The 71,745-nt window shown below is 34.2% G+C and overlaps 6 protein-coding genes and 1 pseudogene across 10 annotated transcripts in view; 5 read left to right on the forward strand and 2 right to left on the reverse strand.

The window, feature by feature from the left end:
* The first annotated feature begins 4,534 nt into the window (after nucleotides 1-4,534).
* LOC109817330 (protein SUPPRESSOR OF K(+) TRANSPORT GROWTH DEFECT 1) lies at nucleotides 4,535-10,164 on the forward strand. Its single transcript, XM_020382561.3, has 8 exons — nucleotides 4,535-5,261; nucleotides 5,365-5,470; nucleotides 7,378-7,576; nucleotides 9,038-9,106; nucleotides 9,187-9,261; nucleotides 9,370-9,468; nucleotides 9,555-9,710; nucleotides 9,797-10,164. Exons 1-8 carry the CDS (start codon nucleotides 4,787-4,789, stop codon nucleotides 9,920-9,922), a joined length of 1,305 nt encoding a protein of 434 aa, XP_020238150.1. The 5' UTR covers nucleotides 4,535-4,786; the 3' UTR covers nucleotides 9,923-10,164.
* A 2,595-nt stretch (nucleotides 10,165-12,759) lies between these two features.
* Nucleotides 12,760-14,164, forward strand: LOC109817333 (F-box/kelch-repeat protein At3g23880). The gene has a single exon (XM_020382563.3). It carries the CDS (start codon nucleotides 12,851-12,853, stop codon nucleotides 14,015-14,017), a length of 1,167 nt encoding a protein of 388 aa, XP_020238152.1. The 5' UTR covers nucleotides 12,760-12,850; the 3' UTR covers nucleotides 14,018-14,164.
* Nucleotides 14,165-15,760: 1,596 nt separating this feature from the next.
* LOC109817323 (Tetratricopeptide repeat (TPR)-like superfamily protein) lies at nucleotides 15,761-19,167 on the reverse strand. Its single transcript, XM_020382545.3, has one exon. The coding sequence runs from the start codon at nucleotides 18,917-18,919 to the stop codon at nucleotides 16,295-16,297; it is 2,625 nt and encodes an 874-aa protein (XP_020238134.1). The 5' UTR covers nucleotides 18,920-19,167; the 3' UTR covers nucleotides 15,761-16,294.
* Nucleotides 19,168-21,754: 2,587 nt separating this feature from the next.
* On the forward strand, nucleotides 21,755-29,804 carry HIRA (histone chaperone HIRA-like protein). Of its 4 annotated transcripts, XM_020382540.3 has the most exons (11): nucleotides 21,756-21,911; nucleotides 22,287-22,588; nucleotides 23,362-23,637; nucleotides 23,789-24,040; nucleotides 24,119-24,516; nucleotides 24,645-25,656; nucleotides 26,381-26,594; nucleotides 26,770-27,010; nucleotides 27,770-27,892; nucleotides 28,358-28,475; nucleotides 29,170-29,804. In XM_020382540.3, the coding sequence occupies exons 2-11, from the start codon at nucleotides 22,481-22,483 to the stop codon at nucleotides 29,524-29,526; spliced, it is 3,099 nt and encodes a 1,032-aa protein (XP_020238129.2). In that variant the 5' UTR covers nucleotides 21,756-21,911; nucleotides 22,287-22,480; the 3' UTR covers nucleotides 29,527-29,804. The 4 variants fall into 4 exon arrangements, with proteins under 4 accessions (XP_082921279.1, XP_020238129.2, XP_082921278.1 ...); XM_083065153.1 differs by lacking the exon at nucleotides 28,358-28,475 and having other exon boundaries at nucleotides 21,755-21,911; nucleotides 29,170-29,329; XM_083065152.1 differs by lacking the exon at nucleotides 21,756-21,911 and having other exon boundaries at nucleotides 21,955-22,588.
* A 12,972-nt stretch (nucleotides 29,805-42,776) lies between these two features.
* LOC145952814 (uncharacterized) lies at nucleotides 42,777-47,071 on the reverse strand (annotated as a pseudogene).
* Nucleotides 47,072-61,444: 14,373 nt separating this feature from the next.
* On the forward strand, nucleotides 61,445-68,194 carry LOC109789529 (fatty acyl-CoA reductase 3). The gene is made up of 10 exons (XM_020348506.3): nucleotides 61,445-61,634; nucleotides 61,724-61,827; nucleotides 63,453-63,655; nucleotides 63,739-63,839; nucleotides 63,931-64,123; nucleotides 65,337-65,498; nucleotides 66,524-66,605; nucleotides 66,699-66,965; nucleotides 67,555-67,682; nucleotides 67,819-68,194. The coding sequence occupies exons 1-10, from the start codon at nucleotides 61,556-61,558 to the stop codon at nucleotides 67,970-67,972; spliced, it is 1,473 nt and encodes a 490-aa protein (XP_020204095.1). The 5' UTR covers nucleotides 61,445-61,555; the 3' UTR covers nucleotides 67,973-68,194.
* Nucleotides 68,195-69,936: 1,742 nt separating this feature from the next.
* LOC145952573 (fatty acyl-CoA reductase 3-like) overlaps nucleotides 69,937-71,745 on the forward strand; it is a 5,999-nt gene continuing 4,190 nt past the window's right edge. The window contains exon 1 of one of the 2 annotated variants that reach the window (XR_014430010.1): nucleotides 69,937-71,745. This exon is cut by the window's right edge and continues 114 nt beyond it. The gene's annotated coding sequence lies outside the window, so the exon portion shown is untranslated. The other variant, XM_083065132.1, reaches the window with a different exon arrangement.

Genomic DNA, 71,745 nt, shown 5'->3' on the forward strand with positions numbered 1-71,745 from the left:
TCTATGCCCAATTGCCAAAATTTAGACTTGAGATCAAACTTTAAGAAAATATTTGCTTATTTGGGGAGAACAAGTAAAGATGAAGCCTTAGGAATATGGAACTTGCCATCCTTTATAAAAATGATTAAAAGGCTTGCAATCACTAATCTACTTCTTTTTCCCCTGAATTCGTTTTGATCTCTTTTCAACGTAAAAAGCCTGACAAGCCCGATTTGATTATGTGAGTTTAATAAGACATTGTCTAAGCAATTTGCTACATTCTTGTTTGGCTAATTGTAGATTTGAAGGAGTCGTCCTTGGATGAGTGACCTTTGTAAGATTGACATCTTCATTAAGTTTGAAAGGAAGTTGAATGAAAAAAATTTCATTCTTCCATAAGGGACTTAGATGAGAGAATTCTTCATGACTATTAGTACACAAAAAGACTATCTTACTTTTTATTCCAGCAAACTCAAAAGGAGCATCAACTAAAGAAAACAATCTTATTACTTGAGTGAAGGGTTTGAATTCTCTTTTGAATCTTATCTTAGTGAAATGTATTTAAAGTTTATTTGCAACAATATATACATTTATACCACTAATGATGTCCTTATTTGGTAACTTGCTCCCAATTACTTTTAGCCAAACAATGCATTCAGTGAATAATTTGATTCAACAAGGGATTTATGATTAAACATGTCCAAAATATTTTACCATTAGTTACTACAAAATAAGATACTTTTTTTCCACATTTTTTTTGTGCTTTTGTATCCATACAAGTAATAAGTTTAATGGGTTTCTCAAACTTTAAAGGTAATAGTTGGATCTCTATGCAAGGTTGTATAGTAGATAAATAAATATTGCTTAGCTCTTGTAGAGAGAAAACTAAAATTGATTCAGATTCTGAACCATAAGAATCAACCCCATAAAAGGATTCTCTTAAAGCAAAAATAGTTTCCTTATTTGCAAAGCTTTGCTCAAAGTAGATGGATTATACCTCGTCATCTCCAACATTGAGGGATGAGATGAGTTTAATGGCCTTTTTCTACTTTGCGAGGGCAATTTTTTTAGAAAAATGTTATTTTTTGCATATAAAACACCTTTGGTCTTTAGATCTTCCTTTCATCTTTTTCTTTCTAAAGAATTTAAAAGCCTTTTTTTCTTTTTTAGGAAACTTGGATAGTTTTATCTTCTTTTTTTGTTAAACAAAAACAAGTTTTTATCCTTGTATTTGATCTCTAAATAGGACTTCTTACAAACTCTACTGTATTTAGATTTCTAATTCATGATATCAAAAAAGTATTGGTGTTCATGTAAAGTTTGTCTATAACTTCTAGAGTCATTTGATAAATTTGGTCCATAGTCATTGTTGAGAAATCCTCTTGAGAAGCTATAGCCATTATGTTGAGTTATAACTAAATTTCTAATGGCAAAGAAGTTACGTAGGTGTTTTTCAGACTGTGTTCATTGAGACCATTTAGAAGATAAAATATTTGACTCTATCTTTGAAAATGTTTGTTTAGATCTCTTATTTTGAGGGAACATCTCATTTCAAAGAATTCCTACCTCAATTTTTTGTCAATAATATCTCCATCTCCAATGAATTCTTGATGAAGTGCTCTAAGAACAGTTATGGTTGTATTGAATCTACGAAGTTGATCTTGTCTCACAACTTTTAAATTATGGAACCATTCTTTCAAAGTACCAATCATTCTACAACATAATTCTTCAATAACTTTGTAGGGGTCAACATCCTTCATAAGTTTGGTATCCAACCATGCTCCAAATTCAATGATTATTTTCCTCCATTTGTTGGGAGGAATATCATCAAAAGTAAGCCAAGGTCTACAATTGGATTTGGAACTATTAGATTTGCAAGGAAAAGAATTGACTTCATCATTAAGGGAATCATAAAATGATTTGTTCCTCACTTTTGAACCAACTGTGTGAGTCATCAAGATATTGGTTATATTAGCATAACCTTAATTTTTTTTTGTTCTTTAGAGTTAAAATTAGAGGAAGAATCGTCATTATTGACTTATAAAGAAACATTGATTTCTAGAGCTTCTAGTTTATCATAACAGGTTCTATTACAAATTGGGAATATGAATCTTGAAAATCTTGGAAAATTTGTTTCTTAGAAGGAGGTTGTGTCTCTTGGGGTTATTCTAAATAATCAATAGATAAAGTACTTATCTCCTTGAGCTTTTTTTTAGAAGGTTTTGGTCTCTCTAATGGAGATTCAAGTTTAGGTTTTGGTCTATGAGTTGTGGGTGTGGTCCATGAGGAATTTGGTTGTGGAAAAAAGTAAGCATGTGGTTTTTGAAAAGGAAAATGATATGTAGGAAGAGTAGAAGACAATGAAGAATATGGATTTGGTTCACGTGTTTGTTTTTCTTTGATTTGGCTTTTATATAATTACCCATATCTTATATTTGGGCTTTGAGTCTTCTTATCTCTCTATCTTTATCTCCCTTTCTCCCTCTCTGACATTAGATGCTTCTCCAAAAGTAGTCTTTCTCCAATTTTCTTTTAAGTGAGAAATATCAATTGAGAGTTGTTTATAATATTTCCTCATCTTTGAAAAAAAAAATATTGCAACTTTCCATTTGATTCTTCAAGATGCGAAGAAAACTTGTCCATCTTTGCATCAATTTTTCTTCAAGATAACATTTTGGGCTTTGACATTTTCAGTCTTCCAGTTCAATACTTCCTCTACTTAACTTAATGATTTAGTCCTTCCATTAGGTCGAACTTCTTATGGAGTGATAATTGGCTTGGTGGTAATTTTGGTAACTAGATCAATCTTTCTATCAAGAGAAGACTCTTGATCATATGATGTTTTAGTGATCATCATGCAAGAAATTATTTGACTAATTGGTGAATCTATCATTTGATTACATTGATTATACTTTAAAGGCTCTTTTGGAGGAATAAATTTTTCTTCTTTTAAGATATCTAAACCTTTTTTTAAGAATTTAGTCATCCATTATGGAGAAAAATGTGGCTTATATGATCTCCTTTTCCATTGGTCATTGTTTTCATCTTCATCCTCTTCTTCATTATTAGTATCACTAGAATGTTGCCAATAGTGACAACCACGATCACATATATTAGGATCTACATCCCATATGAAATGACCATTCACATTCACTTTATAGGTATAAATAGTTCTTCTGTCAAGATGGACTACATAAATAGGAACCCTTCCCTCTTTGACAAATGGAAGAATTATGAATTGTTACTAGAGGCTTCATCAGGTCTTTTGAAGATGGTTTTCACAATTTCATCTACAAACCTTCTAAAAATTACTTTTAATGACTGTATAGGCTTCTATTTTCATGCAGTTCTCATAATTAGTCATTCATTCTAAAGGAATGGGTTCTTGTAATTATTGCTTAGAGATATTCTTAGGGATTTGAATGATCGAATAAGTCTCCTTTTGGTTGTTGGTTAGGACAAACATTGCACCATCATTACTAATAGATAATTAGAGAATGATGGCATAATCTTGTAGTTTATAGATTATTTAGTGGTAAATAATGGCTAACATATCATCAGCTACTTGGTCTAGTCTAATGATTTGGACTCAAACCTTTAGTCTTTGTGGAACGGTAGAATCTTTCAAACTAACATTGTAGTTAGAAAAGGTGGTTAAGGCTACACTTCCAATATATAGTATAGTTAGGATAATCCCAATATCAACATTCTCATAATGGAAATAACTGGAGTCTAAAAGAGAGACTCAGGTCAAGGCAGGTAGACCTTTTTTTCCATGGAGAGAAAGAATCAATCTAATTGCTTCATAATGAAGGTGAGTGTAGCCTTTATGTTGTCCTTGTCTGATAAGCTCTTGAGAAATCTCAATACTGACATATTATTTTTCAGAGGTGGTAACCAAAGAACATTGATCCATTATAGAAGATTGAACATATTCTTTAACATGAGATTTTCTAGTATATATGAGCTTGGAGATAGATTTGAGAGTAGATTTTTGTCTCCTAAAAATATTATAGGGATTAAGTAAATGAATAAATGTTTATGAGATATGAACATTTATAGGAACATATGAGTATTCTATAAGGTTTTCAACTTTTAATAAAAGTATTTTGAAAACATTGTTTGCAAGAGAAAGAGATGAGTTTAAAAGAACATATTTGGAAAGTTGGATATAAGAGTCTTTCATATCTTATGAAAATCTTTTTTAATGACTTTCCATATATCATTCATACCATATAAACATTATGATTTTTTTGATATATAAATATTTATATTTAAATATATAAATTATATTTAAAATTTAAATAAGTACATATTTTTTTTAAAATATATTATATTTTAGATTTACGATAAAAATTTATTTTATAACACAATTTTTTTATTATTAAAAATTTATTTTAAAATATTAAATTTAATTGATAAATAATTATAATAAATATAAAATTGAAAGATTCCTTGCAAATCTTCAATTTTATATATAGAGTTTATAAATTTGAATTTATTGTAATAACAACAAAAATTGTAAGCCCGTGGGTGCAAGTGTGGATACTAGTTTGACACAAAATAAACGAAAGGCGTAGTTTTGGGACAGCAAAACCAAACACCATTGGGTTTTCATTTCTTCTCTTTTCCCCTTTCTGTCCTCGCATTTCCGATCACTTCCGATTCTCACAGTTAGGGTTTCGAGAAAATCCACCGCGCCTTCTCCCTCTCTCCGATCGCGATGCAGCTCTAGGGTTCCTCCCTCTCCTTTCACCGCCGATCTTGGTTCAGATTTTCGATTCTCGTACATGCCATTAAGAAGAAGATGTATAGCAATTTCAAAGAGCAAGCGATAGAGTACGTGAAGCAAGCCGTGCAGGAAGACAATGCAGGAAACTACACGAAAGCCTTCCCTCTCTACATGAACGCCTTGGAGTACTTCAAGACGCATCTCAAGTACGAGAAGAACCCTAAGATCAAGGAAGCCATCACGCAGAAATTCACCGAGTACCTGCGCCGCGCCGAGGAGATTCGCGCCGTCCTCGACGACGGAGGCCCCGGCCCGGCCTCCAACGGGGACGCAGCTGTCGCTGCTAGGCCCAAGACCAAGCCCAAGGACGGCGAGGGCGGCGGCGACGGGGAGGACCCCGAGCAGGCCAAGCTCCGGGCCGGGCTCAACTCGGCCATCATTAGAGAGAAGCCCAACGTGAAGTGGAACGACGTCGCAGGGTTGGAGAGCGCCAAGCAGGCCTTGCAGGAGGCTGTGATTTTGCCTGTGAAGTTCCCTCAGTTCTTCACTGGTGGGTTGTTTCTTTGTTCCCTTATACACTGCCACTGTATAATAGAATTATCATAAAATGAGGTGCATTTTGTTTTCACATGCTTCCTCGTGATCCCTTTCAGGTAAAAGACGACCCTGGAGAGCTTTTCTGTTGTATGGACCTCCCGGAACAGGAAAATCGTATTTAGCCAAGGCAGTTGCAACGGAAGCCGAGTCCACATTTTTCAGGTAAACTTTTTGTTTTTCAGGTTTAAGGCAGGAATAATGGTTATGGAATTGACTAATTGATTTACCAGGTTTCTTGGAAAATCTTTGGAATGAATTCAGATTCATAAGTTGAAATACATGCGTGTCTCAATTTCTGCATACCCTTTTATAGGCATTAAAACTTGAATTCTTGTAAAAGTTGAGAATTTAATACTTTATCTTAAATTGGGAGGGGTAAAATTTGTTAAATTGTTAATCAAGTAGTAATATTTAAGAAAATTCATTATCCATACTACATAAATGTCATGCATCGTAGTCAGAAGTCATAATCCATATAGTAGTAAAGAAACTTAACCTTTCCAAAACACAAGTACACAACACATTAAGGCATAAAACTTGAACACCAAAAGAAAATAGTAATATTTTAATCCTAGAATCTAGATGTCTTATCTAACAAATGCGCCTCATTATAATCATAAGGATCCACCATTCGATCCTTATGTTCAACTTCATCAAATTCGTCAACCAAATTCTCGTCATCATGATAACCCACTATCCACTCCAACTTGGTCTTGAACCAAGTTTTCATCTTTATCCTCTATCTCTTGATCTTGAACCAAGTTCTCATCATTATTTGGAGCATCCAAATCTAAGTTGTCCACATCCAAACCTTCAATTTTATCATCTTTTTCCATTATCCACTCATCATCAGACGAAAATTGAAGATCTAGCTTAGGAGCTCTCCTAGCATGCTTCTTTTTTCCCAATGTTGAATTAGCCATGACAAAAAACATCATTTATTGCTTTTTGCTTTAAGCAGTTTCTTCTCTTGGTGTGGAGCTAAAGTCCTAAGCACATGATGCAAATACAATTAAGATAGGCTAGTAGGCAAGTCTAAAAGGCACATTACAATTCACATTCCACATTTTAGAAATATTACCATCTCAAAGGCACTCCGGTTACATTCACACCTAGAGAAACCATGTGTCAAGCTTAATATGTGAATGGCTAATCTTTTGAGCTATGGATGTTCATCAAAAATCTTAAAAGATTTCTTCCTGCTGTTTTAGATATGTGGAATACATCAATGGAACACTTCCAAGTTGAACAGTCTAGCAACATTGTAAATTCAGTTAAATCCTACAATTTTGAGATTTAAATCACAATTTTTTCTCCTGTCCAATTTCATGCACAATTTGAATTAATGAAAAGGATTAAAAATGTGCCATTTTATGATTTGAATCCCAATTTTAATTTTTATTACCATGCCTGAATTCCTGGCAAGCAATCTTTTAGGACTTTCTCTCTATTTAGTATCTATCTCAATAGCATTCTAGGTCTACATGATTGAAATTACATTAATAATAATTCAAATGAAACTCTAAAATCATTAAAAACTGCTACATTCTTATAGTTATCTTTGTTGTCCTCTATCATTTTTAAATCTTATGTTGCTTAAGAAAATTAAAGGAAGTAAAATGTCTTAGAATAGTGGGTTAATTGCCTAACTCAATCTTAAAAAATCGACTTGTAAGGTGAGGGTTGCTCTCACTTATGTACTCTTTAATTGCCTTATCTTTATTCGATGTGAGACTTGTGGTTTTCCCAATAAAATGAAAAATGAAAATAGTTTAGCATGTGGTTTAAAACATAAAACTTTCAATTTCTAGAATTATGATATATTGTGCAATACTTATTCCAAATTGTTTAGCTTTTTGAAGATGATGTGTCATGTGTGTATGATTATAATTTTCTTCTTATCCATTCTTCAATTTTTTCAGCCTTTTCTTGACAATAATTCTGTTTCTATTCAGAATTTGAGATATGTTTGATATTTATTAAAAAAGGGTCTTTTGTATTGTTATGAATGTAGGTCCATAAGTGGACTTGTTCTTGCAAGCATTTTTAACTTTTGAATTCTTCATCAGTGTTTCTTCATCAGACCTTGTTTCAAAGTGGATGGGTGAAAGTGAAAAGCTGGTTTCAAACCTTTTTCAAATGGCTCGAGAAAGTGCCCCTTCTATCATATTTATTGACGAAATAGATTCCCTATGTGGTCAGCGTGGAGAAGGCAATGAGAGTGAAGCTTCAAGACGAATTAAAACAGAGCTTCTGGTGCAGATGCAGGTAATAGTTTTAATAGTTAGTTTACATTTGAATTGAAGTGTTGCATGTGCACAACAAGCTGTCAAGAAGCCTTAGTCCCAGTTATATAGCCTTATATGTGGATCTGTTATAATTTAGTTGCAAATCATGAAGAGAAAGCATTAGTACTTTCTTAAATTCTTTGGTATAAACCCATTTAGGTGCGAGCAATTCATTTTCAAAAGTAAGTTTCCTTCCTTTGGCTTTGTCCTCAGATGGCTGGGTGCATATTAAATCTTGCATGCTTCAATTTTGTTGGTTGTAAATAGGACAGGCTAAACCAGTAAACCTTCATTTAAAACAATTTTTCAGTTCAGCTGAGTTTTTCTTGTTCCAACATGTGAGGAGGCTATGGTAGTTAGTAGTGGATCAAGATTGATCTAATTCACACTGGCCCTTGCTTCTTATTGGGTTTAGGGTCTTCAAGTCTGTTTGTGTGTACAATAACAGCAAAACACGAAGCTAGTTTTAGTTCTATTCTTTCCTTAAACCTTTAATCAGCAGTTGTCTCGGTTGTTTTTCTTGTTCAAAACAAGTCTAAGCTATGATTTCTAATAATTACATTCACCTTAGACTTGAAGTTCTCCTTTGCTGTGTACTTAGCATGTCCTGTCCTGTACTTGTTTGATGAGATTTCTATGCTTTCCTTAAACCTTTAATCAGATTGTAGAGTTCTCTGTATTTCTTGTAAACAATTCAAAGCCATGATTGTTAATAATTACATTCACCTTAGATTTAAAGTCCTCCCTTGCAGTGTATTCAGAATGTCTTGTCCTGTATTTGTTTTGATAAGATGTCCCCATTTCACAAACAAAGTTGCATACTTTGAATTGCTCTCTATCTAATATCCATGTCTAAGAAAAGGAGGAGCATTAGCTCTGTGTGGTAATCCATGATTTGCGGTCCTAGAGTTTTTCATATTTGTGAATTGTTATTTGATTATCAGCCCATCGTGTTTGATTTTTATTTAATATGTATTTTCAACCGGATATGTATTTGTTATTATGTAACTAAACCAATGAAGCATGTTTTACAGGTAGCCAAACACTCAGAAGCACCTAGTGTTATTGTCTTTGTTCTTATCCTTGACCTTTCAAAATTTGGAAAGTAACTTGGTTGATGGTTTTTAGTCATGTATAAAGTTGCATGTGATTTTGATAATTGAGTTGCATATCAAAATATTTTCCCTCAAAGAAGTGATTTTGTTTTCGGTTTTACTGCTTAATTTAAGCTGAACCCAGAAGTTATTAGTTTATAAGATTTATCCCCAATTTTCCCAATCAAATGCATAATAACGTCAGAATATGGCTTGCTTATCTATATTTTATTCTCTCATTTTGATTCACTTTCATGCTATTAACATCAGGGCAGTGTCCAACATTTTCGTTTTATGTTCTCTCTCAATTCTCTTTATTTAATTTTGTTTATCTACTTACTTTGTAGGGTGTAGGACACAATGATCAGAAAGTTCTTGTTCTTGCAGCAACAAATACGCCCTATGCCTTAGACCAGGTCAGACTGATTTGATTTTTTATGCTATCCCATATAGAATCAATGCTATGTTGTTTTTGCTAATCAATTTGTAATTGCAGGCAATAAGGCGTCGTTTTGATAAGCGCATATATATTCCACTACCAGATTTGAAGGCTCGTCAACACATGTTCAAGGCAAGGACAATATATACTTGATTGTTGAATGGTGGATTTTGTTGTGCTCTATATAAACCTAGCAAAGGGTTTTACCATGTTATTTTTCTGGCTTAATAAATTGAGCAGGTGCATCTGGGAGATACTCCCCATAACTTGACTGAAAGTGATTTTGAATACTTGGCTAGCAGGACAGAGGGGTTTTCTGGTTCAGATATATCTGTTTGTGTAAGTTTGACTTCTATATGAAATGACTGGTTTCACTGATCTTATACTTGATGAGTCTCAAGTAAAATGTTTTGGGACCTCTTCAGGTAAAGGATGTCTTATTTGAACCTGTTCGCAAAACCCAAGATGCAATGTTCTTCTTTAAGAATCCTGAGGGTATGTGGATCCCATGTGGACCAAAGCAACAGGGTGCAGTACAAACCACAATGCAGGAGCTTGCTGCAAAAGGACTTGCTTCTCAGGTATCTAACGTGTTATAGCTTTTTATGGTAATACAAGTTTGTTTATTTATTTATTTTAAATTCTTACTATTTGAAACTTATTGCAGATCCTTCCGCCCCCTATTACAAGAACAGATTTTGATAAGGTACTCGCTAGACAAAGGCCTACAGTAAGCAAAAGTGACCTTGATGTTCACGAGAAATTCACGAAGGAGTTTGGAGAGGAAGGTTGATATTGATGGAATTTCACTTCAACGGTCCACACTGGTTTCAAATATATGGTTATAATTTGTAATTTATTTAGCTGTTGGAACGAATGAAATGCATCCTTTTCAATTTCCTTTGGGGGATGTGAAGTCCCCATTTGTACCGAGGTGGATTTATAAAGGTCGATACTCATTTTGCTTCATCTAAATTGTGTATAACAGAATTTGAAATGATTTGAAAAAATAACTCGTGTGATGCTGGTTGCTCATGTTTGTTTGCTTTGGACTTGGGATAGCCATAGGTATGGGTGCTTTGTTGTTTCATGATGTCTTGCCGATTAGGGTATTCATCTTAACATGAACTGTTTAATAAAATGTAATGGTAGAATGGTTTCATTCAACTGCTAGGGTTAACCTTATTTGTTTAACCTTTATTTATTTATTTATTTATAGTTATTATTAGGGTGCTCTGGATTTTTTTTATAGCGAAATTGCCCTCTTTCATAATTTCAGTTATAATTAAACCAAACAAGTTTAACCTTTATTTTTTTAAACAATTTAAATTCAATTTGTTTAAATAAACGAATAAACACTCGTTATCTTTACTTTTCATCCAAAAAGTAAAGACTTTTAAAGTGAGTCTAAGTTAGAGAGTAGAAGGCGTCGTGCTAAAACATTATCCTTCAGGAATAGAGCGATAGTAATGCATTGGAAGTATAAAAACTTTTACATAGACAACAAATTCAGAAATAATCATTAATATAATTTTTAAAGTGTTTATTATAAAAGTTAACAAATTTATCAAAACAATTATTAGTATAATTTTAAAGTAATTATGATAGAAGTCAATAAATTTATTACACATCATAATTTATAATTGAGTTACGGTTAAATTATTTTAGTTATCAATGTATTATATATCTATATTACAAATAACTCTTTAAATCATTTATTTCATCTAATTATCAATATATTTTATTAAATTGCATAAGTTTAAATATGTTTTAATTCTATGCAATTATGTTTCTCTCTTGTTTCTGTTCTTGCATTGCTTTTAGATCTTTCATATTTTATTACTGTTTTTATAGTCATTTTCATTAATTACAACTAGTTTAATATTGACATAACTAATAAAATAATAAATATAAAAATAATTAAAGTAATAATGATATTGTAAATAAATTTAATTATTACTTTTAAATGTTTAGTTAAATTAAGTAATATATTTATCTTATATAAATAACATAATTACATAATTTACTTTTATAATTTATTTTTAACTAGTATTTACACAAGCCAAATATTTATTATATATTACTAAAATTTATAATAAATTATATATAAAATTATTCTGTTTAAATATATAAATTATATTTAAAATTTATATAAATAAATGTTTTTAAATATATAAATCATATTTTAGATATATTATAAATGATTTATATTATAGCACAATTTTTTATTGATGATTTATTTAATTTATAAATTATTATGATAAATAAAAAATTGAATTAGATATGAAGATAAAAAAATCTATAAAAATCCTCTCATCTCATAAAAATTTCTTAAAACCTTTGACACAAAATTCGTATTTAATATATAAGGTTAATTTCAATATCTATATCTTTATTTATACTAGGATAGAAAAGGGATATAACCACTAGTGATCGGGTGAGGGGGGATTAGGATAATTAAAAGCTTAGGAACATAGGTTCAATCTTCATTGTGGTCTTTTATCAAAAAAAACTTTACCAATTTTTTTTTTATTGTGGTCATTTTTGTAAGCTTTTTCATCTTTATAAAAAAAATTATATATAAAGGGACTATCCTATTTAGTGTTTTCACATTTTGTTGACCATTATGTCTTTTTATATTTAAATTTATATATATATATATATATATATATATATATATATATATATATATATATATATATAATCAAATTCAATACCTTAAAACTAATGAACTAATTATAACACTAGTTAAATCATTATATTTTTATTACTTAATTTTAATTTTAATTTTATCTTTAATTGAGACACAAAGTACTTCGACTCACTAGTTTATTATAAAGGAGATTATGAATAATCGTTTTTAGTTTATATTTTTAGTGAATCATTGAATTCTTCATTTGTTAAGAAAAAATAAATCTATCATATTTTTTAAGTAACCATCTAAAATTATACATTTAAGTTATCCTTTTTATTTTTATTTTTATTTTAGGCTTAAATATATTTTTAATTTATCAAATTTAGGATAAATTTATTCTTGATATCTCAAATTTAATTTTTTTTAATTTTTATAATTTTTAAAAATCTTATTTTAGTCCCTTAAATCATGAATAATATATATATAAATAATAGGTTAAGACAATTATGTTAGCAGATTGAGATAGTTATGTACCATCAATTGTGTTTAACGTAACCTCAAGCGTGTGGTTCAGCGGTAGGGGTTGATCCACGCTTAAGCAAAGTCAGGGGTTGGAATTCTGCATTGTGTATGCAGCCGTGTTAAATCTTGGGGCCAACTATCCCACCCTTTGAGGTGTCTCCAACGTAGCGAGAGTAGCTGTGGATACTCCAGGGACGAACCAAAAAATTGTGTTTAACGTGATTTTTATTAATAAAAATATTTTATGTTACATTGTTTAACAAATTTTTTAATAAAATTTAAATATAAAAATTAAATTTTTTTTTTTTTTTTAAATTATAAGACTAAAAAGATCGATTTTAAATTTGAAAGATTAAAACTAAATTTATCTTAAATTTGAGTGATTAAAAATATATTTAAATTTTTTTATTTTATTTATAATTTTTAAAAATTTCATACTTTTATATTATAAAAACGATTTTATTGGTTTCAGTTTTAGAAGTGTTCTTAACTTTTTAATTTGTCAAGAAAATCCGAGAATTGCCTTCAGCAACTCTGAAAGAGTGCATCCTTGGTACTAAACTGATGGCGGAAGCCGCCGCGAAGAGCCCCCAACTTGTTTCTCCAACCGACGAGGGATCCCCTCCGTTGCCGGAAGAACTGATTTCCGAGATCCTCCGTAGGGTTCCGGTGAGATCCCTTCTGCAATTCCGCTGCGTCTGCAAAGCATGGAAAACCCTAATCTCCCACCCCCAATTCGCGAAGGACCACCTTCGCACCTCAATCGCCGATCCAACCATGGCCAACCAGCGATTAGTCTCAACCCTAATCGGCCGCAGCAAAATCACATCTTGCTCAGTTCAGTCACTCTTCCAAAACCCCTCAACCCTAATCGAACCCCATTGCTTCGCCATGAACCGCGATTACCGCATCCTAGGTTCCTGCAACGGAATACTATGTTTGTCCGATGTTCACCAAAGTTACGTCAGATTGTGGAACCCTTCCATCAGGTTCATATCCGAAAGGGTTTCAATCAAAAAGTTTATACCTTCAGTGAGTAATAATACCAATAGTATTGCTCACCATGGTTTTGGCTATGACCACGTGAATGACAAGTACAAGTTGCTGATAATAGTGCGGGATCGTGGTAAAGCTAGGGCAAATATACTCACATTTGGTGGTGCAAAATATTGGAACAATATTCCCAATTTCCCCTACTGTCCCACCACCTTGAAAGGGAAATTTGTGAGTGGCACTCTTAATTGGGTAGCTAAGCCTAATAGAGGTGAAAGTGATGATAAAAAAGTGATTCTTTCGTTTGATTTGGGGACTTTGAAATGCAGTGAAGTGCTTCTGCCTGCTGGGAACATTCGGAGCATTTGGAAGCCTATGATTGATATTGTGCGAGGCTGTGTTTGTGTTTTTTACTTTGACTCTGAAAAGAACAATTGGGCTGTGTGGCTGATGAGAGAGTATGGGGTTAGAGATTCGTGGACTAAGTTGATGACTATTCCTGGCTTTGTTGAAGGTGAAAAGGCTTTGGTGATGCCTTACACTGAGTGGTGCACTTGTGGTGATGGATGGTTGCCATCACTTGACCCTTTGTGTGTTTCGGAAAATGGCATTGCTCTCTTCATTATTTCCTTTACTAAGTTGATTTTGTATAACTCTAATGATGGTAGGTCGGATTGTGTTAGGATTAAGGGCTTCGATATGCAGAGTTACCATGAGAGCTTGGTTTTACCACCATGATAAAGTCTACTTTGTGACCTTCCAAATGCCTTTTTCTTTTATAGTTATTGTTATTGGTAGCAGTTTGGTGTGTTTCTTGACCTTGGAAATGTTCTTCTATTTCGAAAGGAAATGGTTTTAAAGCAGTGTCTTGTGGGTTTATTTTTATGAACCTTCCTCTTATTTGCTTCCATGACAATAACGAATTCAGGTTATCTCATTCTGCCCCATTCTTCTAATCTAATTCGGCAAATCATATTGAGTAGTGTAAACTAATAAAAATTCATCTTTCACAACTTAAGAAAAATTTCAACACATAACATCGAACTAATTTACCTTTGTACAGTGCACAACTACTTTATAATCAATTCGCACAGGTGGGAAATTCACATTCAGGGCATGTTTGCTTTTGCGTCACGTCTAATGTGAAGTGGATCAAATCAAAGCTAAGAATATTTACTTCTCCTACAATTTGATGTTTCTAACATGAATTTAGTGAAAAATGTGAATCGTCATGTCTAATAAGACGTACATTTTGATGTTTTTAATGTGAGTTTAGTGAAAAAAGTGAATCGTCATGTGTAATATTAGGTAGATCCAATTAAAGCTAAGAATATTTACTTCTCTGACATTTTGATGTTTTTAACACGAATTTAGTGAAGAATGTAAAACGTAGATTCAGATCTATACAAACAGTCAAACTCCATAAAACACTGTCACATACCCTTTATAAAACACTAATGTGATGTGACATGAAAGGAGATCAGTCAGGTGAGGGGATGCAGGGATGGATATTGAGAAGAATGTTTTAGTGAAAAGGATTTTTATTTTTTGGAATTCTTTATATTTTTAAATAGTCAAGTAACATTCAACATTTCTCTCTTCCTATTTTATTTTTTTTAACATATTACATTATCAATCATATTAATCACTTATTTTTCTTCTCTTCTTATATCTCTCAAGGTGTCTACAACAAGGCTTCTCTAAGAATCTTCATCCTAGTGAAAAAGAGGGGAAGATATTTTGGAAATATCGTAATGTTAAAAAGAGAGACAATAAGTGGTGCGAAGAGTAACAAAGGTTGGTGCAAATAACATCATCACCCTTGAATGGCTTGACCGAACGGTCCTGACCCCGTAGGTTTTCTGAAGTCTGATTGTAAGCAAAGGGAGGGGAATGCGTGAGAGAGAACTTGTAGTGTGTGATTTGGTTACTGATTTTTTCTGTATCAGAGATTATGAAAGTTAAACGCACGAAAGCTAGGAATGGTTGATTTTTAAATTAATTGGACTTTTGCTATTTCTTACGAAAGAAACGATTACGAAAAAGAATAAGTAGAGACTTTAACTTATCACAGACCCAGTACCAAAAATGGTGGGGTCCAAATTAAAACTTATATGTATCCCCTACAAACTCTTCAACTAACATTCGTTCCAGTGTTTTTATTTAAAAATAAAATAAAATAATAATTTTTTCCTTTATTTTTTTAATTCACTTTTATAGTTTTTTTTTATATATTTAGATTGGTTTAGTTTTTTTTAAACAATAATACTTTTTAATTTTAAGATATAATTTTAAATCAATTTTGACTGATTTGAAAGGTAAAAATAATTTGAAACTATAGTTTTTAAATATGAATTTAAAAAATAAAATAAAAGATCAAAAGTATAATTTAGTTTAAAAATAAAAATCATTTATTAACAAATAAGATTTTTCACGGGAGAATAGTATGCACATGTGTGAGAGAGAAGGCACTCACATGTGTAAAAGAATCGAAGAATGAATTTTTTATTACTTTAGACTTCAAAAAGTTAATGAATAAGTAACAACTGATCAAGGGAAAAGGAGTTATTGGCCATAAACATTTTCTGTTTTCTGGGCCAGTTCAGCAAATAGCTAAACTAATCATAGCCCGTAACCAGTCCAGCAGCAAAATTGGCAGACTTTCAGCATTCCTGGAATCAGCCAGCAAATTTTAGCAATCCTATCAACAATTTGCCATGGAAATGTTAAATGTATATTTTCTGAAACTTTCTGTTGATCGATCATTCTTTCTAAGTTGAATAATATCTACAGTGGTCAATCCAAGAGTGCAGTACCTATATCATCATACTCACTGCCATAAAACTTTAAAGTATCCATAAAGAGCCTTGATGTTATGATGTATTTAAGATTTCAATTTTTATGACACTCTTTCCTTAAAGCTTCCATGAGAATTTATGCCTTGGATTGGAGGGTTGATGGATTCTGTGGAAAACAATAGTCTGATCTACTAAAGAATCTTATGTAGTCCAAACATCACCAGTAGTCCCCACATGAGCACAAACCACCTTTAAAGTGGTGAAATCGGTTTGAGTCTCTAACAACAATATATCTCTGTTCAATGAGTGATACTAACTTAATAAAGCTGTGGCAATCTCCACAAACTCTAAGATTTTTCACAACCTGGATGGGAATTTCAGGAAGTGTAGCAATTAAGCCGAAGGCAATGGCAAGCCTTTCACTATGATGAGAAAGAATAGTTTCTTTTTGTTCATCTTCAATATCATGAAACACATAATTTGTATCAGGCTGATAACCTGCATCCCTCAACCGAATATTTAACTCTGAAAGTTTTGCGTAAATATGGTCTGACAAAGGATGTGACAAATCGCCTGCCAAGAATGAGTACGTCTTGTTTTTCACCTCAATCCAACTGTAGCCCGGTTCTTTTTTCACTTTTCTCTTGTCCATTAGTTTTCTCACATCGACTTTCTCTTGCCAGTTTCCAGCTGCAGCATACATATTGGATAACAGGACATATGCAGCCGAGTCTTGTGGCTCAAGTGAAATAATTTTTTCAGCTGCAAGTTTACCAAGCTCTATATCGCGGTGTACTCGAGAAGCTGCCAAGACACTGCGCCACACAGTTGCAGCAGGGGGAAATGGCATCCCATTTATGATATCCATGGCTTTCCCCAGCATCCCTGCGCGGCTATATAAATCAATCATACATGAGAAGTGCTCCATTGTTGGATTAATGTGATGATCATTGATCATTACATCAAAGTAGTTTTGACCTTTTTCCACTAGGCCAGCATGAGTGCAGGCAGAAATGACACCAATGAATGTAATACCATCCACTTCCATGTTTTGTTTTTGCATTTCTTCAAATATCTCTAATGCTCTCTTTGCCTGGCCATGCTGTGCATATCCGGAGATCATTGAGTTCCAAGAAACCAAGTCCCTCTCCTTCTGCCTTTTGAAAACTTCATGTGCACTATCAATGTTGCCTCTCTTTGCATACATGGTAACAAGAGAACTACTTACACACAGAGCATTATTCAATCTCAGTTTAATTGCATAGGCATGAAATTGTTTTCCCTGCTCTACTGACGCCGTAGGAGCAGTACAGGCATTGATGATGCTGCTAAAGGTAAATTCATTTGGTTTAATCCCCTCCCTTGTTAATCGGTGGAAGATTTTAGCAGCTTCTTCTGTTTCTCCTGCTTGCGCATATCCTGCAAGCATTGCAGACCAGGCTATTACGTCCTTGGCTTCAATTAGATCAAAAACTTTAACAGCATCATTAACATTTCCTAGCTTAACATAAGCATCTAAAAGTGCAGTTCCCACTGAAGACGACTTATCATAATTAGTTTTGATAACTTCTGCATGTATTTCAGAAATGAAAACAGCATGTTGCACTGTAAGGATGGAAGAATAAGTGAAATGGTTTGGTTTGACACCTTCCCTCCTCATTTGGGAAAACAAATTCACAGCCTGATCAGTGCCACCATTCTGTAAGTACCCACTGATCATAGCAGTCCATGAAACCACACCTTGTCCCCCATGCATCAAGGAGAATAGACTAAAGGCATCATCCATTTCCTTACACTTAGTCAATGCTACCATGAGTGCAGTTACAACACTTTGGTGAGTGGAAAACCCACTTTTCAGAGTCTTACTGTGCAGCACTCTTACCAACCCCAATTCTTTAAGGCTGGTGCATGACTTGATAACAGATGCAAATGTCGCATGTGTAGGCTTAGCCCCTGCATGTTGCATGCTCTTAAACGTTTCAAAAGCTTGCAAATCTTGTCCATTTATCACATGTCCGGCAATCATACTATTCCAAGAAACTGAATCCTTGTTCTCCATGTTATCAAAGATAGCTCTAGCATCTTTTAACATCCCCGACTTTGAAAGCATACTAATTAAAGAGTTGCACACGAGTCTTTCTGCCTCAAAACCTAGCTTTACAACCAACGCATGGATTTGCATTGCAACCGTGACTGAATTGGCCAAAGCTGAAATTACAGTAGAAACAGTATAATAGTTAGGCTTGCATCCCCCAACTTGCATCCGACAGAACAATTCCCACATCTGATCATTAAACCCATTCAACGAATAACCCGCGAGCAAGGAATTCCAAGAAACCACATCTCTGTCACTCATTTCATCAAAAACTCTCCTCCCATTTCCAATATTCTCCGTTTTCATGTACATATCAACAAGAGAGGTCCCTACACTAACATGGTGCACAAGTCCACACTTGACACACTGGCAATGCACTTGTTCACCCACTGTCCCATCAAAGCAACCAGCACAGACATTCAAAACAGAAGACATGGTTAACTCATCAGGGGATAAACCGGAACGGTGAAGGGACAAAAATAGGTGGAGGGCTTCTTGGGTTTGGCCATTGCGAGAATAACCGAATAACAACTGGTTATATTGTCTGAGGTCTCTAAGGGGAGTTTGGTCGAACAGTTGTTGTGCAATGCGAGGGTCAGTGACCCGTGGAAGGGTCCATGGATTGAGGGCAACAGCATGGGAATTCGGAAGAGGGTTAGTGTGAGAGTGAAATTGGTAGCGTGCAAGTCTGAGAATTGGGTTGGTTGAAGCGTTGGTGAGTGCCCTTAAAGACACATTTAGAGTCATGCTCTTTGGAAAATTGTTACTCTAGAAAAGGTGTGTTTTTTTAGAAGGGTGATGTTTGATTTAAATAGTTTAGCAGCATACGATACTAATACGATGACAATGGCTATGTTTTCTGTTGGTGGCGAATGTCCGCGGAATAACTGAAGCGAACCAGACAGTGACATGTGAAGTGGAAGAAATAACACGATGAAGCGCACGTGTGACGCGTCATCATGTTCACGAGTTTAAATTCTGTGATTCATGAGCGAGATATTTATTTAAAACTCTACCAACTTTAGTTTCATAATAAAAATATCAAGTCTGTTTATTTATTTATTTTTTTCTCTAAAAACACTTTTTTAACAAAATAAATAATTTTTATTTATTTTATGTGTTTATTTAAACTTTTTTAAATAAATAATTTTCTTTTTCTAATAATCAATTTCTATCTACCTTTTAAATAGTTTTATTTTTATTTTTTATTTTTATGAATACTTATTTAGAAAATTTTACTTTTAAATTTAAACAAACTGATTCATTATCTTAATTTTTTTTACTGCAAATTATCTTAACTTTTAAAGTTAGTGTAAAAAATAATTAAGAGTGTTATTTTTTACTATTTTATATTAATTTTTTAAGTTAAAAGATTAAATAAATGATACCTTTGTAATTCAAAATAAAATAAAATAAAATCCCAAGTTAATTCATTAATTAATCTCTTAAATTTTATGTTACATTAAATGATTCAATCAAATAAGAAGAAATGATATAATTCTTTTAAAAGTTGTAATTTTTAAACTTCTTCCACGTATTACATAAACACTACAAAAAATATTACATAAACAACAAATATCATTATAAATATAAAATATATGTGTATAAAATTATTTGATATATAATTATATACAATTTTAATATTTATTTTGAATAAAATTTAATAATATATTATATTTTACTATAACTTATATTATATTTTTAATAATATACAAATATAAATTATATTTATAATATAGATAAAAATATTTTTTAATAATAAATATTATATCATTATAAAATGAATTTCTTTTTTGTTTAGTGTTCTTTTAAAAGTGGAATATCAAAATGAAATATTTATACTTTATAGGTTCTCTCTTTTCTACGAATTGAAATTCAATTGTGTATTTATAAGAAATCAAGTTGGTGTGTACAAAATATGAATGAAAAGTGCGAAAAAGTTCCCTTTGACCCTATTTAATCTATTTATATAATTCTCGATTAGATTACTTTGTGCCTATGGAATATCTTCTTAGACAATTTTTTTCTTCTTTTTATCGGAATCATTGCCGTTACTGGATTTTTATTTTTATTTTTTTATGATGATTCATTCATTCACAATAATATTGAGGTTCATTATAAAACCAGAGGATTCTCAATACATGTCTTTGAGACTATTTTGTTTCGATCATTACTGTGTATATATGTTAAATATTTATTATATATAATTAAAATTTACAATAAACTATTTATATAAATATATTTAATATATATAAATTATATTATCTTTTAATTCTTATTAATATTTTTTTAATAAATAAATTTTATTTCGTATTAATAATAAATAATTTATATTTATGATGTAAGATTATTTTTAATTATTGATAATTTATTTTAAAAATTAAATTAAATTTATAAAATTAGATCTAAATTATCCAAAGATGGATCTAAACTCTCTTATTTAAAATTGTGAATCTGCATAATTTTATTAATTATTTTTATTTATATTTGTATATATAAATTAAAAAATATTATGTATGATCAAATTATATATTTTTATCTAACAGGTAATTATATTATAAAATGATTATTTAAATTAAAACTTACTATTATATAAATTATATTTTAAATTTTTGGTAGTAAATAAAAAGTATATAGAATGTCATAATTTATTTTTTATTATTGTTTAACTGTTAAAGAATAACCTTTATTGGCAACTTATATAAAAAACAAACACATGTTTCGCCATAAAATTATTTTTTAAAAACTAAAATTGAGAACAATTATTTTTTCTAAATAATACATCATTTTATTTAATTTATTTTAAATAACTATTCAATTATTTTCAAAATAAAATTATACGAATTTTTATATTGAGATATGAAATTCACTTGTAATTAATTATCATGACTTGTTTTATCCAACTTTTATATCAAACAACCCAATAAGTATATCCTCAAATACATGTTTGTGGAGATGATTTCAAGAAACCCTAAAAATTAGTCTCACAGACTCACAGCTAGGCATAGCTAGTTCATAGAAGAACAAAAAATTATAATTACGGTAATTAAAGAAAAGGACTTTTATACCCAGCCAAAATGGTCCCTTTTTTTTAAAATAAAAAAATTGTCAACTTGGTTATTATATATATAAAAAAATCTTTTTAATAAATGCTTTTGATGAAGATATGTCCTGGCAGATTTTGAGCTTTTAGTGGCAGTGCCAATAAGATTAAATTTAATAACCTGATTATGAATCACTTGACTTTTTTGGCCTTATCAAAATTATGTTAAAGCCTAATAATACATTGTTGTCTTCTTTCTCTTTGTTTTGTGAGTTTACAATATTGGAGGTGTTCAGCATAATATTTTATCCTATCAATCTAATGTTAGATTAATTTCCACAAATTTAAATTTTAAAAATTAAACTTAATGTTTTTTAATCGTTTTAACTCGGCCTAACATTTTGTATTTTTTAAAAAACATCTTTTAGGAATTAAAAATTAATCATAAGAATTTTTAATTTAATCAACAATATTTTTACGTCACATTATAATATATTTATATTGAGATTAATTTAATTTATTCTTATCTCATGTATTGTCAAATTTTAACAGCATCACACACTTACATATATTTTGAAAAACATTGTGTTTATGTTCATTTGTTTCAGCTGAAAATTTTGTTGTATACTCTCTTGCTACTTACCAGTTACCAGTTACCAGTTAGCATCTGCACAATTTGGAGGCCACACTCAAAAAGTAAGTTTCAATTCAAATCCACCATAGTCATCTTTTTTCAATCTCTTATTGTTTTTTCCTTTTAACCTTAAAAAAAATTATTTTTTTTTTCTACTCATTGGATTTTAGCTAGATTTGACCGTTAACGAGGAAGTTAACCCCTCGATCTTCTTCACCAACATCATCACCATTTAGGGTTTTTGCTCATTTACCCCCAAAGCTTGCCTTGCCCTTTCAGCTTTTATTTTATTTTTATATTTTTAAAAACACAATAAATAAAAAAATCTTTCTCTTTTTCATGGTTGTTCATCAATTTAGGTTTTTCCCCCTTTCAATAAATTGTTAAACTCTTATGGGTACATGTTATTATTTATTTTTTACTGATTCGTTTCACAGTGCTTTGGAGGTTTCAGAAGCAGCAATTTGCGTAGCAACCTCGTAGGTTTTGAGCATAGTTGGTGAAGTTCTTAGCTCGTGCCACTTCCCCCAAATTCAACCCCCGTTTTTTATTTTGAATTTGCAACAAGCAGAGTGGAATAAAGACTTTTTTTTTTTGGGTGTAAAAGAAGTGATTTTATCTTTTGGGGAAGATGATAGCCGAGAAACCTAGTTGGGTTAGGCATGAGGGCATGCAAATTTTCTCCATTGATGTTCAACCCGGAGGGCTCAGGTTCGCTACTGGTGGTGGTGACCACAAGGTATGGAATTTTTCTGTGTTTTAGGCTTAAATATGTGGTTTATTTTGAATATGGTGCGTTTAGTTTTACTTTTATGGCATTCTAGGAAATGGCACCTCACTTTGATTTTAAGATTTTAAACTTAATCCGTCCTGTAATCCTTGAATATTGGATTTGATTGTCTTCCCACCTCCCCCTCTTTTGTTATAGCTCTTTGAATGGATATCATAGGAATATTGCTTTCCTTATATTTTCAATTAATTGAAGTTATTGTTCACAATTTCTTATGAAGAGTAGAAATTGATAATATTTTTCTTGATTCAATGTAGACTGCACTTCATGCTTACTTTCTGGTTTAACATTGGTTTGCTGGGCAGAGTATATTTTGTGTTTGATATTTATAAGAATAGCTTCCTAATGAGCTTATCACTTATTCTTGTAGACCCATAACTTAGCCAAGGAAACAAAGTTTCCTTGGTGCTTTTTGGTGAATTACTGTTCATAATAAAAAGTAAGAAATATTAAAGATCTGATGTTAATATGGTCCCTAGTGTGTCAGGTTCAGGTAAATGTATAAGAAATATAACTTGTGATGAAATTTCGTGATTCTCTTCCCCTACTTTGTTTTCATAACTATCCTGTGTACTGTAGTAATGATCTCCCAATGTGCCCAAGAAAACTAGCTGTATACCACTTTTGGCCTTTAGGTTAGGATTTGAGTGGGTCGTTTTTTTCAATTTTACTTTAATTAAATTAATTTTCATATATCACATTCTCAAATATGTATTATGCAGGTTCGCATATGGAATATGAAGTCTGTTAGTACTGACATAGAAAATGATGCCTCTTCTCAGAGGCTTCTTGCAACCCTGCGGGATCACTTTGGATCTGTTAACTGTGTCAGGTGGGCTAAACATGGAAGGTATGTTGCATCAGGTTCTGATGATCAGGCAATATTAATTCATGAGAGAAAGCCTGGTTCAGGAACCACTGAATTTGGCAGTGGAGAGCCCCCAGATATTGAAAACTGGAAAGTTGCAATGACTTTGAGAGGGCACACTGCAGATGTGGTAATGATATTGCTTTTATTTTTCAATCTCTTGTCTTTTTCAAAAATAATTTCAAGTTTTAGTCATTTATTTTCATGCTGCTTAACCATATGCTTTTACATATTCAATGATCATCATTAACTTGGGATCCTTTTCTCTGTGCTTAAAGTAGGTGGATCTTAATTGGTCTCCTGATGATTCTGCATTGGCTAGTGGGAGTTTGGACAATACTATCCATGTGTGGAATATGAGCAATGGCATTTGCACTGCTGTTCTAAGGGGCCACTCCAGCCTGGTTAAGGGGGTTGCCTGGGATCCTATTGGCTCTTTTATAGCGAGTCAATCTGATGATAAAACTGTAATTATTTGGCGAACCAGTGATTGGAGTCTTGCTCATAGGACAGATGGTCACTGGGCAAAATCAGTAAGTTTTATTTATTTATTTATTTTTAAATTTGATGGAATAACAAACTCTTTCCTAATTAACATGTTTTCCTTTCAGCTTGGATCAACCTTTTTCAGGCGGCTTGGATGGTCTCCATGTGGTCATTTTATCACTACTACTCATGGTTTCCAGAAGCCAAGGCATTCTGCCCCTGTGCTAGAGAGAGGGGAATGGTCTGCAACATTTGATTTTCTAGGACACAATGCTCCAATTATTGTGGTAAAGTTCAACCATTCTATGTTCAGAAGAAATTTGACTAATGCTCAGGAATCAAAGTCTGTACCTGTTGGGTGGACTAATGGTGCTTCCAAGACTGGAAGCAAAGAACCACAGCCTTACAATGTTATTGCCATTGGAAGTCAGGACCGAACAATAACAGTTTGGACTACTGCAAGTCCTCGTCCTCTATTTGTAGCCAAGCATTTTTTTACTCAAAGTGTTGTGGATTTGTCTTGGTATTTCTCTTCATCTCTAGTCATGATTGATTTGTCATATGAATATTATACATTCAATTAATATTTCAACTTTATCATTTCTGTGAGTGACTCCTCTTTAATATTATTTATTTTCCCTTTCCAAACAGGAGCCCTGATGGATATTCACTCTTTGCATGTTCCTTGGATGGATCTGTGGCTACATTTCATTTTGAGGTAAAAGAACTTGGTCAGAGATTAGGTGATGCTGAGCTAGATGAGTTGAAGAGAAGTCGTTATGGTGATGTGAAAGGTCGTAAAGCAAACTTAGCAGAAAGTCCAGCACAGTTACTGCTAGAAGCTGCTTCTGCCAAGCAAACACCTAGCAAAAAAGTGGTTTCTGATGTTCAACAAAAACCAACTATGGCAAAGGCTTATGCTGATGTGGGGGTTACTACAACAAAGAATGCTGAGCCTCAAAATGATGATGGTAAGAAAAGTGGAGGTCAAGTTGGTGACACAAACAAAGTCACAACCTCTGGCCGGATTTCTAGTCCTGTTAAGCAAAGAGAATATAGACGGCCCGATGGCCGTAAAAGAATTATTCCAGAAGCAGTTGGAGTGCCTGTTCAGCAGGAAAACATTTCTGGTGCAGTTCAGCAAGCACTTGATTTTCCGGTAGTGTCTTCTGATCACAGAAAGGATACTGACCGAGCTGTTTCCAATGATGATGGTGTAAGAGTAAGTACTTTGGGAGGAACACATGGCAGAAATACTGATTTAAAAGAGCGTTCTGGGGCTACTGCTAGGGCCACAATTTCTGACAGCCTAGTGATTGAGAAGGTTCCAGCTTCTGCTGGTGATGGAAGCATTAATGTTGAACAGTTGGGCAATTTGATGACTTCCTGTTCTTTAGCTGGTTGTAGTGGTACACTTTCTATTAGAGTATTTGACAAGAAAAGTGGAGCAGATTCTTCACCTATTCTTTTGGAAGCACGCCCAAGAGAACATGCTGTAAATGACATTGTAGGGCTGGGAAATACATCCATGATGAAGGAAACAGAAATTGTGTGCTCAAAGGGTCCTCAGACACTTTGGTCTGATAGGATATCAGGAAAAGTCACTGTTTTGGCTGGCAATGGAAATTTTTGGGCAGTTGGGTGTGAAGATGGATGTTTGCAGGTAAATTTCTTTTCTACATGTATATGCATGGTTTTTTTTTTCATTACTCATTTTCTGTTAACATTTCTTATATATTGTGGGTTATGATTGTATGTTGAGCTGTAGTAGTTGTAACACACATCCTTTATAATAAATTTTCTTGTTATTATTGAACTTCATTGTGTTTTCGTAAGACTTTTATCCTCATGTTTTAATATTATTAAAATTTATCTCTTCTATGCCTTTTGGGGTAGTATCTTGGTAGCATCTCTTGTCATGAATCAAGTCCGTTCAAGTTGTTAATGTGTGTGTTCCTTGCATACATGCCACTTGCATAAGCTTAAACATTGTAGTTGCATAACTAATAATGTTTTAGAAAAGTTGCTTACTCTTCAAATATTGCATAAATACAACACATTGATTGAAACTGTAAAGTGTGAACCAATTCATTGAAGAAGAGCTATCTATGTTAATACTATACTAGTATCTTGAGTTGTGTTCTGTTTCTTTATTCCCACTCTTTTGGTATTCAGATTTCAGAAAAATTATTAAGTTTCAATTAGGATAAGTGCTCAAGTACTGTGACAAATGACTAACTTGTATACAGTGTGAGATACATGGTTCAAAAATAAAAATTTAAGCTTGTAAAACTATGGGCATAATGTATTAGTTCAATGTGTGAGCAAGATATAGATCTCATGCTTTGGAAGTCTTTGTTTTTTGTCTTTTGCTTGCTTCCGAGAAGATTTACACAAAGTGTGGGAGACGAGCAATGCCTACCATGATGATGGGTTCTGCAGCAACGTTTGTAGACTGTGATGAATGCTGGACATTACTTCTGGTGACAAGAAAAGGATCCCTGTACTTGTGGGATTTATTCAACAGAACCTGTCTTCTTCAAGATTCATTGACTTCTCTTGTAGCTTCTTCAAGTCCTAACTCATCTGCTAAAGATGCAGGTACCATATATTATCTACATTTGTTTGATGTTGAAGGTGCATGGTTTTAACTAGCCTTTGCCTTGCAGTTTATCATTTTTTCATTGTATGAGGACAAATTGTCCTGGTTTTCCATTAGTTTTTGTCTTTTTTTCAGTAGTTCTATGTTGTCTTAAAAGTTACTGTTTCTTTTCAGGAACTATTAAAGTTATATCTGTGAAGCTATCAAAATCTGGTTCCCCTCTTGTTGTGTTGGCCACTCGCCATGCTTTCTTGTTTGACATGAATGTCAAATGTTGGCTGAGAGTTGCAGATGATTGCTTTCCTGCATCAAATTTTTCCAGCTCTTGGAGTTTGGGTTCAATTCAAAGTGGTGAGCTGGCAGCATTGCAGGTTGATCTTAGAAAATATTTGGCCCGGAAGCCAGGTTGGACTAGGTGTGTATAATTAGCATCTAATTTTGATATAGCCTTAGCCTGTAGTTGGTCTTGGTTCTCAATTAGAAACGCTGTTGGATACCATATGAATTTGAAATTGAATTAATGGTATATTGAAGGTGGGAGTGGGATAGATGACGCAGTTCATTAATATATACCACAATAACCAAGCTTATCTCATTCATTGCGGTGGTCTACATGGATCAATCAATATACTTGGGTTCTACAAAAACCGTCCTGTGAAACCATTTAGAACAATTTTTTAATAGTTTCACTAATATTAGATTTTCCTTTACCCCTTATTATTAATTAGATAATGTTCACTTGATGAACACTTTTTTTTTGTATTGAAGCGTCTTTTATTCATTTTCTCACATGACTTAATCACCTTAGTCGAATTTTTGTCTTCTAACTCCTAATCTACCCGAGGCTCACAGCTCTCCCTACCCCGACTCCTCCCTTTTATACACAGTCCTGCTCCCATCTGTCATATTCTACCCAATCTGCTACCGGCAGTTTTTCATTAACTAACTATTCTGATTTAGGGGTCAAGCAGACATTTAGAAAGAATGTCAATGCATAAATAAAACTGAAAAACCTACGATTATTTCATGTTTATCTATACTCATGTCTAGTAGGATGGAGTGTGCTTGTTATGTAGGATTCTGATCTTATGTTTCAAAGCTTTCCCCCCTCCCTCATTATGTTAGAATTGATGTTTTCATAGAGTACTTTCTAAACATGACTACCTTGATACAGAGTTACTGATGATGGTGTACAGACACGTGCTCATTTGGAAACTCAATTGGCTTCTTCCCTGGCTTTGGGATCACCCAATGAATATCGCCAATGCCTATTGTCATACGCACGCTTTCTTGCAAGGTGTTATTCTTTTCTCTTTTTCTTTGAGATGATATTCTTCAAATACAAGTTTAACACATTATTGACCTTGCATAAATCATGTATGCTTCTATAGAGTTTGTTTTCTATAGAAGCTTAGTTTACATATTGTTTCTTACTCCCCAGCCACTAACCCTCTTGCTCACTTGCTGTCTGTCTCCCAACTGTTTGTTTACACTTTAAAACTCAATTCTTCTGCTAAAAATATTTTGATGGTACTCTTACTAAGTTATTTTGATTTGCTTGATAACTTCACTTGAGATGAATGGAATGCAACTTCTTTAATTGTCTTAAAGAAATTTTTTTATTAGGAAGATGCCATATATGTTTTTGCAGAGAATGTAGTCTTAAATCTTAATTTTAATACTTTGTGGATTATATATGCATATTTTGTTGTCTTTGTGATTTTGGACAACCGTAGACTAAAGGATTATAAAACTTTTGCAGAGAAGCAGATGAATCTCGTTTACGTGAAGTCTGTGAGAGTTTCCTTGGACCTCCAACAGGGATGGTTGAGGAAACATCTTCAGATTCAAAGAACATAGCATGGGATCCTTTTGTGCTTGTCAGTTTTTCTCTATCTACATATCTAATTACTTCATGCATGGTTTTCTTGGACCCAGATGGTACATTACTATTTATTAAAACTGAATCAAGCTAGGAATGGTAAAATGGCACAGAAGCACACTTAAAAAAATGCTGTATAGAAATAGACGATTACTGAAATTTAGGGTCAGGATTTTAAGCTTTTGAAAAAAAATTGATTTTAAGGTTGTGCAAAAAAATGGAATTATTTTTTTAGAGGATTTTATGCTAAGCAAGAGCTATTTTTGGTTTGGTTACAATTATGAAAGCCACTTAGTTAAATTTTTTTTTGGTTACCATGGTAAGCTACTTTGTTATCTTAGAAAGCAGTTATAATTTAAGCTTTATTTTTTCAGAAGCTACTCAAAGCATCCTCTTAAAATAATCAGAAATGTGATTTCTTTTATATATTGATTCTTTTTCAAAATAAAATGTGATTTTTAATGAAAAGGCTGAAAAAAAATAGCTCTTACCCTCTTATTATGATTGGAGAGCTAAACAGAGGAAAAGTGCACGAGATTTGTAGGCCAATTACACTGATTTATTTATCTTATAAAACGTCAAACCCTAACTAGGGGCTGGAACTTATTGACCAACTCAACTTCTATGCTTTTCAAACCAAATGATCACTTTATCTTCTCAGTTTCTCAAATTTTCCAACTGAATCTTTACAGGGGATGAGGAAACACAAGCTCCTTAGGGAAGACATTCTTCCATCCATGGCATCAAACAGAAAAGTCCAGAGATTGCTTAACGAATTCATGGATCTTTTATCTGAATACGAGATCGTTGACATGAATCAAGAGAAAATAAACCCCGCGGCACCAAATTCATCTTCCCCAGCAACCAATCTAATCGAGAGCAGTTCACTAGTAACAGATCACGAGGACACTGCTCCACCAAAATTGGATCACAACACCCAACTGGGAAAAGAAACAAATATTCCACCAGCACTCACAAATGAAGCTAGTGCAGATACCCCCATGACTGATCAAGATAACCAGGATGCACAAGTTAAGGGAAGTGCCTAACATGTGTATCTTACTATAGGAGGCAGTATTCAAAGGATGTTTAATTGGGCATGGATGAAGCCAATTTCACGTTTTGCTTTTATGATGCGTGTATACCCCCAATAGGAAACAATGCTGATTACTCTCCTTTAAAGTTGGTCTCACTAACACACACTTGAAAGGTATCACTATCACAAGTTGTACTATGTTACATTTGTAGCTTCTCCCTTCAACTTGGAGTTTGCTTCTTGTAAAATGTCAAGTAAAGGAAATTAGTGTTTCTTGCTTCTTGGTATCAATGGTATGTGTTGCGATTTAAACAGCTATATAAGCCCGTTAGGATGAGTAAACGAAACGAGCCCTACAGCGTGAGACTTTTCCTTGATTTGGGCCCGTGTTACAAACCTACCTCTGCTCACCTATTATGGGTCTCCGAGTATGCTTGGATATTGTTTCTTAAGAATGTTTTTGAATTAAAATAATTTTGTCTTTGTTTGATTTAAAAATTTAATGATAATGATATAAAAAACTTGATCTTGTTTATTTTTGGGTTAAGTATCACTCAAATTTTAACTTTAAGCGTAAAATCCCATTCATACACAATCTAGAATTGTTGTCATACAATATTTACAGATGCAACTTGTTTTCGGTCATGCAAACACCCTTTTGGACTTCTAAACGTGATTTTCTCATTTTACACATCTGAGAAAAAGGTGAATTTCACTCCCCTTTCTTGAGATTTAATTCAATTGTACTTGCATTTTTCTTTTATGTTTCAAAAGTTACACTTTTCTTTATTATGATTCAATTATGAATACCGCACTTCCCTTTTGAACTTTGAAGGTAGTGATTGAAATTAAACTAACATTGAAGGAAGGTGGCTATAACTGGTAAAAAAAAAAAAAGTGCTATGTGAAGTTACACAAACAGTTCAATTATGACTTAGCTTTTACATTGGGTCAATAATTTAATACTATAAATTACTGCAATTAAAACTCAACTTCAACTAAAGTTAATTTTGAAAGATCAAAATTATTCAAAATCAAGTTTGCAATTACTCACTCGTGTACCTAAAACTGAGGTTTAGGATATGTAAAGTATAATATATGTTACCAGTATTTTATATTTGCTTAACTAATTTGACAAAAACAAAAGAAAATATATTTAAAAAAACATTTCTAATATAACTTAAATTAGGGTAACTTAAAATGTTTAGTGACTCACTAGTGGTATGTTTTCTGCCTACAGATAGTGCAAGTCCTATAAAATGAGGTCCATTTATAATACAAACTTTTTTCGGCTTAATTTGCATAGGAAGTTTGATCCACGGGTTAATAGGCTAATTTGCAAACCATCGTATTTTCTAACAAAAATAATTTTTTAATAGCTTATTTTTATTGAATTTTTAATATTTAGTTAAGAGTTAATCACCTATACACTATTAGTGTAAAGTTTTTTTACACTGACAATTAATTATATCTCTTAATTGTGCCATGTCACTGTTAAAAGTAAATGCGTTTACAGTGACATGACACAATTAAGAGATATAATTGGTTACCAGTGTAAAAAAACTTTACACTAATAGTATATAGGTGATTAACTTAAAATTAAATGTGTTTAATTTACCGTTTGTAATATGTTAAATAAACATTCATTCATTTCAATACACAAAATATAAAACAAATTTTTTGTTTCATTAGAGCGATAGTTCGTTATATTGAATTCAATTTTTTTACAAACACACCCTAAGTAGCAAGTTACGCTTCCTATAATGGTAATTAGCTATTTATGCTTTTTTCATGTCATCAAGCCATTTTTAAATAAAAAAAAAATTCTTTGTTTACCTACGCCATGAAGATCAGGTTACCTTCAATTTCTTATCGTTTGTTATCAAGAGCTATAGCTTAACATAGTCATATCATTTATCTTCTTTCAATTTCAAAAATAAAGAAAACGGAATTTCATAAAGGAAATAAAAAAGAAAAAAATCAGAAAAAAAAGAGTGGAAAAAAGTATAAAATTTTGTAAAAAGAAAAGGAAAAAAAAAAGTCAATTCATCAATTACTCCACAATAATTACTTTTACTTTTCTTCTCAAATTATATCGTATCAAAGATGAACAATAAGTAAATGATGAAAACTTTGTGACCAATTGAAGTATAAATCATCATTTTATAATGAAAGTTATTATTATTTAATAGGCTTTGTCATTTACAAGTGATGTTATTTGATTCAAATAACATAATCACTTTTGACGAAGGAAACTTGTAATCTGAATACTTGTTTAAGAGAAAGAAAATGAGTGGAGGGACTTGGTAGCTAATGGTTGTGATCCTTTTCCTTTCTCATATATATATATATATATATATATATATATATATATTTATATTCCTTTGTTTTTGTTATACACCTTTAACTTTGTCGCTTCCCAACGAGAAGATATTCAAACTTTGCACCAATGTGAAACATAAGACATTTATGATTGAACTTCGTTGTTTTTTTTTATAAGCAAAAAACAATAATAAATAAAAAAAGTACAAAAGGTACTCCAATCTATATACAAAATTAAGATAACTGTTGAATATATATTAATAATTCATTTAACTAATTTATGTATACTAGTTATCTTTCATTCAAACCTACTGTCAATCATTTACATGACCTATATTTGGTACCTCTATAATCTCTTCGATATTTACTAAATCATCGTTAAAGACAATGTCCTGTGTCTCTATACTAGTTGTCCCTTCATTGTTCTGTTACGGATCATTGTCCAAATCCAGCTTGCTCATGTACTGTGTCTCTTGCACGTTGTTCCTTTAAGGAGACACAGTTCGGACGCTAGGGGCTGAGTTTTTTGGTAAACAACAAATAAACCGGGCTTGTTGACTACTTGCACAGGCATTTATTCTTCCCATATACTATCTTTATTTTATACATCACATTAGTTTAAACTTTTCAATTCTTGTTGATTTGAACATAAATCTAACAAGCACATGGAAGACGAAACCTCATTGATTAGCATGTTCAAAATCTAGTACCCGGCAAGCATGTTACTAATTAAAATATTTAATTTTTAAAAGTATTTATAATTTAGGTGGTAGTGGGATGGTACTACAAATGGTGTTGGTAAATGAGTTAGTTTAATAGGTCAGAAGTGAGGGGCATCCATAAGAGAGCGATCATAAAAGTGAAAGAGATAAGGAATGGGTTGAAAAGATGGTTAGTCTTATGGGGCTTGGTGGACCACACACGCTAACATGAAAGCAGGGATGGCTATATAATGGGCTACTTTGCCAATGCCATCTTTTCAAACATTTCCATACTTTGGAAGAGGAGAGGAAACCAACAACTCACTTTCGTAAATTACTTTTTTAATATATACTTTTTTATTTTTTTATATAAAAGGCTGAAGGAAGTATTTCACAATTTGCTTAGCATTCAAATACTTTATATATATATATATATATATATATATATATATATATTTTGTAATGGGAGAAACTTATTTTATTTTACTTTTTATTTTCTTCCCTTCTAAAAGTATTTATAAAAACAATTATTCAAACAAAGTCTAAATATAAGAATAAATGATGTATATGTTGACTCATATTTAGAGTTGACTGGATCGATTCTTTGACTTAAAATAATTGAGGTGAGACCTTCATAAAATTAATAGGAAAATCGGGGGCTTATAGAGAAGAAAAATAACAATGTTGGAACTCTATCCACCAAGGAAAGCACCCTTAACTACCACGATACTAAAATAACTAACTAAAAAAATGTTATGTAAATATTAATACTGATTTTTTAGGCCAAATAAAAGTAAGAGCTTGGTGGGGAATATGTTGGGCCTGGTTAGTGTATTTTTTTTTTACATGTAAGTCACGAATAATAAATAAATAATTTAAATAGATATCTAAATATAATGAGTATGAATATTTTTTTATTTGTTTATAAATGTGACAAAATAAATATGATAATATTTATAATCACTTATACTTACTAAGTAATATTACTTAAATATATATATATATATATATATATATATATATATATATATAAATTAGTAAATAACTCTAAATTACCTAATCTATTACACATCTTTTATGTTATTTTAATTGTGTAAATTGAGACTTTCATTTAAACTTGTGATATTAATATATTTTAAGTAATTGCTTATCTTATGTTTTTATTTTATTTTATTTATTTTTAATACTTCAATAAAATTAACGTTAAATGTAAGTTCAAAAATTAGCACCAATTTTTTCTATAATATTATATAGAATTAACATCAAGTACAAAATTAAAATATTTTAATAACTTTTTTAATTTTCTAAAAAAGTACACAAATATCTATAGATATCCATTGATATTAATAAAATTCGTGAATACCTACTTAACAAATACTCATGTAAGTATGAAGTGAATTTTTATTCAACGGGACATGGATGGATAATAGGCTCTCTGCTCTCACGATAACTCATTATTATCCCAAAGTCTGTCTCTTATATTAGACCACAAATTATCATACATGTCGTAAAATTTATTGATTCTTATAATCATCATTATCTTAAAAATTAAATTAATAATAATCTTGTATTGATTAAAGGTACAAAAACTTTTACATTCATAATAAATGTCAGTTGAACTTTAAAAACAAGAGAATATGTATTAAATTGGAGATAAACTAAATATAATTTAATCAATCAAAACTAATATAACAATTTAAGTAAATAAATTGATTTTGAAATGTATATCTTCTTTCACAAGTCAACAAAATTGTCAGAAATAATTGTGAGCACGTACTTTATCACATAATATCTGCATTCATAGTTTTTTTGGTCATATTGAACACTACAAATTGAATATAAACAATGGGGATGTATTTTAAATTGTAATTGAATATTAGTTTGACAATTAACTTACAAAGTAGTAATTTTCTTGTGAAATGAATAAAAAAAATCATAAAAAACTGTTGAGGAACAATAACAATTGGTTGCCAATGCCCCTTGTATTTTGTGACAATATTAATAATAAATTACTCTTAATTACATATAATATTAAATTTGTACTTACTCATGCAACTAGTGTTAAGTAGACCTCTTTATCTCCATATCAAAACCAGTTTAATCAAATATTTTTGCACCTCACTTGCTTTATTGCCAACACTTTAAATGACGACAAGACCAATGAATCCATAAGAAAACATTTACGATTGGGATAAAAAAAAGCGAAATCAAAAATGAAAATGAGGCATACCTTAAATTGTGAAGAAAACAATGCCAAGGAAGTGCTCTCACTAGAAAGAGGAAGTCATAAGAGAAAATGCTATTGTCAAAAGGTGCTAATTAAGATGTTAGCGAGAAGTTTTGTGTCATTGCTAGAAGGAACAAAGGAAGATGAGATAAATGAAATGATAATAAAAACAAAACATTATCACACAATTTAGTGATTTCTATTAAAAAGTTTTTTTTATGTCGATTTTTTATTTAACTACAAAGAAAAAATATTCTATATCAAGTAATTAGTTAACACTTGATATAAAAAGTCCTTTCTATGTTAATTATATGAATAACCGACATAAAAAAATTGCATAATATTATCATCATGCCACTTTTTCACTTATTGTGTTGAGTAAATGACACTTAACATGAAATCTTTTCATTATATCATTGTTTTGCATTAATATTTATTCAATTTTATAGAGATTATTTAATGTTGAAAATATGTTTAATTATTTTTACATAAGAATCTATTCCCTAAGTTTAAAAGGTTTTGATTTTATCCTCTAACTTTCAAAGGTTTTACTATGATTTCTTAAAGTATTTTTGTTAAACTAAATGAGTAAGTGGGTTCTTTTAGAAGACACTTTAATGACTAATTTAGCCTAATAAAGATATTTTATGATGAAAAATTAAAATTTTAAAATCAAATAATTGTAATAAAAGGCAAAAATTAAATTAAGGTACTAATTAAAGTTTCAATTTAGGCTGAATTTTATTCTCATTGTCTACACCAACAAAAGAAAATCCATAACTATGACATGTTTTCTCTGTTAGAAATTTTATTTCTAATAATTATTGTGGGCTACATATATTATTTGTAGTATTTATATTAGTTATTTACATTTAGTTGAACTCAATAAAAGTGATCTAATTTTAGTGAGTCTTTAGACTGCCAACAGGAAAAACTGATATGGGCCCAAATAAGTGGAAACCAGATTTGGCCCGTTAGGGGTTAATGGGAACCTTAATAGGTTTAAAATCATAAAGATGGTCATGGTCCCCAATATGCCAAACAGAAACACACGTCTCTCTGTCTCCCCATCAGAAGAGTAACATCAAGTCCCATCAAGGAATCCAGTGATTTGGCTGAGGAAGATCATTGCACCAAAAGACTATTTTGCTGTAACCTTTTGATCAACGTCAATGGATACAGGTACGTATTATTAACATTAACTCTATAATCTTTTTTTTTTGGGTACATATTAACTCTGTAATTTGAGACAACGGTTCTTAATATTGATTAATGGAAAATTTCTATTTGGCTTAAGAAATTTATCCCAACAAGTGGTATCAGAGCTCCCGTTGTTATTACGTTATGGGGTTCTAAAGTGTATTGTTACAATTTTTTTTTTCTTTCTTCATTGACAATACGTGTATTTGAATGCGTTAGTCAGTTTTACTTTTTTTTGCTTCAATTTGGTTTAATTGATTATACGGATAAAACGATCGATTAAAAATTGAATTTTTATTAAAGATAATTTTTGTGAAATTGTATAATTTTCTGTAAATGTTATGTATTTATATATGTAACAATTTTGCGTGCGATGAAACTCTGATGTGATTTTGTTTTATTTCACGTTTTTTCAATCTTTATTTTTTACTTTCTTTTTTTTTACATTGAAGAAGAAATTGAAAGTGTTCCTGTGTTAGGATACACACTCCAATTATCCTTGTTGTAGTAGGTCGGGTCTTGGGTCTCGGTCTTCTCGTTCAATCCGGGCGGTCCGAAGCGAGAGGGGGGGGGGTGCCTGCAAAGACACTCCAACGCTCAAGTAAGTACTCGGCGTAATAAATGCGGTAGGTCAAAAATAGTTGCGTACCTCTCAGGAGTTCTATTTATAGGTGTTCGTGTTGGGCCGTGATTATGGGTTGGGCCCCGGGAAATTAGGGGACTGATCCGAAGTTTATGCTAATTAATTTACTTGTAATTAATCCTGGTAATGACGTTGACCTTGGCCGACTGTACCGACAAGTTCTGTACGTTCGTGTGGGGTCGGCGGTGTCGAGTACTCGGCGGGTTCGGGTACGCAAAGCGTTCGGATTGCTCGTCCTGTTCGGCACCATACGGTATACAACCCCCTCAGCGTCGAGGATAGAAAAGACGAAGACGGTAAAGAAAACTTAGCCATTGAACGCCTGGCTTTCGGGTAGGTCGGCCTTATTTCTCGCGAGTCTTGAATTCGGGGGGGGGGGGGGTTTAATCTCCTGAAGTAACGCCGCACCGAGCTGTGTCGATGAGCCGAACCCTCCTTGGATTACGCGTTGTGAAATCGACGCGTGGACTCCGGTGGAGGGCTCCTAGAGTTGACAAGGTGGCCTGGAAATCATGCCGAGATTTCTGATAGAAGCGACCTGAAAATGCTCAAATTTGAGGTCGTGCCGTGGCCTTTTTAGATGTTGGGGGCCGATACCGAGGCCGCCGAGATGAGTGGGCCTCAAATGTTGGAATTAATTGTTGTGCCGAGGTCTTTTTAGATGTTGGGGGCCGATACCGAGACCGCCGAGATGAGTGGGCCTCAAATGTTGGAATTAATTGTTGTGCCGAGACCTCATTATGTGTTGAAGGTCATGCCGAGGTTGAAACGAATGTGACTTGCCACGTGGGCCTTGGCGGTTATGGGCCCAACGGTTATTTAATCTGGACCGTTGGATGTTCTAGATCGAACGGTCCCGGTCTTGCTGAGGCTTTTCACCTTCCCCGTTTACCTCACCTATAAATAGGGGGAGGGGGGGTCTGAGAATTTACTTGCTGTAAATTCTCCGAGCTCTCTCGCAATCAGATTCGACCGAGCTAACCGAGTAAGGTAAATTTTGTATTCGTTATTTTTTAGCAATAAATGGATAGGGGATATTCCTCGGCAATGAGTTGGACGTCCTCGGAGAGTTCGGACACTAATTCAAGTAGAGGGGGGTCGGGGTCAAGTGAGATATCTAGGCTGCCGCCTCTGCAGTGCGAGGTAGTGTTTCCTTCCGACCGCCCCGAGCCAGAAGATAGTGGGGATGAGGTGGTTGAGATCTCGGCACCGCCGAATCTAGGTATAGCCCTGGCGCGAGCTGTCGAAGTTGACAAGAGGGGGGTGAGCTTGGTCGGGGTAGGGCCTGCCGACGTGGAGATTCAGGGGGGTGTAAGGGAAGTGGTCGGTGGTGATCGAGGTAAACGTAAGGTCATCTCGAGACCTAAGCCGAGAGCGAGGATTGATTATGGCTCTCTGGAGATGTCGGGGTATGAATGGGTAGACGGAGAGGTCGGCATATATTTCTCCAAGTGGTCTGACCAAGCCATGCTAGACACCTTTGTTTCTTTGGAGAAGTGTTTTGGCAGTGGAGACGGAGAATTTCCTTTGCTTGCCGAGGCGTGCGAGGACGATGGGCCGAACACTGATTTCGTCTTTCTGGAACCAGGTGACGACGAGGCCGACTACTTCTACGCCTACATGTGCTGGTTCGAAGATCTCGGGGTCCAATTGCCATTTGATGATTTCCAGATGGGTGTGCTCCGAGTGCTTAATGTTGCGCCGACCCAATTACATCCGAATGCCTGGGCGGCAATGCAGGCATTCCGAAACCTCTGTCTATGCTTAGGACTCACGCCTCGGCCGTTGGCGTTTCTATATTTTAATACGTGTCGGCCGAGTAAACCGGTGAAGTGGGTATCGTTGTCTCGGGTGCCGAAGCGTGGGTTTCTTCAAGCCTTCACCTCGTCTTACAAAGGGTTTAAGAGTGGGTTTTTTAAGGTTCGTTGGGGGTCGGACATGAGAGATTGTTTCTATGATCGCGAAAACACTCCCCTATTCCCCTTCTACTGGACGAGGCGTCCGACTCGTTACGAGGCTATATCAAAATCAAAACTCCCTGCCGAGGACATAGAGATTGTAGAACTCCTCGACCAACTGCCGAAGGAACTACCCGTCCGAAGCCTCCTGGATATTTTCGAGACGTCTCATTTTGAGATGGTCTTGCTAGGTATGTACCTTAGGCTTCGGTAATGTAGCACCGTTTTTAATTGATGTTAAAATTTGCTTTGTTGTAGGATTGATGGCCGGAGGCAAACTTGACGTGGTCGCGATGCTCGCCAAGAGGGCGAAGGAAGCAAAGGAGAGCGGGAAGGTGCCGCCGGCAAGGTCGGCCCTCAAGGCAAAACGAGACAAGCCTCCTCAAGTCCTGATTCCAGCGTCCGATCCCAAAAAGAAAGGGGGGTCGTCTAGGGTTCGGGCGGCCGAACAAAACCTTGAGTCGGAACGACCGAGCACTTCCTCCAAGCGGCCGAAGCAGCTATCACTGGATCAAACAGGGTGTGGGGCCTTCGCCATTTCTGCTGTTGTTGCGGGGTCCAACTTCCTAGCTTCGGACGTGCAGGTCGAGAACTTGGTCAGTCTCGACGTTACTACCGGGGGAGGACTTCAATACTTGGAGGGGATGTCAACGGAGGCCGAGTACAAGCTATTCTGCGAGCTTGATGCTCGGACTTCCCTTGTGGCCAAGCATGTGATGATGAGGTCGGCTGTCTCGGCCGAGAGGCTCCAAAGCCGTTTGAAAGATGCTGAGGCGACGGTGAAAGATGCCTTGAGTGCTAATGCCAAGGCCACTGAATCGGCTGAGGAATTGAAGAAAGCCGCCGATGCGTATCACAGGGAGGCCGATGACTTGAAGCTGACCGTGCAAAAGATGAAGGTCGACGCCGCCGCTGCTGCAAACGAGATCGCCCGGCTTAAGGAGTCGGCTGCGCAGTTCGAGGCCGAGGCCACCGAGCAAATTCTCTCTCAACGTGACGCCGGCTTCCATCATGCTGTTCGGCAGGCTTATCACTTTTGCGACGTCCCGGCTGACTTTCAGTTTGATTTTAGTCGGGACTTCTTGGGTGGCAAGTTTATGAGCTACGCCGAGTTCCCCCAAGGAGCCGAGCCAGATGCCGAGGCCCCGCGCCAGAATATGTCTAGTCGGGCCCCGGTGCAATCAACTGGGGAAGATGACCAAATAATTGATGTCGTTGGAGACGGGACCCCGGTGGAGCCGGCGGTTGAATAGGATCGGCTTGTATAGCCTGCTAGGTTTAGGGATTACTTGTAATTTGGCCGGTAGCGTCTTTTGTTAGCTCGGCCTTAGGTGTCGGGGGTGTAGGCTGATTTAATTTTTTGTAAGTAGTCATTTTGATCGGCACTAATTAATAGAAATTTATTTCAAGCTGATGAACCGAACGCGCCTCAACCGAGGGTTTTTTCACAACGCGATAGAAACAAAACTTGTGCGAGCGACCGGCTCAATCTGCCATTATTAATAATGAGAGTGCATTTGAATGCTAAGTTAAAATGAATCGGCCTCGGCTTAACCGAGGGTTTTCCCTTTTTCAACTCGGTGGAAATGAAAACTTTTCGAGAGGTCGGCTAGGTCGGCCATAAGTGATGTCACCGCCATGTATGGTGCGTAGCGGGTTCTTGTTCTACTTACGCGAGTAGGAGGTAGCTCGGCCAAATCGTGATGGGCCCGACCCATTGGGAGTCGGGGCGTTATGTTGGGTTTGGATACTGGTGGTATGCTACTCGGCCTAGATGCGTTCTTAACCGAGGGGGTACTCGGTAGGAAAACCTGTTGGGCTCGGTAGAACGTCGAAGTGGTCGGCCGAGGGATGCTCGGCGTTGGTGCGTGAGTAACGTTTGGCCCAGGTGCATCCTTAGCCGAGGAGGGTACTCGGCACGGAAACCTGTCGGGCTCGGTGGAACGTCGAAGTGGTCGGCCGAGGGATGCTCGGCGTTGGTGCGTGAGTAACGTTTGACCCAGGTGCATCCTTAGCCGAGGAGGGTACTCGGCAGGGAAACCTGTCGGGCTCGGTGGAACATCGAAGTGGTCGGCCGAGGGATGCTCGGCGTTGGTGCGTGAGTAACGTTTGGCCCAGGTGCATCCTTAGCCGAGGAGGGTACTCGGCAGGGAAACCTGTCGGGCTCGGTGGAACGTCGAAATGGTCGGCCGAGGATTGCTCGGCGTTGGTACGTGTAACGTTCGGCCTAGGTGCATCCTTAGCCGAGGAGGGTACTCGGCAGGGAAACCTGTCGGACTCGGTAGAACGTCGAAGTGGTCGGCCGAGGATTGCTCGGCGTTTGTACGTGTCGATCGAGATCGAATTCCGCATCATTGTGGTCTACATATGCATAATATTGGATGAGGAAAGATAATGAAATAAGTTTTTTATTAATTAAGTGCCTCGTTAAAAACCTTGCCGACCCAAAACCCTCCTTAGGGACAAAAGAGTCGGTCAAGGAAAAGAGTGCACTAGTACATCAGCTGTAATACATCTTTAGGTGAGTTGAGTTCCAAGTTCTAGGGATAAGCTTTCCGGACAGGTGCTCCAGCTTGAATGCTCCGTTATTCAGGTTGTGTCGGACTCGGAAGGGCCCATCCCAGTTTGGGGCGAGCTTCCCTTGCTTCGGATCTTTCCTCGCTTCGCCCGTGGCTCTCCAAACGAGATCTCCTTCTCCGAATGCTCGAGGCTTCACCTTGCTGTCGAACCTTCTCTTGTATCGTTGTTTGGTGGCCTCGGCCACAACCAGTGCTCGGTCTCGAACCTCCTCTATCGCGTCTAGGTTTGTTCGGAGTTCGACTTCGTTGTTTGCCTCATCAAAGTGGGTTCGGCGGAATGACGGTTCCCCGATTTCCACTGGGATCATCGCATCGGAACCATAAGCCATGCGAAAAGGGGTCTCCTGCGTAGTCGATTGGGGGGTACATCGGTATGCCCAGAGCACCTCGGGTAGTTGCTCGGCCCATGCTCCCTTTGCCTCCCCTAGCCGTTTCTTTAATTCTGCTAGGATGACCTTGTTGGCCGACTCGGCCTGCCCATTTGTTTGTGGATGTTCCACCGAGGTAAACTTGTGTTGTACTCCTAGGCCAGCCAGGAACTCGTTGAGTTTTCGATCGGTGAATTGAAGGCCGTTGTCGGTCACTAGCGTGTGAGGGACGCCGAAGCGGGTGATGACGTTTTTCCATAGGAATTTTTGAACCTGGAGGGCGGAGATGCATGCCAGGGGTTCGGCCTCAATCCACTTGGTAAACAAATCCACGGCTACGATGAGGAACTTGCATTGTCCCTTGGCAATCGGAAATGGTCCTAGTATGTCGGCTCCCCAGGTAGCGAATGGCCATGCGGGGGGAATGCAATGTAGTTGCTCGGCCGGCTGGTGGATTAGGTTCCCATGCTTCTGACACGGTAGACACTTCTTCACAAACGCTGCACAGTCGGTGCTCATGGTCGGCCAGTAGTATCCGGCCCGTAAGAGCTTGGAGACAGTTGTCCTTGCTCCTGAGTGCAGGCCGCAGATTCCCTCGTGCACCTCTCTCGTCACATAATCGGCTTCATGGAGGTCGAGACATTTTAGCAGCGGGGTAGAGAAACCACGTTTGTACAGTTGCCCGACAATGATAGTATATCTACTGGCTTGGGTTCGCAAACGTTTGGCCTCGGCTGGATCGTCTGGTGTGACCCCGTCAATGATGAAAGCTTTGATTTCGGCTCGCCAGTCTGGGGGATCTTTCGGTGCGGTGTGGTCGGCATCGACATTTGCTATCAACTCCGTGACAACACTGGGGTGGTCGATCTCCTGTTGGATGATGGTTCTCAAGTGATCTGGTTTTTTGGTTGTGGCTAGCCTAGCCAACCGGTCGGCTCGAGTGTTGTTCTCTCGTGGGATGTGCTCGACCGACACCTCCTGGAAGTTTGACTTCAGCCCTTGATAAGTGTGGTAGTATTTCATCATCACGTGGTCCTTGACCTGGAAATTACCACCTACTTGTTCGGCCACAACCTTAGAATCGGTCAGACATTTGATTCTCGTCGCGCCCATGTCTTCGGCTAATCTGAGCCCGGCTATCAAGGCTTCGTACTCGGCCTGATTGTTGGAGGCTTTGAATCGAAAACGCAGGGATTGCTCCAAAGTAATGCCCTTCGGCCCCTCTAAGATTACACCTACTCCGCTCCCCTGGCTGTTTGAGGAGCCGTCCACGTGGAGGGTCCACCATTGTTCTTCGAAGTGGCCGTGGGGGTGTAACTCGTTCACGAAGTCGGCCAGGCATTGCGCTTTGATCGGCCCTCTCGGCTTGTATGCAATGTCAAATTGCGAGAGTTCGACAGCCCATGCCATCATCCTCCCAGCGAGTTCGGGTTTTCCTAGGACTTTGGAAACCGGGCAATCGGTGTGCACGACCATTCAGTGGCTCTGAAAGTAGTGTCTCAAACGTCGGGAGGTATGTACCAATCCGAGAGCGACTTTTTCAATAAGTTGGTATCGGGTCTCGGAATCCTGAAGAAGTCGGCTAACGAAATAGACGGGAACCTGAGAGCCTCCCTTTTCTTGTACCAGAACCGAGCTGATTGCTTCGTCTGATACGGCTAAGTATACCAACAGCGGATCCAAACGGTCCGGTCTCGTCAGGGTCGGAGGGGTCGCCAAAGCTGTTTTCAATGCCGCGAAGGCCTCTTCGCATGATTCGTTCCATGCGAAAGTCGACGCCTTTTTCAAGAGCTTCGTCATCGGACTGATTTTGTCGCCTAGCCGAGGAGGAATCGGGACAGGGCAACCAGTCTTCCAGAGAGGCGCTACAATTCCTTCAGGCTGCTCGGGCTCCGCATATCTATTACAGCTTGGCATTTGTCTCGGTTAGCTTCTATGCCTCTCGATGATAGCATAAAGCCGAGAAATTTACCTCCCTTAACCCCGAAAGTGCACTTCTCGGGGTTGAGTCGCATGTTATGTTTACGCAATGCTCCGAATGCTTCGGCGAGGTCGGCCGCGTGATCTTCCATGGAGTTAGATTTCACCACCATATCGTCCACATAAATCTCGATGTTGCGGCCGATTTGATCTCGGAATACCTTGTCCATCAACCTCTGATAGGTTGCCCCAGCGTTCTTCAACCCGAACGGCATTACCTTGTAACAAAAATTGGCGCTTTCGGTGATGAACGCCGTTTTTTTCCTCGTCGGCCGGGTGCATTTTTATTTGGTTATAGCCTGAATATGCATCCAAGAAGCTGAAGATTGCGTGCCCTGACGCACCGTCTACAAGCCGATCAATACAAGGGAGCGGGTATGCATCCTTCAGGCAGGCTTTATTGAGGTCGGTGTAGTCGGTACACATTCTCCATTTGCCATTTGACTTCTTGACCAGAACTACATTTGCCAGCCACGTGGTGTAGGTAACTTCTCGGATGAACTTTGCTTGCAATAGTTTTTGCACCTCAACATTTGCAGCCCTTCGTTTCTCGTCTCCCATTTTCCTTTTCTTTTGGGCTATCGGTCGGGCGTCTCGGCACACTGCTAATCGGTGACACAAGAAACCAGGGTCTATCCTAGGCATGTCTGACGCCGTCCAAGCAAACAAGTCTTTGTTGTCTCGGACAGTTTGCCTGACTCGGTTTGCATCAGTTTCGCTCAACTGGGATCCTATTTGGGTGATTTGTTCGGGTGATCGGCCGAGCTGGAAAGGGACGAGGTCTTCGGCGGCCTCAATTCGTTCCACTTCCCCTAAACTAGGATCGAGGTCGATGCTCTCGGCTGTCTCCTGTCTAACCACGTTTACCCTTCTCGCTGTCGCGGGTGGCTCGGCCAGAGGCTGCACCTTCAGGCTAGAGAGGTAACACTCCCTTGCAGTTTTTTGGTCCGCATGCACGGTGATCACCTCCTGCTTATCCCTCGATGGAAATTTCATGCACAGGTGGGGGGTCGAAACAATTGCCCCCAACGTGTTGATCGAGGGTCGGCCCAGTAGAACATTGTACGACGTGTTGGCGTGTACCACGATGTATCGGATCTTGATCTCTCGGGAAGTCTTTTGGTCGAACCCGAAACGGGTATACAGGTCGATGCACCCTCTCGTCATCACTCTTTCGCCAGAAAAACCGACCAGGGGTTCGTGATATGGCTCTAAGCTCTCCTCGGGAATCCCTAGCTGCACAAAAGTATTCCAGTACAAGATGTCGGCGGAGCTCCCTTGGTCGACCAGGGTTTTCTTCACGATGCAGTTGTGCATCTCGACTGAAATCACCATAGGGTCGTCTTGGATGGGGTCGACACCACGAAAGTCTCGGTCCGAGAATGTGATGGTCGGCATCCTCGGTGCTTTCTGTTGGTTCACGGTATTTACATCTCGGACTGCTCGGAGGTGCCGCTTTCTAGCCGAAGAGGTGGAGCCTCCTCCGGCGAAACCCCCGGCGATCGTGTTTATTATCTTTCTCGGCCGAGTGTTGTCTTCTCTTGAATTTCGTGAATGGTCCTTCCTTTCGGTCGAACGGGGCCTGTGACGTCGATCCCTTGGTGGTGACGTTCGCCGACTGTATTCTTCGTCTCTCCCTCTTGGTCGGTGGTCTTGCGGTGAGACAAAGTTCTTCAGGTGACCTTGCTTGATAAGGTCCTCAAGCTTGTCCTTTAGCGCCGAGCATTCTTCCGTCGAGTGCCCCCGGTTTCGGTGGAATCGGCATGCTTTCGCCTTGTCCGCCCTTGGGGGCGTGTTCGCTCTTTTCGGAATTATCAAGATTTCCGACGAGAGGGCTTGCTCCAATACCTTAGCCCTGCTAGCGTTGAGGGGAGTGTACGTTGTGTAACGAGGTCCTCTCGGGGGGCGGGAATTTGAGGGGTCGGCATTGATCTTTTTTGTTGGTTCCCGGCTAGATTCCTTCCGGTTGTAATTCTCCTCGGCTCTAGCTTGATTTCTTGTTTCGGCCAACTCTTCCATTTGCATGTATTTTTCAGCTCGGCGTCGGAGATCATTCATGTCCACAGGTGGCTTTTTGCATAAGCTATTGACGAATGGTCCCGGCCTGAGGGCAGTGCTCAACCGATCCAGCGCCACGGCTGGGTTGAGATCACCGATCTCCATGGCAATCCTGTTGAACCGGTCCATGAAACATCTCAGACTCTCTTTCTTCTCCTGACGCACTCCCGCTAAAGCCAACGAGGTCGTCCTGTACGGCTTGCTCGTCGCAAATTGCAAAGTGAACTGGGATGACAACTCGCCAAACGAGTCGATGGAAGAGTTCGGCAACCTGGTGAACCAGTTTAGAGCTCTTCCTTTCAGTGAGGTGGGAAATATTCGGCACAGGGCCGAGTCGTCTTGGGTGGAGAGAGTTGCCTGCGTCAGGAAAACATTTAGGTGTTCGTCGGGGTCGGAAGTTCCGTCATATTTCTCAATTGGGAGGTTTTTCCAATGATCCATGAGGGTTGTTTCCATTATTCTCCGTGAAAAGGGATGTCTTAGGGAATGGACGGTGGTTTCGGCCCTGTTGGCTATCAATGAGGTGCTCGGCATTCGAGTTACCGGCTCAGTCGGGGCGTGATAGGCAGATTCTTCCACGGCTGTGGGGGTGGACGGCACACAAGTTTGGTTCAGGTTCCGGAGTTCGGCATTCTGCCGCTGTAACTCGGCTAGCTCCCGGGCGTCGGTTTCTCTTTGCCTGCGTATGGTGGCCATTTCTTCCCGCAACGCGCGGAGGTCGTCTTGTAAATTTGGTTGGGTTTGATCAGTATTCGGCTGGACCTGCTGTATCACGGGTTCCGGTTGAGTTTGGGGCATTCCGTACGGGTAACGCTCTTGGTTAGTCATGGCGGGATTGGCTTCGGTATTAACGTTGTGAGTCGGTTGGGTCGTTGTTGATTGTCCTTTGCGGGTCACTACCATATCTCGGTCTCAGTCGTAGAGTTAAGAAAGGGGCTGAAAACGTCTCTTCGGCCCCACGGTGGGCGCCAAATGTTCCTGTGTTAGGATACACACTCCAATTATCCTTGTTGTAGTAGGTCGGGTCTTGGGTCTCGGTCTTCTCGTTCAATCCGGGCGGTCCGAAGCGAGAGGGGGGGGTGCCTGCAAAGACACTCCAACGCTCAAGTAAGTACTCGGCGTAATAAATGCGGTAGGTCAAAAATAGTTGCGTACCTCTCAGGAGTTCTATTTATAGGTGTTCGTGTTGGGCCGTGATTATGGGTTGGGCCCCGGGAAATTAGGAGACTGATCCGAAGTTTATGCTAATTAATTTACTTGTAATTAAGCCTGGTAATGACGTTGACCTTGTCCGACTGTACCGACAAGTTCTGTACGTTCGTGTGGGGTCGGCGGTGTCGGGTACTCGGCGGGTTCGGGTACGCAAAGCGTTCGGATTGCTCGTCCTGTTCGGCACCATACGGTATAGAAAGGAAGCATGACTCAATTCTTTCATTACTTTCACCGTTTGTTTTATTTATTCATTCATTATTAATAATTTGCAGACGGTGTGTCGTTTCTGGATATATATATATAAAAGTATAGAAACGTTTTTTTTTTTATATATTGCTGAGATTTTTTTTTTTGGATATGCAATATAAATATTCCTCGTTGATTTGTTATGGCCGTTTATGCTTTATGACCATTTATGTTGAATCGTATCCAAGAGCTATATATATTCACCTTTATTATGTTTACATTTCGGCGATAAATGGTCATATTAATTTATAAGGAATATTGTAATTTTGGCAAATTATAGACTCTCTTTATTAATTAATTTGTTTAGTAATTTTTTAATTAAATAAATTGATGTAGTATATTGCCAAAACAATTCCTATTACAGAAATTAATTTGATTAAAAATTACAATAGATGTTAGTATGAGATTATTTATGCAATTTGTGCACATCTCAAAGGAAGACACAATTTGGCCAAATAATAACATGCTTGTGATGATGAATATGTGACAATTATAAAGTTACAATCATGTAAATAATAGTCGGTCCAAAGAAAGGCTATTATTTGACAGAATTAATTGTCAATATTTGATCGTTGCATTGAGAGTACCACTAACAAGTTAATTTGTATATCCAAAGACAAAGAATTAATGTTGTGCTCGGTATCTTGTAATGGGTCTATTATGTTAATAATCTGCATGTTTTATTTATTTTATTTTGTGAGCATGTAATTAAATTAAATTTTTTTTTCTATGTTCTATTACAGTTGTTGTTGCTAGTGCTGTTAACTTATCTGCTCAAATTAATTGTATACCCATGCATAATGGGACAAACTTTAAGGCCTGGAAGGAAGCAGTTGAGATAATTCTTGGTTGCATGGATCTTGATCTTGCACTTCGGGCTGAGAAACCCACTCCAAATCCGGAAAACCCGGATGAGGATAAGGTTGAAAAGTGGGAATGCTCAAACCGAATGTGTTTGATGATCATGAAGTGATCTGTTCCAGAAGTTTTTCGGGGCTCTATTTCTGAGAGCCAAAATGCTAAAGGCTTCCTTGATGCTGTTGAGCAGTATTTCACCAGTAATGAGAAATCTGATGCAAGCATTTTGCTTGCTAAACTTATCTCTATGAGATACAAAGGTAAAGGAAACATAAGGGAGTACATTATGAAAATGTCTAATCTCGCGTCAAAACTAAAAGCACTAAAGTTAGACCTGTCTGATGTCTTGCTCGTGCATCTAGTTTTGATTTCTCTTCCTACACACTTTGGCAATTCAAGGTGAGTTATAATACTCAGAAAAATAAATGGACCTTGAATGAATTGATTTCTCACTGTGTGCAAGAGGAGGAAAGGCAGCAAAGAGAAAAGACTGAAAATGCTCATTTAGCGTCAAGCTCTCAGAATACGAAGAGAAAGAATAATAAGGATGTTGTAGAAAGGACTTCTCAGCAAAAGAAAGTCAAAAAGGATGAGAATACACCTACTTGCTTCTTCTGCAAGAAGCCTGGGCACATGAAGAAAGAGTGTCCCAAGTACGCCTCTTGGCGTGTAAAGAAAGGTAATTTTCTCTCTTTTGTTTGTTCTGAAGTTAATTTGGCTTTTGTACCACATGATACTTGGTGGGTAGATTCTGGTGCTACTACTCACATTAGTGTATCCATGCAGGGTTGCCTTTGGAGCCGACCGCCAAGTGATAATGAAAGATTTATATATATGGGTTATGGCAACAAGGTCACAGTAGAGGCTATTGGAACATTTAGATTACAGTTAAAAACTGGATTTCATTTGGATTTATTTGAGACTTTTGTTGTACCGTCTTTTAGGCAGAATTTAATTTCTATTTCTAGTTTGGACAAATTTGGTTTTTCTTGTTCATTTGGAAATAATAAATTTAGTCTCTATCAAAATTCAAATGTTGTTGGTTCTGGTTCTTTAATTGATAATTTATACTTACTAGATGTAGTTAGTTCCAATAAAGAAAATTTTAACATTGATTCTGGTGGTACGAAGCGTAAAATAAATGAGAACTCAGCCACCTTATGGCATAAGCATTTAGGCCATATCTCTAAACAGAGAATTCAGAGGCTTGTGTTGGATGAGATTCTTGAATCCTTTAACTTGTCAGACTTTGAGGTTTGCGTTGAATGTATTAAGGGTAAACAAACAAATTCTAGAAAATTAGGTGCCGAAAGGGCTAAGGACGTTTTGGAATTAATTCACACAGATATTTGTGGATCATTCCCTACGGCATCTTGGAATGGGCAACAATATTTCATTACGTTCATAGATGATTATTCAAGGTACGACTACCTATTTTTAATTCATGAGAAGTCTCAATCCCTAGATGTTTTCAAATCTTTTAAAGCTGAATTTGAGCTTCAACTTGGAAAGAAAATTAAGGCTGTCAAATCTGATCATGGTGGTGAATATTACCATAGATATGATTGATCAGGTGAACGTCCAAGGCCTTTTGCGCTTTTCCTAAGGGAATGTGGCATCGTTCCTCAGTATACTATGCTTGGGAAACCAGGCATGAACGGTGTTGCAGAACGTAGAAACATGGCTCTTAAGGATATGGTGAGAAGTATAATTAGTCATTCTTCCTTACCAGAGTCATTGTGGAGAAGCGCTTAAGACTGCAGTCTACATCCTAAATAGGGTACCAAGTAAAGCAGTTAACAAAACTCCTTATGAGCTATGGACGGGTAAAAGGCCAAGTCTAAAAGCATTTACACATTTGGGGTTGTCCGGCTGAAGCGCGTCCTTATAGGCCGCATGAAAGCAAGCTGGAGTCAATGACTGTTAGCTGTTATTTTGTTGGTTATCCTGAACGCTCTCGAGACTATAAATTTTACAATCCCACTACTAGATCATTCTTTGAGACGGGAAATGCGAGATTCCTTGAGGATGTTGAGTTTGGGAAGGAAGAGAACATAAGAAATGTTGTCTTTGAGGAAGAACCTATCATTGACAGTGATCAAGTCCTCGTGCCTATTATTATTCCAGTACCTACCCCAGTAATAGGTGACAATCATGGAGTTATTCCTGACATTGTCCCTACACAAGACAATATTGAGGTTCTCCCTCAAATACCTATAGAGCAAGCTCAACAATCTCAAGAAGTGCCATTAAGGAAAGGAAAAGTGCAATTCCAGATGATTACATTTTGTTTTTTCAAGAACATGAGGATGGCATTGGTTTAATAAAGGATGATCCAATCAACTTCTGGCAAGCTATGCAAAGTTATAGCTCTCAAAAGTGGATTGATGCCATGAAGGATGAGATGAAATCTATGCAAGACAACGATGTTTGGGATCTCGTTGAATTACTTGAAGGTGTGAAACCTATTGGTTGTAAATGGATATTTAAAACCAAGAGGGATTCAAAAGGTAATATCGAGAGATATAAGGCTCGTTTAGTTGCTAAAGGTTTCACTCAAAAGGAAGGCATTGATTACAAAGAAACCTTTTCTCCGGTTTCTTCAAAGGATTCTTTTAGAATAATAATGGCACTTGTAGCTCATTATGATTTAGAGCTCCATCAGATGGATGTTAAAACTGCGTTTCTAAATGGTGACATTGAAGAAACGATTTATATGATGCAACCAGAAAATTTTGTGTCTGGTGACTCAAAGTCCATGGTATGAAAATTAAAGAAATCCATCTATGGTCTCAAACAAGCTTCCCGTCAATGGTATCACAAGTTCCATCAAGTTATTACCTCATATGGTTTTGAGGCAAATATAGTTGATGATTGTGTTTATCATAAGTTTAGTAGGAGTAAATATATATTCTTGGTGTTATATGTCGATTATATACTGCTTGCCAGCAGCGATATAGGCTTATTGCACGAAACCAAGAGATTTTTAATAAAGAATTTTGAAATGAAAGATCTTGGTGAAGTCTCTTTTGTATTAGGTATTAAGATACTAAGAGATCGTTCTCATGGTATCATAAGGTTATCACAAGAGAACTATATCGATAAAGTTTTAGATAGATTTGGCATGAAAGATAGTAAACCAGGAGATACCCCTATAGCCAAGGGAGACAAGTTTAGCCTCAAACAATGCCCTAATAATGACCTTGAAAGAAATGAGATGCAAAAGATTCCCTATGCTTCAGTTGTGCGAAGTTTAATGTATGTTCAAGTTTGTACTCGTCCTGATATTGCATTTATAATGGGAGTTTTGGGCAGATACTTAAGCAATCCTGGGATGTAGAATTGGAAGGCAGTAAAGCGTGTAATGCGCTTTTTGAAGAGAAAAAAAGGATATATGCTCACTTATTAGAAGTCTGACAGTTTAGAGATCATTGGATACTCAGACTCTGATTTTGCCGGATGTCAAGACAGTAAACGCTCCACATCTGGATACATCTTTATGTTGGCTGGAGGAGCTATCTCTTGGAAGTCTGTTAAACAGACTATTATAGCTTCATCAACCATGGCTGCGGAGTTCATTGCTTGTTTTGAGGCATCCAACCATGGGATATGGCTGCGAAATTTTATCATTAATTTATGTGTGGTTAATGGCATTGAAAGGTCATTGAAAATCTATTATGATAATAATTCTGCAGTTCTTTATTCCAATAACAATAGGAGTACAACCAAGTCAAAATTCATGACATAAAGTTTTTGATTATTAAGAAAAGAGTTCAGAATAAGCAAATTTCTATAGAACATATAAGGACCAATTTTATGCTAGCTGATCCACTTACTAAGGGTTTGGTGCCTAAAGTCTTTTATGAGCACACTGCTCATATAGGTGTAAAATCCCTTATAGTACCCTAGTTTAGTGGGAGTCTCATTTATGTTTTATGTCTTCTTTATTTTTTAATTTTTCTAGATATTTGTATTATTTGGATTTTCTACAGAAATAAAGTTGATGTTCATAATTTTATTCTGAGCTTGTTTTCGTGCAATATATATATGTTGCGTTTTGAATGGATCTCTATAAAGAATAAAGTTTGGACCAGTTGGAAATAGACATGATTAAGATCATGTTGCATGTAATTTCCATGCCACTTATCCATATTTGATCTATGTCATTGAGTGCATACAATTGTGGTGATCATTGTGGTTTAATCACATTAGATAATGATGAAAGCTGCAGTGGTTCCCTGTTGTTGTATGAAATGGACCAGATTGTTTAAGGGGAATCTAAAAGTAAATAGCATACGGTTGCGCGCCTAAAGAATTTTGTGATATAAATACTTAAATGAATATGAAGCCTGTAACACCCCAATTTTCAAAAAGGTTATTATTATTATTAGATGGTATTTGGTCATAATTATTTTAATAATTATAGAGGAATATTATTTTGTACGTTTTAAATAATTATTATTTTGGACAATTATTTTGTACGTATTAAATAAGTATTTTTATTAGCATTTTTAAATAAATATTTATATGTTTTAAGAGAAGGTTGATTTTATATGATATTTTGTTATTGAAATTATATTATTATATTTAGGGTCAGAAATATATTATTATTATAGAGAAAAAATATTTTATAATATACATGTATTTATTTTATTTAATTATTTTGAGGAAAATTAGAAGTGGGTTAGAAGAGAAGGAAAATGGGTTGGGTTGACCCAGTCCAATGGATTAATTTTAAGAAAGGAGTCAGGTGGTGTTAACCCTATCTGCCTCATTTGCGTTCTGAAGGGTTAGAAAAAAAAAGAGGAGAAACAAAGAGCTCTAAGGAAGAGTACTCAGGAACGATCTTAGATCACACCAAGACCATTCATTTTCTGCTCATCCAGGTACGGGGGAGATGGGTTTCTTCATATGTGAATATAGGGGTGTTCGGGTAGTGAGGGCAATCCCTAAGTCCCTCTAGGAACTCTATTTAAAATTCTGAACGATTATCTGTGCAATCGATGTTCTAAATTCTTAATTCATTTGGAAGAACTTATTTCTTGAATTGTCTTTGAATTCCATTGGGGCTTTCTTGTTAATTCTTTATCCTTAAATTTGATGACTTGAATTTTATGTGTTAAGAAGAGTTTAGATTTTTTTTTGTAAAACCAATGGAAACCAATTTTTGAGGCTTGAGATGTGTATGGATTGATTTGGAACGTATGAAGAATATAAATGGAGTTAAACTGAACCAACGGGGTGTAGAAGTAGTGAAAATTGGTAAAAACCTTGTTGAAACTCGTAAAACGCAGGTTTAATTTCACAGAGGGGAGTCTGGGCAGAGATTTGGGCGCTTAGCGCCAGTTTTGGGCGTCGGGCGTCGGGACCCCGACATACGTTTGTAATTTTGCGATATCTTTCTGTGTAGTTATCCAAATCGAGTGCCGTTTGTTTTGTTAGAAACTAGACATCTGGGGCTACCATTTAGACACAAGAATCGTGTAAAAATATTAATATTTGATCAAGTTATGTGAGTTGCAATTTGAGACTTCCAATTTGTGTGCGAACCACAACATCAATTTTTGTGAGCCCTGAATGGTAACCTAAACGACTTTATTAGGATTTGTGTTCTTCATGAAAGTTGTAGATATTGATGTTAGGATTCTAATGGAGTTGGGATCACTTAGAAAGGATATGTATATCTCGAGTTATGGTTAAATTATTAACTGAATGTCATAGATATTGTGATGTGTGTGAAGAATTATGTGAAATTTGTGGTCTATGATGTTGATAACTTAATGATAGGTACCTAGCATGTGAGGATGATATTTCATGGATTGTTATTGACATGTGATGATGTTATATAATGGAGATGCATTAATTATGAGTTACGTGGGATGCATGAGTTGCATGAGACTTATGAGTTGCATGTGGTGCTTGAGAAGCCAGACGTGGCTATATTGCATTGGACCCTGGGCCTAGAGAGGGGTTGAGACAGGGGGGACCATGACGGGAGGCATTCCATGCGTGGGCCGTTGGGTGTTTAACTGCGCAGCTCACTGGCCACAGAGGGTTTAACGGTGGGTGGATTGCCTTTGCACGGGCCGCTGGGTGTTTAACCGTGCAACATACCGGCCCTGGGAGGGTGTGAGAACGGTATGCCCGCATTGGCAACAACTAAGGGAATTGACGAGATACGCCCATTGTGCGGAGTGTCAAGTTGAGACTCTTAAGAGAGGAGATGTGTATGAGCATATAGTGAGCATGTGTATGAAAGCTTGTATGATTGAAAAAAAATGATGTTTGGTAATTATATGAGATGTATTTGTTGTTTATAGTTAATGATGATATTTTGGTGCACGGTGTGGGGTGGGAATTGGGTAGCTCTATGTTCATATATGATGTTATCTATCTCTCACCGTCCTGTTTTTATGTGGTTTTCTTTTAGGTGAAGATGAAGACACTCATAGTGTTGAGTTCTAAAGGGAAATGGTTCTGCTCTGATAGGATGTGACATTTGGCCATGAATTTAGGATGCTTTAGTTATGAATTGTTATTTGTCGTTTGAGGAGACTTATTTTTAGGAGTTTTATATTCACCTTATATTTGTAAATTCTGGATCCCTTTCATTTTTCTTTAGAGACCTTGATAATTTTCTTTTAAGAGTAAAACTTTATTATTATTATTATTATTATTTCTATTTATTTCAAGACTTGTGAACCTATGAGTTTTTATTAAAATATGTGGACCCTTCTTGATGTTATATTTATTGAATTATTCTTATTGTTGTTACTTATCTATTATGGGGTAGAAGGGTGTCACAAAGCCCAAGTGGGAGATTGTTAGAAATTTTATTTCTAATAATTATTGTGGGCTACATATATTATTTGTAGTATTTATATTAGTTATTTACATTTAGTTGGACTCAATAAAAGTGATATAATTTTAGTGAACCTTTAGACTGCCAACAGGAAAAATTAATATGGGCCCAAATAAGTGGAAACTAGATTTGGCCCGTTAGGGGTTAATGGGAACCCTAATAGGTTTAAAATCATAAAGATGGTCATGGTCCCCAATATGCCAAATCAGAAACACACGTCTCTCTGTCTCCCCATCAGAAGAGTAACATCAAGTCCCATCAAGGAATCTAGTGATTTAGCTGAGGAAGATCATTGCACCAAAAGACTATTCCGCTACAACCTTTTGATCAACGTCAATGGATACAGGTACATATTATTAACATTAACTCTATAATCTAAGACAACGATTCTTAATATTGATTAATGAAAAACTTCTATTTAGCTTAAGAAATTTATCCCAGCATTCTCCTAATATTATCCTTTCAAGAGAGTTGATTAGGGTAGCTAGCTAGCTTTTTAACATTAATGTGGTGGCTACAACTCCATAGTAAACATCTATCAATGTCCAAATCCAACTTGCTAAAGTCCATTCTCATCACTTGGCGAGCACATGGATCACGTACCACATTTTATTTATTGCTAAAACGACACACAAACCGGAGCTGCTAGCTGATGTCTGCTCATCCATATATTTATTTCTTCCAAAATATTAGTATTTCAATAGCTTGACTTTTCAGTTAAAATATTAAGTTCCAAAATATACTATAACAAATACTCAAAAGCAAAAGGGTAAAAGATTGTCATTTTCTGATGATAAATAGAAAATTAGGGTTTTAATTTGTTTTGTCATGCTAATCGATCATTATCGATATTCACTCCCACAACTTTTGCCGAAATGACCCCTCACCTAAATGCAAATATCTGGCAAACATGTTTATGTCCCAACAGTTTTATTTGATGAGACTTAACTAAGGGTAGGGTACAATACAGAGAAAAGTAATGTTCCTCCACTAGACGTGTTCATTATCAATGTACTGTAACGATCAACTATATATGCATGTTATTAATTGAGCCAATTTTGTAATTTTCCCACTTGATTAAAATCTTAATTTCCCAACCTTGTCGAGGCAAAACGTGTGCTTTGTTATTAATTTGAAACATTTATGCTATTGATCTCCCCCACATATATCACATTCACCCATTACGTACGAGTGGTTATCTATTTTATAAAATTGATGAAATATTTAATGATCATTAACGTTTGTATTGGAACTTAATGGCGACTTGAAGAACGCTGATCATATTCAAGGGAATTTGTTGGACAAATCCAAATTGAAAATGAAAAAGTAGTTTGTCAATTTTCTAATGGGAATCGTCGCCCCCAATCACAGAACAATTTCATGCTCCAACAATTATGGAGAAACCGACCTTTTAAATGTTTTTTCACGACATTTTTTTAACAAGACGTAGGTGTACGTTTAAGATTAAAGAAAATTCTAATACGACTCTTTATAAAATTAATAAAAAGTTAGAGACTTTATAAAAACAAAATGCTTCGCCCGTAACATATAAATGTGATGTTTCTCAAAATAATTATTATATCATGTTAGTTTTTTTATTTATTTAAAATGTAGTATTATTATTATTATTATTTTATTTATACTTCTCTTAATATTCTTTAAAAAGTGATAATTGTATTGCATTATTTTAAGGAAAAAAGTGTATTACATGATTAATTTTATAAAATCACTACTATCTTTGTCATTTTTTTTTCTTCATTTTTTCACTTATCCTTTATTATAAAATCATCTTCTAATTATCGGTGTCATTGATTAGATTTTTTCTTGAATATCCTGATTTTATTAGGAATTTTTTAACTAAAAAATAATAAATATTTTAAATTAATTAGATAAAACTCTTTGTCGCTCTCTTTTAAGATTGAAAAAGATACGTAGACATATAAATATTTCTTATCTACTTTGGCACCATCGTTTTTTTAAACATTAATTAATTATGTGAGAAATAATTAAGTGAATTTTTTTTTTATAAAATTAGTTTAATTTATTGATAAATTTAATAATCTTAATCAAATTAAGATGAAAATATATTTATATTTTCTCTTATTTATTAATTTTTATTAATTTACGTAAAATAATCTAAGATATTTCCTATTTATATTAGTATGATTCGTATACTTTACTCAACTAACCAAGTTAAGCTCCTTTAATTAGTTAGTTTGATTTTTTTAATTATTCATTATTAAAATTAACAAATTTATTATATATAATGATTTGCAATTAAATAAGATCGTAAAATTTCTTTACAACATTAGTATAATGTATTTTACTGTCAACTAATATTAAAGATCGCATAAATAGTAACATTAAATCTTTTTTTATATGACTTATAAATTGACTTTATGTTTGGGCTGGTTAATTAGCTCTTGCACTTTGGGATCAATTCATCACTGGGTGATTTCGTTTTTCCATTTTCGTGTAAATTACTTATTTCATTTGAATCTGTTTTGTTGCTTTGTTGTGGCATAATTATAATTATTATTGGAGGTGAGTAAACGGTTCTCACTGATGGTCTGTTTAATCTATGATCTGCACTATAATAAAACTGCAATAAAGTAACGGTTAAAGTTATCATTAATGTAACTTAATTCACGCGTGCGTTCGATGGTATATCATTAATGTATCATTAATTTTTTTTATTTTTTATCAGTCGGTTAAAACAAATGGTGCTAAAATAGGTCAGATTTGTTTGTTGCTTACATAATTACATTACTAATATATTTATTATGTTATAAAATTTATTTAGTTATTACTAATAAGTAGCAACCTGTAAACAAAAAACTTTATTTACCCCCTCTAATTATCAATAACTTATTTTACTCGAACAACTTTGTTATAAATTTTTTATGTAATAGTTTTTCTTTTTCCACATTATTTTCACAAAATAAATTATCTTTCACCATAATTTCTGTTGATAATAATTACTCTTTACAATGCATACAATAATACACATAACTATTTATAAAAGAGGACATGAAGAGAGAATTTGAGGTAGTTAGAAGCATGAGAACCTTTGTTTAATCCTCATTGCGACCATTTTTGTAATCTTTCCTATTTTTACAAAAAAAATAAAAGAGGACATGATACTCTTGAGTTAGTAATTTTTATAAAATAGTGGCATTAATGAATAAATATTAATTAGTACCTAAGTCAAAACAGATAAAAAAAGTAACATAATTTAAAATGAGAAAAATGAAGATATAGTGGTAAGTGCTTATATATATTTAAGTATATAAAAAAATTTAAAATTATTATAAAATTATTAATGTATAAAAAATATTTACATAAAAAAGTAAATGTAAATAAAAAATTTGCATAAAAATTATTTATTATTATCATAAAAATTTACATAAAATATTTACATTTATTTTTAATGTTTCACATATAATTCAAATAATATTTATGGCATAAAAAATGTCATCTCTAATTACCATTATTAAAATTAACGTAATAAAAACATTTTTTAACTTTGTGTATTCTAAAAAAAAAAAAGTGAAAGTTAATAATAAAGAGTTGTCACTAATTTTTGAGTAATTTTAGTTATAGGGGTAATTTTTTGAAAAAAAATAGCAAATAAAGAAAGTAATTTGAAAGATAATTTTAGAGATAAAACTATCTAAATTAAAAAAAATTATGAAATTTAACAATGAAATCATTCTACATAAGTGTTCATAGGTGTTACCATTTATGTATAAATAATTTGTCCCTCTGAAATAATAATAATTTTATATGTTAATTTTTCACTAGCATTAAATAAATTTAAATGTATTAACAAATTGTTGGTTTGATTAAAATTAGAGGTGGTGAAAAATGAATGAACTAGATAATTTTTTAGGCGAATTATAGTAAATTCAATAAAAATAATTTATAATTTATTTAAATTGATTCATTAAAAATTTATATAAAAATTTAATCCATGTAAAACAAAAAAATCATTTAATACATTGATTACCAATTTTTTCATGATAAGTTTTTAATCCATGCATTAAAAATAATATTTAAAAAATTAAATAATTTTTATCTTTTCAAAAATTCTCTCACTTCCCTTTATAATTCATCACATTCTTATACATTCTTTTGAAATTCACAAACCTTTTCTTTTTCATTTTAGAATATTTTTTTTAAAATTTCAATCTAATAAACATCTTATATATAATTCAAAGAATTAAAAAAATAATGGATAAATTATTTACCATATATTTTAAAATTAAATGAATAAATTAAATTAAATTTATTATTTATTTTTATTATAATTAATAAGTTAGATAAATTTATTTGTAGATAAATCACATAAGTAACTATAAAGATCATTTATCACCCTTAATTAAAAGTGGATTCAGGTGATGATAACAAAACGAATTAGTGAAGATTATCCCCAACTTTGTCTCCAACCATGCAACATCTAGCAATGGTAATGCGACAACACTAGCGGTGGAAGTTCTATGTTGATTGTGTGTGCTCAAGAATTGGAACTTTCTTTCTGAGGCAGCAATGAATAGTGAGAGAGAAGTGCCAAAAAGAAATTAAAAAGATGGAGTATTACTGTATTAGAGTGAGAACTTAGTGGCAAAATCTTTTTACTGTCTTTTTTTATTAGTGTTGGCACATTGGCTTGGCCAACTTTAATTAGTATGCCTCTTAAAGTCGGTTAAGTTTACTCTTACAAGTAATCTCTTCTTTATAAATGAAGTAAATGCATTTGTGTGGAGTTTTTTTTAGTTGTTTCGCACTTGATTGACACAAATTAGCTATTAGCTTTGGTTTTTAATGTTTACTGTCCATTTTTGACTAACACTAATTTACGTTTTTATTATAATGACAAGTTTTAAATTTTGGTTTTAAATTTTGTCACAATATATTTTTCTACTATGATAAATTAAAAAACAACATTTTTCTTAAAAAAATAAATCAAGGAATCACATAATACCTTTTTTTTTTCTCTACTGCAATGCAACACTTGGTAAATAGAAGGAAAAAAAACGATAAACTTTTGTGGCAGGAGATTGATTCTTTTAAAAAGAGAGGTGCACAAACTATAAAAAAAAAAAAAAAAAAAAAAGAAAGAAAGAAATGAGAATCAAATAGTTATTAATTTTTTTTTGGTAGAAAGAGTTATTTGGTAATTGGTTGAGACAAAATAACGAAGAAATGAAAATTAAAAGTGGGTGATCTCACAATTTAACATTTTCACGTTGAGAAGTGGAGAAATGGTGAAGAAATAGATCGTATGCCTAATTTAATTGATTATACGTTACTTTTAATCAATAAATTTATTTTTTGTATTGATTTTTTTTCTTATTTTGATTAATTTGTTCAATTAAAAATTTATTTATTTATTTATTCAACATTTTTCTTATACCAAACTCTTATTTTCAATGTACTTTTTTTTTATACTTATTATTCACTTTATTTTTTTTTCCTTCCACTCCACTGAAAAACACTCTTAATTTTTTAATTTTTATTTTGACCCAGAGAAAAAGTTATACTATATAAGGATACAATGGATACCTTAACAAAACAAACATATAAGTAACCTAGGACCTATGTTGCACAATTCCCCTGCCAAGAGCCAACCTTACAAAATGAATATCGAGATCTAAATGTAAGAAATGAGAAACATTAGTGAATAAGTTAATTTTAGGAGTTAAGGTTAATAATAGTTTATAAACACTTTTCTTTCTTAATTTATTGAAGCGCTTTTTTAAGAACAAAACTGTAATGATCTAACGAGTGTTAAAACAGTGATATTAATTATAACAACAAACTTAATCTAATATTAGATTCATATATAAACGAGTTAGACACTAACTTTATAATTTTATGAGCAGTGCTCGTTGGTTCCAAGTTTCTGGGTTGTGGATGAAGTCGGTGGGGACGGTGAGTACCAAAAATCAAAACAGTTGGTGGTAGGATTTATAGGCACATTTAAATGAATAAAAAGAAGGTTTTCTTTGTATAGATATCATCTTAATTAGCAGGCAATTAATTGAATGAATGATCACGTAACCTATTCATCTCCCATTCCTATTGAGCCAACAAAATGGGAATTCCTTTGTGCTATTAAATCCTTTTGTGAACTTATTTAATTCACTTTGAATGACAAAATTGACAAATACTCTGTTTGGTACTACTATTTAATTATAAGTGATTGAACATTTGTATTTTTTAATTAAGAATTAATAATTAATGATCCTTATTTTAGCTATAAAAATAGAGTATCATTTTAATTATATAAAAATTTATACATTTTTAATAAATATTAAAAAAAATGAATTAAAATTTTAACTTAATCTTATAAAATAAATTTATAAAATAAGAATTATTATTTATTTATATATATATATTTTTAATGACCTTATTCATAGTCATCGTGAGATCTCTGATAATAGATAAAAGAAAAAAGGTTTATTATTCAATTATATCTTAATACATAATAAATTTATTGATTTTACCATAATAATTTTAAAACTCATAATAATAATTTATGAAAAATTGACAAGTGTGGATACATACCCATTAAACTAGTGTGGACAAGAAAGACAAGTTGTTTTTATTTGTTAAATTATTTTTGAAAGAAAAGAAATCCACTTCACTATCACCAACTGCTTACCCACAGCCCATGTCATAAGTCATAATTGCTCTATGATTGTTTCTCTGCTTATATGAATTGCCTCCTCTCAGATCCCACCCACACCCTGTTGCCTGTTTTTTTTAAGAAAAAAAAGATAACCCACTTTGGTTTCTTTGTCCTTTCTCAATACATCTTCTCCAATGGAAGTAGGAAGTGTTCTTGACTTTCTTCAGGACAAGACCATTTTAATCATTGGAGCCACTGGCTTTCTTGCCAAAAGTATTCTCTCTCTCTCTCTCCTTCTAAGGTGCTCATCATTTGCACTTTTTTTTTTGCTATATTGGTGATGTCTTTGGTTCATGTTTCAGTTTTTCTGGAGAAGATATTGAGGGTTCAACCAAATGTTAAGAAGCTTTTTCTTCTTCTAAGAGCTTCCGATGCCAAATCTGCTAATTATCGCTTGCAAAATGAGGTAAATCCACAAATATTATTTACCATTCTATATTATCATACATGATCCGCGATTACTTTCCTATCACATCATATATATCATATCATCATACGCTTCATTAACCTCTAATATTTCTTTTTTAGAAAATATAACCATATATATCTATTTTCTTCCATCTTATTTTCTCTTCATGTTTATTCATTTTTTTTTTATCATATCTATCATCTCTCTTGTATTTACTTCAAAATGGAAAGGACTTCAATAGCTAGTTTTCTTTCTTTCTCATTTTATATCATATTTGTACTTATTCTTTTTATTACATGTCTCTCTTTTCCTATCTAACTACACCAATTTCTTTTTCTTTCTCTTAATTTCCACATTGAACCGGAAAGCCAAGTGTATTTTTCTCGCGTACTTGTTTGGTGCAAAAGATGTGGTACATGCATGAGGGTTATAAATTATAGACGTAATGCAGAAATATTAATTATATTATTATTCCGATGGATATAATAAAATTTGAGCAGTAGGCGGCAAAGTAATGGCAGTGTCTGCAATTTCGATCTTTCGCTTTCTCATATATTCGTTTGTTGAGAAAGGTGTGGTGCGTAAGGGGACGAAGTGTGGGTGTAGTTGGCCCTCATTAATTACAAGTTACACTTATTTCAAGTTACCATTTTCCCCCCACACCACGTAACTATATCCTATCGTGTCTATTTTTCTAGAAATTACGGGGAGTTAAGGTGTCACTTTTTTAAACTGCTTTCCGGGAAAAATAATTACTTCACAGCAAGATGCACTAGAGTGCACGTAATCACTAATCACGTCATGTATAACCATGCAAAGAGAAATACTATCAATTTAACGCACTTTTTTAAGCATATTGTTTTCTTATTGCTACTTCATTATCTACAAAATCAATTTACTTGTTTTTAAACATGTCACTTTTGTTAAAACGCGTTCACAATTTAGAAAATAAATCATAATCAAGACTGTATTTTAAAAAAAAAACAAAATCAATATTGTTCTTCGACATAGCATTTATTATTTGTTTTTTTTGTTTTTTTTTTTTGTTTTGTTTTTATTATCTTTAACTCTTGCGCGCATTTACAACTATACCTAAGCATGAAATTAAGGAGTTCAAGTATATATTATGTCATTTTTAAGCTTTTCCTAATTATTATTCCTTTAATCGTATTTGTCTTAAATTATTTTATACAAACTAAGAAAAATTAATTTATAAATGAAAGAAAATGGTGATTTTACAAAATTAACCTTATAACTAAATATATATAATTGATACTACATTAAAAAACTAATATGCTGTTTATTTTGAAACTTAATTTTTCTCCAAACATCCTTATTATTAAACGGTGAAAATAATAAATAAGTTAACACATTAATTTTTTAATAATTACACTTGTTTTATCTATTATTTTATCGTTCTTTTTGTCACTTATTTATCATATTTGTCATTTTCTTTAATTTTTTCCCCTTCTAACCTCTTTCTTCCCTCCACGTGCATATACTTCAAAATGGAGTGTATGAGTGCACTCTTAATCACTACTCTCAATTTTTTTACCATATATACATGCCATTTAATTAAACTTGTGGCTAATACGTGATTAATATATACTTTTGGCATTTAGATCTTAGGGAAGGACTTATTCAATGTGCTAAAGGAAAAATTGGGTGCAAATTTTAAGTCCTTTATTTCGGAAAAAGTAACCCTGGTGCCGGGGGACATTTCTTTGGAGGACTGGGGCTTGAAGGATTCCATTCTTAGGGAAGAGATTTGCAATCAGACAGATGTAATTGTCAATTTAGCAGCAACTACTAACTTTGATGAAAGGTATAAGCTTATTAATTTAATAACCGCATTATTACACCGTAGTTGACTTTTCTTTGTTTTAATTTTGTCCCTTGAAATTGCAGATATGATATAGCGTTGAATCTAAATACTTTTGGAGTTAAGCATGTGATGAACTTCGCTAAACAATGTACTAAGCTCAAAGTGCTTCTCCATGTATCAACAGGTTAGTATGAATTAACAAATCAAAGTGAAACGATGATTTCAGTGTTAAAAAAACATGTGTGACAGTGATGCTACACTGCATGCAATTTCAGCTTATGTGTGTGGTGAGAGAGGTGGACTCATTCTAGAGGACCCCTATCACTTTGGTGATTCACTAAATGGAGTGTCAGGACTAGACATCGATGCAGAAAAGACAATTGTGTGCAACAAATTGGATGAACTACGAGACCAGGGGGCCACAGAGCGTGAAATTAAAATAGCAATGAAGAACCTGGGTATTACCAGGTTTGTGAACACCATAATATGCATTCTGCAAAGCCTAATCTAGCCAAACTTTGTTTTTCTTAATAAATGTTACTTCTGCTATATTCATCATTTTCAGAAACTAATAATGTGTCGTGTGCCTAACGAGTAACATTTTGTACAACTTACTAAAGAAGTTCTAATAGAACTTACAAATAATAATTAAATTAGGAATTAACGTTTCTCATGCGAAATTTTACCAAAGACGGAGGTTTGTTTGTTTTTGACGTTCTGAACGACATTAAGGACCTGGTCCAGCCCTAGGCTAATGATGTTCAAGTACAACAACCAAGCTGCTTTCCAAACTCGGCTAAGCTTTAATTACCACCTTACTTGATGAAAAAAAAACTCACAAACACTTATAGAAAATAAATAAATAAACAAATTTTTTCATAAAATAATTTATAAAAATTCGCTCATATTTTATGAAAAAATTATGTACGAGTAACATTTCTTGAAAAAAAATCTCGTGAAATGGCAGGGTTCAGCTGAGTGACGTTCGTATGTATATATATGAACAGTTAATGAATGGTTCTCATAGTGTGAGATCTAGAATTAACCACAAATGTAGTATGTTTGATAAATATCTTTGAGACTATAATAGCTAGAAGCCATTGATTCACATGCGTCAATCGACTTATTATATAAAAGAATATTACCACTATTAGCTAAATAATTTTTCTTGTTGCTTTTTCCGTACCAGTACTTATCTCATCAAGTTTGTTTCATTCAATTACTTAATTATTAGTTTCTTATTTATATGTCTGTACTTAGTTTACTTATTAGTCAGGCATATCCATTGATCAGTATGATAATGGCTTAATTTATCAACATGATCATTCATTCAAATATAACCTAATAGTATATATGTTCATGCTTTGCATTTTATATTAATTAAATGTTCCAGATCATATAATTCATTGGGTTGGACGGTGGAGCAGATGATAATATCACGATTCTTCTAGAGGTGGAAGGGACAATGAATTTATCATATAGGCCCATGTCCAATAAGTCATTGATTAAAATATTATTAAAAAGTGGGCATTTAATGATGAAAATTAAAACCTTAAGTTTGGCATCAATTTTTTTAAAAAAAATAAAAATAAAAAGGTCAAAGGCATTTTAACATTCATGCTATATTAAATTTTAAAAAATATTTAGTATAATAATTTTGTAAGATATATGCGATGATTAGGGCAAAAGTGTATGGATGGCCAAACACATACGTATTTACGAAGGCAGTAGGAGAGATGCTGGTGGAACAATTAAAAGGAAGCCTATCAGTTGTTATTATGCGTCCTACCATCGTTACAAGCACATCAAAGGAACCTTTCCCTGGTTGGGCTGAGGGTGTCAGGTAAACTAAATTAATTTTACTTTTCATTTATCATATCAAATATTTAATCTCTCTTTTAAATTTTAGTTAATAATAATGAGATTTTTAAACTTCGAATTCCAAGTAACATTCACCAAATAGTATAACTATTTCATAAAAAAAGGCAACATGATTAAGTAAAGAGTACTGCTGCCAGCTGGATAAAGGTATTTATTGCTGTCCTTTATCAATTATTGAAGCAATTACTTGCATTGAATTTGTAAATTTATCTACGATTACTTCTCCGAGTAGAACTAGTCAGAAATTTCTTAACTCGAATTTAAGATGATGGAAAGAAAAAAAAAATGAATTGTAAATTTAAAATATCACAATCACCTTCACTTCATACCATAACATGAGTAATAAGGTGATGTTTTGCTTATATGATAATCGTGTATAGGCATGTTCAGGTGATTTTTTTTATAAGTAGTTTTAAGAGAAAAAGTAAATAAATAAAAATATTAAAATTAGATTATATAAGTTAAAAATAAGGTCTTCTAAAAGCTAATAAGAGAGATTTTATAAATTAGTTTATAAAGAATTTTATTTTTTCTTTCATATTTTAATTTTCTAAAAGTGATTCAGAAAAATATTATTCAAACCTATATGCATATATGACTATCTTACCACTAAATATAAATACAACTAAAATATATCCCATGGTGCTATCTTTTAGTTTAAATACATGCCAATTTAATCATGTAAACTATTATACCGATAAATTTGAGAACAAAGTCATAACTCAACCAATTAATTTAATTAGCTATAAATCAAGTCAAGACAATACAATACAATACACTACCAACTAGCAAAAAAGTTTCATGATTTTGCTCATTTAACAATACTTGGGCCAAATTTTAAGCATATCATCACAATAAAAAGGAAACTCAAAATATCAAACATGTATTTGATTTGAAGAAAATTAATGGTAATTTTGTGCATCATAGTCATGTGAAAGTGAAAATGTAGACTCAAAATGGAAGACTTTCCGTTAATGTTTGTTACAGAACGATTGATAGTTTAGCTGTTACATATGGGAAAGGAAAATTAACATGCTTCCTCGGAGATATCAACGGAGTTGTGGATGTGGTGAGTTACTGCATGAATACCATTGTTGTTCATGTTCTGATTAATTTCTCCATTTCTGATCTCATCTCAATATACCATAAATTGAATGAGCAGGTACCAGCTGACATGGTGGTGAATGCAATGTTAGTGGCCATGGTGGCTCATGCAAAGCAACCAAGTGATATCATATATCATGTGGGTTCCTCTGTTAGAAATCCAGTCACATACCAAAATCTTCAAGACTATGGATTACAATATTTCACAGCAAAACCATGGATAAACAAGGATGGAACAGCTGTCAAGGTTGGCAGAGTAACAGTATTGACAGACATGGAAAGCTTCAGGAGATATATGTTCATTCGCTACATTCTTCCTTTGAAGGTTCTAATCTAATTAACATATTCTACCCAGTAATCTTCATTCTTAGAAAACCAACATAAAATTGTGTTTCCATCTACAATAGCATAATTTTATACTAATCATTAAAACATCTTACCTTGAACAATGATACAACAAAAATAAATATTGATTCTTATCTTACAAGTTGATTTATAAAATTGAATTAGATTTAAAATTATTTTATTAAAATGATATCAGAATTTATTTTAATGAGTATTATTGAAATTATTTGACTACTCTCTCTCAAACTATCTATATATATTTAATGTTGTAAACTTTACACTTAAAATAATCCACTACTTGATGTAAGGAGCGTAATAAAAATCACACAACTAACGATAAAAATAAAATATATAAATATAAATAATATTTACTTTATAAGTTAATTTTGTAAAATTGGATTTAGTTTAAATCATATTGTTAAAACTAATATATAATAGAAAAAAAATGGAATACACATTTAATTAGGATGTATTGACTGTTTTCAAGAAACAGCTTAAGCTTTTGTCTTGATTGGTTCATAACAAACATGAGCTTACATGTTTTTTAACAACTTTTTTCCATTTAATAGGGACTTAAGCTGGCCAATACTGCACTTTGCCAGTATTTTCGGGGAACGTATCTTGAGCTCCACAAGAAGATCCAGGTTGTGATGCGGATGGTTGAACTTTACAGGCCTTACATGTTTTTCGATGGCGTGTAAGTGTTATAATCTATAATAGGGACTTCACAATATGTTAGTCACAAAATGTCACAAAATCACTTGCACACGCAGCATTAACATATTATATACTTAATGAGGTATAAACTGAGATAGAGAATGTTATGCACACAGATTTGATGATATGAACACAGAAAAGTTGCGAGTGGCAGCAAGAGAAAGTGGGACAGAAACAGATTTGTTTTACTTTGATACGAAAGAGATTAACTGGAATGATTACTTTATGAAGACCCATCTCCCTGGCATTGTCAAGTACATTTTCAAGTGATGCATACTTCTAAGTGATTCATAAAACTCAAACCTTATTAAGTTCAATATTGTGCAAGAGTGACTGCATTACAATAGTGGTGTTGTTTATTTCTCAAGGTCAATGCAATTGGTGTTGGCATGCTGCCAATTAAGTTGGAAAAGTTTGATAGTGTTCCAATTCCAAATATCATATATTTTGCTTTCTCCTACCATTAATGAACAGAGGAGTATTTATTTTTAATATAGTGTTCTCCTTTGCATTTTACCTAAAGACTCATTGGTATCCATAAATATTTACTAACATGTTACCACAAATAACATGTTATATTGTCATTGCTGTGCAATGAGGTGAAGGTTAAGAAATATTGTGTGACAACTAAAGAAATTTGGCACAATTGGCACAACTAAAGAAGTCAATTTCATGATCAAGTCCAACATTCTTTGTAATTTAAGAATTCATAACTTTAAGTACAGTTGGGTTTGAAAATTTCAATTTCATCCATTATATAAATGAAGTATAACTTACACAACAGACCTGTCCCAACTTCCAACATGCCATGATGTATCTTCTCCCTAGTGAAAATATTGAGTATCATGTATCTTTTGTAGGGTTATGAAGAAGATTTCGTTGACAAAGGATAAAATTCAAATAGGTAATCTTTAGGCCTTAAAAAAAATAATTTCTAAACTTTGTTGGCATGTATCACAATGGATGTGGTTGGGCTTGTATCTCGACGAATAATGGGCCCTACCTAGACTATGCTCCTCCAAATATGCATTGAATGAAAGAAACCTAACTGCAAATGTGAGAAACAAGACATGGCCCAATAGTTTAAATGTACACGATCTTCACGACTTCATCCCCTAAATCTTGGTCGATAAAAAAAATCACGTGTATACGATTTTTAATTATCAATTTTCACGTTACGTATAATAGTCAAGTTTTTTTTTATATTTTATTTTATTTTAATTTATTGATAAAACTTGATTAGATGTTAGGAGTAGATTGACCAAAATTAAATCATTTAGGACCATATAATAACTTCTGTAATCAAGCTTTGAATTTTTATTTAATATGTATGAAGTATTTTTATCACTACGATCTCTGATACCAACATGTTAACATGTTAGCGAATTGGATCGAATTTCTTAAACAAAATTTTGGATTTGAACTCAGATAATAAGAAGATTACAGGAAAAGACACCACTTAATTAGTTAAACTTTTCAATAAAAATTAATTATTAACAAAATCAATTTTTTTACATAATAACATGATGTTTAAAAAAATTAATATATATCTAATTTTTTTTATAAAAATATTCAATATTAGAATGAAGTATTTTTCCAATTATTATTATTATCTTATAAAACATATAATCTAATTATTTATATTAATTTTCAATTTCTTACATCTTAATTTTTTTTTATAATTTTATATTACTTCATTACTAAAAAAGTATATATAATATTAAAAATATAAATTTAAGTATTGAAAATTTAATTAAATTTAATCACAATTGAATCAATAAATTATGAACTAATATTTTTACTAATTTAATTATTAGTCTATTTTTAAATTATTAATAAAAAACTTTTCATGACCAGAATGTTAATCGCTATATAACATTACCATGTAACATCTTTTATCTATGTCAGCAATGAACTTATCATAGTAATAATTTGTCACATTAATATGTAATTAATTGTAAAAAATGATCAACTAATGGATGATAAAATATGTAAAATTTTAAAAAGTTAAATAACAAAATATAAAACTAAAATAGTCAAGTGGAAAATTTACAAAATTATAAATAAATAAAAAAAGGCAATTCAAGATGTATTCTAAAGACTTTTTTTGTAATGAGTATGAAAACGAAAGGCAATGAGAGAATCTATTGTATGACAAAGAGAGTGTCCATATTGCATCATCTAGAACCAAAGAGGAAATAAAAGATAGATTCAAAAACTAAAATAAAAGGTACAAGAGAGAGAGTCTTCCTTTCCCAAACAATTTGCAATTGAGTTATTTTTTCTGTGAGGATATTTGGTATGCAAAATATTTTTATATTTATGGAAATCTTATTAAAGTAAAAATCTTAATTTCATATGTTGGTAATTATTTTAAAAACAAATCTTAATAATAAAAATTTTTAATAATTATTTTTATCTCACTTTTTTACAAGAATATTCTCGTAAGGAGAGTGAGAATCTCATTTTTTCGAATTAAGAAGAAAATTTAATGCATATAAAAAAATTACAATATCTTTTTTTAAAACAATTTTTTTCTCTTTCTCCTTCTATTTCTTTTTCTCTCTCTATTTCTCTCACTCTCGCTCTCCCTCTCTTCCTCTCTCCCTTTCCTTCTCTTTCTTTCTCGCTCTCCCTCTCACTCTCTCTCTCTTACCTTCTATCTCTCTCTCTCTCTCTCTCTCTCACTTCCCCCTCTTTTGCTCTCCCTCCCTCGTTCTCTCTCATATCTTTATTTCTCTCTCTATTTTGTATTTTATTATTTTTTGACGTTGTCAATTTTAATAATAATATTAAAATATTTAATTTTCAAAAATCTTATATAAATATTCCCAAGAACCTTTAGAAGTAACCAAACATATTTTAACTATTTTCATAAATCATGATTCTCAGGAACCATGATTTATGTATATGAAAAAACTTATCCTTTATCAAACGCTCCCTTAGAATATGTTTAAAGGAAAGATTCCATAAAAATAACATTAATAAATATATAACTGAGACTATACTTGCATGAAGTTATAATGGAATCTGACTCACAAATAATATAAATATGACCAATATCTTAGGCAATCTTTGAGCCATAATAAATAGCAAATAATTTAACAATGATATTAGTGATGAAAACCCACTAAACTAAATTGTCCTAGGTTTTCAAAAAATAACTTTCATCACTATTTATTTTTAAAAAATTGAGTTGGAGGAGGTCCCCACGTACAAGAATTGTGGACTTTTCAATTGAAAAGATTGACCAAACGATGGGATAGATGCAACAACGTCTAAATATGATTATAGACATAAATCTACTACATTCTATGCAAAAACTTGAAAAGAAAAAAAAAAGGTTAAGTTCTATAATAGTATAAAATAATTTTACATAATTTTCGAATCATAAACTATTATTTATTACAAGTTTATTAACCTTTTACAAATTTACATTAACAACTTTTACAATGACAGTTTATCACCGTTAAAACAAAAACTTAATGCAACACTCAATTTAAAAGGAAAAAAAATAGCATTCTTCTTAGTAATGGAATCTTAAGAAAACATAGTAAACTGCATTGACTTTATGGTGTTATCTATCCGTGTCATTTCATTCTTTGTATATTACCTAATGTCCCTCGAAATCCCCAACCGTTAAGCATCGATCAGGATTCAGAATCAATGGAGAAGTCAAGAACAGTAGGTGTTGCGGAAGACACGCATTGATTAAGAGTTAAAATTTGCATTTACAGGGACATTGTGGTAGCTTAGTTGCTGTTGAAATATGTTGAACACTGGCTAAATAATCACTGATTTTGACCACAATAATTTGTTGACACGTGAGGGAGGTGGGCAAAGAAGAAAGCTTGAGATTCACATTTCAGATTAGGAACAACCGAACAACCGACCAAGTGTGTCGAATAACTAGTGTCACTGTCATTGCCATTGGATCTTTCCTTTCTTTTGGTAATTAAATGTCTATAAATAGATAAATAGTAAGGCCATAGGGGCATTACATTAAGCCAAAACAGTAGTGTCATATTATTGTTTGATTAAGG

The sequence above is a fragment of the Cajanus cajan genome, chromosome 10 (assembly GCF_000230855.2).
Source record: "Cajanus cajan strain Asha chromosome 10, NIPB_CcT2T_4, whole genome shotgun sequence".
NCBI classification, from domain to species: Eukaryota; Viridiplantae; Streptophyta; class Magnoliopsida; order Fabales; family Fabaceae; genus Cajanus; species Cajanus cajan.

What these genes read in the sequence shown, in the direction of transcription:
- LOC109817330 (XM_020382561.3), top strand. Translation starts at nt 4,787, where the DNA reads ATGTATAGCAATTTCAAAGAGCAAGCGATAGAGTACGTGAAGCAAGCC. An exon ending in CGCCCTATGCCTTAGACCAG is followed by an intron (nt 9,107 to 9,186) that starts GTCAGACTGATT and finishes TTGTAATTGCAG; the next exon opens with GCAATAAGGCGTCGTTTTGA. An exon ending in CTCGTCAACACATGTTCAAG is followed by an intron (nt 9,262 to 9,369) that starts GCAAGGACAATA and finishes TAAATTGAGCAG; the next exon opens with GTGCATCTGGGAGATACTCC.
- LOC109817333 (XM_020382563.3), top strand. Translation starts at nt 12,851, where the DNA reads ATGGCGGAAGCCGCCGCGAAGAGCCCCCAACTTGTTTCTCCAACCGAC.
- LOC109817323 (XM_020382545.3), bottom strand. Translation starts at nt 18,919, where the DNA reads ATGACTCTAAATGTGTCTTTAAGGGCACTCACCAACGCTTCAACCAAC.
- HIRA (XM_020382540.3), top strand. Translation starts at nt 22,481, where the DNA reads ATGATAGCCGAGAAACCTAGTTGGGTTAGGCATGAGGGCATGCAAATT. An exon ending in CTGGTGGTGGTGACCACAAG is followed by an intron (nt 22,589 to 23,361) that starts GTATGGAATTTT and finishes TGTATTATGCAG; the next exon opens with GTTCGCATATGGAATATGAA. An exon ending in CGGAAGCCAGGTTGGACTAG is followed by an intron (nt 27,011 to 27,769) that starts GTGTGTATAATT and finishes ACCTTGATACAG; the next exon opens with AGTTACTGATGATGGTGTAC.
- LOC109789529 (XM_020348506.3), top strand. Translation starts at nt 61,556, where the DNA reads ATGGAAGTAGGAAGTGTTCTTGACTTTCTTCAGGACAAGACCATTTTA. An exon ending in AAGAACCTGGGTATTACCAG is followed by an intron (nt 64,124 to 65,336) that starts GTTTGTGAACAC and finishes TGCGATGATTAG; the next exon opens with GGCAAAAGTGTATGGATGGC. An exon ending in GCTACATTCTTCCTTTGAAG is followed by an intron (nt 66,966 to 67,554) that starts GTTCTAATCTAA and finishes TCCATTTAATAG; the next exon opens with GGACTTAAGCTGGCCAATAC.